Source organism: Pelophylax lessonae (assembly GCF_965119305.1).
Source record: "Pelophylax lessonae genome assembly, chromosome: 6".
In the NCBI taxonomy this organism is placed as follows: Eukaryota; Metazoa; Chordata; class Amphibia; order Anura; family Ranidae; genus Pelophylax; species Pelophylax lessonae.
In genome coordinates, this window is record NC_138773.1 from 23,276,270 (window position 1) to 23,337,223 (window position 60,954).

Here is a 60,954-nt window from a genome sequence, read left to right on the forward strand (position 1 = left end):
TGCCGAATGATGTCGCTCTGTGTCCGAGGGACACAGGCACATCGAGATCGCGCCGCTGCGCGTGCCCGCGGCGGCGCGATCTCTCTCCTTCTGAAGGACGTTCCGGAACGTCCATTCAGAAGGACGAGACTCCCGCCCGGCCTTATATATACTATGGCCGGGTGGGAGGTAGTTAAAAACGATCGTTTTTAACCAGTTCCGGACCACTAACGTTATTGTTACTGCGGCAGAGTGGCTCGTATAGGAAAAACGACTTAGATTTATGTCACTCGCCTGGGGGGAGCTAGGGGGCGAGTGCGTGGTTGCTGCCTGACTCCCGCAATCGCTCCCCGCAGAGAGAGAAGGATGGTCAGCTGTTGTAAACAACCAACCGTCCTTCTCCCTGAAATGATCACAGAGCTCATGTGATCCTTCTACAGTATATAGGATCACAGGTCTCTATGGTCATCTCAGAAGCCATGCCCCCCCCACCGTTAGAATCACTCACTCCCCTAGGGTTACATTTAACCCCTTGATCACCCATACTGTTAACCCCTTCCCTGCCAGTGTCATTATTACAGTAACAGCGCATATTTATAGCACTGATTACTGTATTAATGTCACTGGTACCCCCAAAAGTGTCAGTTAGGGGTCCGATCTGTCAGCCGCAATGTCGCAGTCCTGCTAAAAATCGCAGATCGCCGCCATTACTAGTAAAAAAAATAAATAAAAATGACATAAATCTTTCCCGTAGTTTGTAGACACAATAATTTTTGCGCAAACCATTCAAAATACGCTTAATGCGATTTTTTTTACCAAAAATATGTAGCAGAAAACAAATTGGCCTAAAATGTTAAAACATTTTGATTTTTACATTTTTTTTGGGTATGTTATATAGCAGAAACTGAAAAAAAAATATTTTTTTTTTCAAAATTGACGCTATTTTTTTGTTTATAACGCATAAAATAAAAATCGCACAGGTGATCAAATGCCATCAAAAGAAATCTCTATTTGTGGGAAAAAAAAAGGACATAGATTTAGTTTGGGTAAAGCGTCGCACGACCGCGCAATTGTCCGTTAAAGTAGCGCAGTGCTGAATCGCAAAATAGGGCCTGGTCATTAACGGGGCAAATCCTTCCGGTCTTAAAGTGGTTAAAAACTTTTTTTTCATTGCTACATGTTCCCCAGGTCAGTACCCGGACCCCCATACACTTTTTTTGGGCCAATAACTTGCATTTCCATACAGAAAGGGAAGGTTGCCCTGGGACTTTAAATGAGGCTAACACAGGTGGCCACTCAATGGAGTAAATGTAATCTCAATTTAATGATTAGTGTAAAACATTACATCATATAACATGGTACATAAAACGTTAACCAAGCCAAACAAAGGTATACAGTAGGCACAAATATAGTACATGCTTGAAGTTAGTAACTGTATTGTTGCACGGTTGTAAACAGGCATCTTAATAACTTTGACGTGTTTCCCGAGCAAACTGCTCGCTTCTTCAGAAATGGATGCACACATGCATGTCTGTGAAAACACATATGCAGAAATAGTATTGTAACAACAATCCAAAAATGAGTTATTGTTGATGATTGCAGGGTACAAAACCCATGAAGGATCCCGAGTAGAGTTTAGCGGACACCTGGATGTCCATGTTCGGCGGGTTCGGCCAAACTTTAAAAAAAAGTCCGGGTCCGTGTCCCTGACTTTTTCCGAACTTTACCCGACACCGAACCCCATTGAAGTCAATGGGGACCCGAACTTTCAGGCACTAAAATGGCTCTAAAACACCAATGGAAAGGGCTAGAGTGCTGCAAATGGCAGCAAAACGTAGTAAAGAGCATGGCAAATGCTCTGCAAAAAAATGTGGATAGGGAAATAACTTAAAAAAACAACAAAAAAAACCCAGAAAAATAAAACAATGTTCTTCATCTCTGATGGACGCGGCCCATATGGAGTAAGAGAGAGGTTGAGGTGGTGGTGGATGTGGCGGTGTCATAGGCGTGCGCACAGGGTGTGCCGGGTGTGCCTGGGCACACCCTAATCAACTAGGGCACATTAGCATTATCGCTCTGTTTGCCAGTGAGGAGATGGGAAAGATCTCCCTCGGACCTGCTCTGCCATAAGAGAAGTGCCACACACTTCTATTTCACTTTTCCAGCAGGGAGAGTAATGTACCGGGGCCATATACATGTAGGCAAACACATGCATGTGTATTTAAACTTTGGGGTGCACACCCTAATGCAATAGGCTGCGCACACCTATGGGCGGTGTAGGTGGAAGTGGCGGTGGAGGAGGACGAGGTAGCCAACACTGCTTTTTTTCAATCATTTTAAATGAGGGTACACCCCAAAAGAGTGAGAAAGAGCAAAAATAGAACAGTGGCTGGGTAAGGGGTCGGTATCAATCTCTATTCTGCACAAGGTACGGAAAAGTCCCGTGGGATCCATGCCTGGTTCATTTTAATGAACGTGAGCTTGTCCACATTGTCTCTGGACAGGCGGCTGCGCTTGTCTGTGATAACGCCCCCAGCCGTGCTAAATACACGTTCAGATAATACACTGGCTGCAGGGCACGCCAGCACCTCCAAGGCATAAAGGGCAAGCTCAGGCCATGTGCCCAATTTGGAGACCCAGAAGTTGAAGGGGGCAGACCCCTCATTCACTACATGTAGGCGTGTGCACACATACTGCTCCACCATGTTGCTGAAATGCTGCCTCCTGCTAAGACGTTCCATATGAGCTGCTGGTGCTGCTGTTTGTTGTAGCGTGCTGACAAAGCTTTTCCACATTTCGGCCATGCTAACCCTGCCTTCTGAGGTGCTGGCGGTGCCCTGGTTGCATTGGCGACCTCTTCCTCCTCTGCCTTGGCCTTGTGCTTCCACTGTGGCCCCGCTGTCAGGTGGGAATGGCAGCAGCATCGCGTCTACCAGCGTGCGCTTGTACTCGCGCATCTTGCGATCGCGCTCCAGTGAGTGAATTAAGGACGGTACGTTGTCCTTGTAACAGGGATCCAGCAGCGTGGCCACCCAGTAATCAGCACAAGTTAGAATGTGGGCAACTCGGCGGCCGTTGTGGAGACACTGTAGCATGTAATCGCTCATGTGTGCCAGGCTGCCCAGAGGCAACGAAAGGCTGTCCTCTGTGGGAGGTTTATCGCCTGTGTCCTCTGTATCCCCCCAGCCATGCACCACTGATGGCCATGAGCTGGCCTGGGTGCCACCCTGCTGTGAACATGGTTCCATCTCCTCCTCCATCTCCTCCTCCTCCTCATCCTCCAGAACTGTGCCCCTGCTGGACAATTGTGTCCCTGGCGTTTGTGTGTGCAGGAACCCACCCTCGGAGCCCCTTGCGAATGACTGCCCTGAAAGCCTTGGAAATGTTACCTCTTCATCCTCCTCCTCCTCATCCTGTGCCACATCCTCTTCCATCATCGTCCGAATCGTTTTTTGAAGGAGGCATAGAAGTGGGATAGTTAAGCTGACAACGGCGTCATCGGCACTGGCCATGTTGGTGGAGAACTCAAAACAGCGCAACAAGGCACACAGGTCTCGCATGGAGGCCCAGTTATTGGTGGTGAAGTGGTGCTGTACCGCAGAGCGACTCACGCTTGCGTGCTGCAGCTGAAATTCCACTATGGCCTGCTGCTGCTCGCACAGTCTTTCCAGCATGTGCAAGGTGGAGTTCCACCTTGTGTGCACGTCACATATGAGGTGGTGAGCGGGAAGGCCGAAGTTATGCTGCAGCGCTGACAGGCGAGCAGCACCAGGGTGAGAACGCCGAAAGTGTGCACAGACGGCCCGCACTTTCTGCAGCAGCTCTGACAAATCGGGGTAATTTTTAAGGAACCTCTGCACCACCAAATTCAGCACATGCGCCAGGCAAGGGATGTGCGTCAAACCGGCTAGGCCTAGAGCTGCTATGAGATTTCGCCCGTTATCGCACACCACCAGGCCCGGCTTGAGGCTCGCTGGCAGCAACCACTTATTTGTCTGCTGTTTCATGCTCCTCCACAACTCCTGCGTGGTGTGTGGTTTTTCCCCCAAACAGGCAAGTTTTAAAACTGCCTGCTGTCGTTTACCCCTGGCTGTGCTGAAGTTGGTGGTGAAGGTGTTACGCTGACCGGATGAGGAGGCGGTAGAGAATGAGGAAGCGGAGTAGGAGGAGTTAGGAACAGGAGGCAAACTGAAGCACCCTGCAATCCTCGGTGGTGGAAGGACATGCGCCAAATTGCTATCCGCCTCAGGCCCATCTGCCACTGCATTTACCCAGTGTGCCGTTAGGGAGATATAACGCCCCTGACCGTGCTTACTGGTCCACGTATCGGTAGTTAGGTGGACCTTGGCACAGATGGCGTTGCGTAGTGCACACCTGATTTTTTCCCCCACTTGGTTGTGCAGGGAAGGGATGGCTTGCCTGGAAAAGTAGTGGCTACTGGGCACGACGTACTGTGGGACAGCCACCGACATAAGGCTTTTAAAACTGTGCGTCTCCACCAGACAGCATTTCAAAGGCCAAGAATTTTTAAATGCTGGCATTCAGGGCCAGGGATCGCGGGTGGGTAGGGGGGTACTTTCTCTTCCTCTGAAGTGTTTGGGAGATGGAAAGCTGAACGCTTCCACGGGACATTGTGGAGATGATTGGTGACCCAGGTGGTGGTGTTGCTGACAGATCGTCTGTTTGCGGGCTGGCAGGTGCCGGTATCACTACAGAGGTGGATGGAGAGGCCGAGACTGCAGCAGAAGAGGAAGCAGGAGGAGCCAGAGACCTTTCTTGGTTTTGAAGGTGTCTACTCCACTGCAGCTCATGCTTTGCACTTAGATTCCTGATCATGCAGGTTGTGCTCAGGTTGAGAAGGTTTATGCCTCACTTCAGGCTCTGATTGCACAGGGTGCAAACCACTCGTGTCCTGTCATCAGCACATTTTCTGAAGAAATTCCACGCTAGAGAACTCCTTTGAGCTGGCTTTGGTGCGCTTGGTCCCTTGCTGCGTTGGGCAGTAGCAGGTGTAGTGTCTAGGGCACGGCCGCTCCGCTTCTGCACCCTGTTCCCTCTTCTGCTGTGCTGGTGGCTCTGTGCGACCACCGCCTCTTCCTCCAAACTACTCAGGTCACCTGCATGATCTTCATTCCATGTAAGGTCGAGGACCTCATCGTCCTCCACATCATCTTCCACCCAGTCTTCTCCCCTGCCCTCCTTGTCGGTCTCCACAATTCTGAATGCCGCAGTAGTTGGCACCTGCGCTTCGTCATCATCGGAGATGTGCTGCGATGGTACTTCCATGTACTCATCTTGAGAAATAAGTGGTTGGGCATCGCTGCACTCAATCTCTTCCACTTCTGGGGCAGGGCTAGGTTGATGGCCCTGGGAAACCCTGCTGACAGAGTCATCAAACAGAAGAAGAGACTGCTGCATGACTTGGGGCTCAGACTGCTTGCCTGATTTGCAAGGGGGTGAGGTGAAAGATGGTTGGACATTGGCTGCAGGTGCCAACTCTGACCTTTCTGCAGTAGACTGGGTGGGAGACAATGTGAAGGAACTGGAGGCACTGTCAGCAACCCAATCTACTATCGCCTGTACTTCTTCTGGCCTCATTACTTCTAGAGACGCATGATGCCCTACCAAATACTGCTGCAGGTTCTGTCGCCTACTCACACTTGAGGAAGGTGTTTCACTTGTGCGTGTAGCTGGCACAGATCGACCAAGTCCTCTACTTGCAACAGGAGGTCTACCAGCAGCACCACGACCCAGGCCACGGCCCCTATTTGACGGTCTCCTCATATTTCTGTAATTTATGATCTTGCCCTAGAAAGGTGTTTATTGAATAGCGGAACAAAACAACAACAGTATCGCACGGGTGTATCTCACAGTCAAATATGCAAACTATGCCGCAATATAATTTTTTTTACCCCAAAAGGGTGTTTATTAAATAGCGGAATAGAAAAACAGTATACAAATACAACGGGTGTATCTCACAGTCAAATATGCAAAGTATGACGCAAATTAAATTTTTTTACCCCAAAAGGGTGTATATTGAATAGCGGAATAGAAAAAAGGATATAAAACGGTGTATCTCACACGTACAAACACAGACTAGGCACCCATTTACAATTTTTTGTACCCTAAAGGGAGGATGAGGAAGAGGAGTAGGAGGAGTTCGGAACAGGAGGCTAACTGAAGTGCCCTGCAATCCTTTGCGGTGGAAGGAGATGCGCCAAACAAATTTAAAAGGTGTATCTCACACGTACCGATACAGACTATGCCGTAATTTAATTTTTTACACTCCAAAAGGGTGTATATTGAATAGCGGAATAGGAAAAATTTTATAAAACGGTGTATCTCACACGTACAAACACAGACTAGGCCCCGATTACAATTTTTTGTACCCTAAAGGCAGGATGAGGATGAGGAAGAGGAGTAGGAGGAGTTCGGAACAGGAGGCAAACTGAAGCGCCCTGCAATCCTCGGCGGTGGAAGGAGATGCGCCAAACAAATTTAAAAAGGTGTATCTCACATGTACCGATACAGACTATGCCGTAATTAAATTTTTTACACTCAAACAGGGTGTATATTGAATAGCGGAATAGAAAAAAATATATAAAACGGTGTATCTCACACGTACAAACACAGACTAGGCCCCGATTACAATTTTTTGTACCCTAAAGGCAGGATGAAGCACCCTGCAATCCCCGGGGGTGGAAGATGCGCCCCAAAAGATTGGAAGGTGTATCTCACGCGTACCGATACAGACTATGCCGCAATTTAATTCTTTTTACCCCAAAGGGTGTAGATTGAATAGCGGAATAGAAAAAATTCTATAAAACGGTGTGTCTCACACGTACAAACACAGACTAGGCCCCGATTACAATTTTTTGTATCCTAAGGACAGGATGAGGAGTAGGAGGAGTTCGGAACAGGAGGCAAACTGAAGCACCCTGCAATCCTCGGCGGTGGAAGATGCGCCCCAAAAGATTGGAAGGTGTGTCTCACACGTACCGATACAGACTATGCCGCAATTTAATTCTTTTTACCCCAAAGGGTGTAGATTGAATAGCGGAATAGAAAAATTTTTATAAAACAGTGTATCTCACACGTACAAACACAGACTAGGCCCCGATTACAATTTTTTGGACCCTAAAGTCAAGATGAGGATGAGGAGTAGGAGGAGTTCGGAACAGGAGGCAAACTGAAGCACCCTGCAATCCTCGGCGGTGGAAGATGCGCCCCAAAAGATTGGAAGGTGTATCTCACACGTACCGATACAGACTATGCCGCAATTTAATTCTTTTTACCCCAAAGGGTGTAGATTGAATAGCGGAATAGAAAATATGATATCAAAAGGTGTATCTATCTCACACGTACAGACCCAGACTAGGCCCCGATTACTATTTTTTGTACCCCAAAGGCAGCATGAGTAGTAGGAGGAGTTCGGAACAGGCAGGAGGCAAACTGAAACACCCTGCAATCCTCGGCGGTGTAAGATGAGCCCCAAAAATTGGAAAGGTGTATCTCACACGTACCGATACTGACTATGCCGCAATTAAATTTTTTTTACCCAAAGGGTGTAGATTGAATAGCGGAATAGAAAATATGATATCAAAAGGTGTATCTATCTCACACGTACAGACCCAGACTAGGCCCCGATTACTATTTTTTGTACCCCAAAGGCAGGATGAGGAGTAGGAGGAGTTTGGAACAGGCAGGAGGCAAACTGAAACACCCTGCAATCCTCGGCGGTGTAAGATGAGCCCCAAAAATTGGAAAGGTGTATCTCACACGTACCGATACTGACTATGCCGCAATGTAATTATTTTTACCCCAAGGGTGTAGATTGAATAGGGGAATAGAAAATATGATATCAAAAGGTGTATCTATCTCACACGTACAGACCCAGACTAGGCCCCGATTACTATTTTTTGTACCCCAAAGGCAGGATGAGGAGTAGGAGGAGTTCGGAACAGGCAGGAGGCAAACTGAAACACCCTGCAATCCTCGGCGGTGTAAGATGAGCCCCAAAAAATTGGAAAGGTGTATCTAACACGTACCGATACTGACTATGCCGCAATGTAATTATTTTTACCCCAAGGGTGTAGATTGAATAGTGGAATAGAAAATATGATATCAAAAGGTGTATCTATCTCACACGTACAGACCCAGACTAGACCTGATTACTATTTTTTGTACCCCAAAGGCAGGATGAGGAGTAGGAGGAGTTCGGAACAGGCAGGAGGCAAACTGAAACACCCTGCAATCCTCGGCGGTGTAAGATGAGCCCCAAAAATTGGAAAGGTGTATCTCAAAAGTACCGATACAGACTATGTCACAATTTAATTCTTTTTACCCCAAAGGGTGTAGATTGAATAGCGGAAAAGAAAATATGATATCAAAAGGTGTATCTATCTCACACGTACAGACCCAGACTAGGCCTCGATTACTATTTTTTGTACCCCAAAGGCAGGATGAGGAGTAGCAGGAGTTCGGAACAGGCAGGAGGCAAACTGAAACACCCTGCAATCCTCGGCGGTGTAAGATTAGCCCCAAAAATTGGAAAGGTGTATCTCACACGTACCGATACAGACTATGCCGCAATGTAATTCTTTTTACCCCAAGGGTGTAGATTGAATAGCGGAATAGAAAATATGATATCAAAAGGTGTATCTATCTCACACGTACAGACCCAGACTAGGCCCCGATTACTATTTTTTGTACCCCAAAGGCAGGATGAGGAGTAGGAGGAGTTCGGAACAGGCAGGAGGCAAACTGAAACACCCTGCAATCCTCTGCGGTGTAAGATGAGCCCCAAAAAATTGGAAAGGTGTATCTCACACGTACCGATACTGACTATGCCGCAATTTAATTCTTTTTACCCCAAAGGGTGTAGATTGAATAGCGGAATAGAAAATATGATATCAAAAGGTGTATCTATCTCACACGTACAGACCAAGACTAGGCCCCGATTACTATTTTTTGTACCCCAAAGGCAGGATGAGGAGTAGGAGGAGTTTGGAACAGGCAGGAGGCAAACTGAAACACGCTGCAATCCTCGGGGGTGTAAGATGAGCCCCAAAAATTGGAAAGGTGTATCTCACACGTACCGATACTGACTATGCCGCAATTTAATTCTTTTTACCCCAAAGGGTGTAGATTGAATAGCGGAATAGAAAATATGATATAAAATTGGTGATTTTTCAATAGCACATGTGAACACAGCAGTGTCTTATGTCAGTCAGCTCTGCTGCAGGCTATGAAGGGAAAAAAAAAAAGAAAATTCCCCTTTAAGTTTGTAATTTTTAAATAGATTAGTACAGACTATGCCACAATTTAATTTTTTTAACCCAAAAGGGTGTATATTGAATAGTGGAATAGAAAAAAGTGCATAAAATTGAAAATCACTCAATAGCACATGTGAACACAGGAGTGTATTATGTCAGTCAGCTCTGCTGCAGGCTATGAAGGGGGAAAAAAAAGAAAATTCCCCTTTAAGTTTGTAATTTTTAAATAGATTAGTACAGACTATGCCACAATTTAATTTTTTTAACCCAAAAGGGTGTATATTGAATAGTGCAATAGAAAAAAGTGTATAAAATTTAAAATCACTCAATAGCACATGTGAACACAGCAGTGTCTTATCACAGTCAGCACTGAAGCAAAAACGCTGCACACAACTGACTGATAAAAATAGATTTTTTTCTCCCTCCTTCTCCTCCTCAGCGGGCTTAACTGAGGGCAAAACGATTGTGTTCACTGCATCAACCCCCACACAGCAAAATCGATGTAGAACACTGACCCTGCCTATTCTCCAGCCTCGCCCTAAAATGCCCTAATAACTCGCCCTGCCTGCACTCCGACCTGTCCCTGCATTCTTTTCAGACACAATACAATTTTTCACTGTCTGTCCCTAATCAGCAGCCAGCACGTATGATGTGTGCTCTCTCCCTAAACTACAGCAAAATGACGCAGCGCGCTGGGTCTCGAACTTATAAAGACATGGTCACATGCTTCAGATGGCCAATCACAGCTACTAATACATTAGTAGGTATGGCTAGGATGGCTTAAGGCACACCAGTTAAACGCTTGTTGATTGGCTGTTGAAAGCCCGCCATTAAAAGCGCGCCATTACATACAAAACAGGAAGTAAAATGACCGAACACGGATTTTAAACCCGAACATACAGTAAAGTTTTCGGGTTCGGGTAACAAAAATCCAATTATTCGGTACGAACATGAATAATACAGTCCGTGTTCGCTCAACACTACTCATAATGAAGAGTCGGTCGCCACAATGAAGACACAGCAATAATAAATAAATAAAAAACAATGTAAATGAATAAATAATATCATTTAATATCAAAAATTACTAATAAAACAATTTAAATTGAGATCTATGTTCAAAACTCTCGGAGATAAACTTTTTAATAAGAAAATACACTTTGTTTCTCTCCTAGAAAGGTCTCTCACCCTATTTGACCGTCTCCAAGGAGAGTAAACACAGTCAATACCACAAAAGCATAAAAGGGACTGATCTCTGTTGTGTGCCTCTCTAAAATGGAGGGAGACACTATGTTTTTTGAAACCTCTCCTAATATTCGCCATATGTTCAGATACGTGAATACGTAGAAGTCTCTTTGTCCTCCCTACATAGTAGAGGCCACATGGGCACCACAACAGATAGACCACAAATGCAGAATTACAGGTGATAAATGCATTAATATGAAATACTTCACCATCCACATTAGTGAAAGAGGTTCTGCCTCTTTCTAATGTACCTGCTGTCCGTCAACATATGCGCTTCCGGCATGGAAAGAAACCCTGCATATTTACCTGTATTTTTTGGAGGCTGGGAGGGTCCAAGATTTTTTTGACTACCCGGTCGCCAAAACTAGGAGCTTTTCTATAAATGAATTTAGGCACAGTTGGAATAACTGGTCCCAAGTCCCTGTCCATAGTTAATACATGCCAGTGTTTTTGGAATATATTTTCAACTTCCCTATATTGGTGGTGATAACCTGATATGAAGCTCCATTGGTGTTGGCTGTCAATTCCATCAGACTCTGTGTTATTATCCTTGGTTTTTAGACACTCATTCATTGGGAGGACAGCAACTTCACTGATGGTGGTATCAAGGAACTCATTATTATAACCTTTTTGTAAAAATTTGTCTTTCAACAAGTTTTACTGCTCAAGAAAGGTATTGTGGTCACTGCAATTGCGCTTAACTCTTAAAACCTGTCCTTTTGGTATATTACGTATCCATGATGGATGATGTCCACTCCTTGTGGACAGATAGCTGTTTCTATCCGTTGGCTTGAAATATACACTCATAGAAAGAGTAGTTCCTGTTATTCTTATTTGGACATCTAGAAAATGAATACTAGATTCACTCATCTGATATTCAAGCCTAATGTTATTAGTATTGCAATTGAGATGAACCAAAAAATCAGATAGGGACTGTACCGTTCCCTCCCAAATAATGAATAGGTCATCAATGAAACGCCTATATAGTTTGATTTGAGGTCTAGCAATATTGAATATACAATTCATGCAGTGCACTCAATATACAAATATTGGGATTTTTTAATCAAAAACATGTAGCAGAATGCATTTTGTCCAAAATGTATTCATAAAGACATATCATTTCTTTTATTTTTTATGAGATATGTTATATAGTAGAAAGTAAAAAATATTGTTTTTTTTCCAATTTAATTTTTTTCATTGATATTGTAAAATAATAAAAAACCCAGTGGTGATTAACCAGATCTGGACCGAGCCCATTTCTGACACATGTTGTTTATAAGTTAAAATCTGTATTACCCTAAAACATTATATATATATTTTTTAGCGGTCATTGCAATATTGTTTGTCACACAGTATTTGCGCAGTGGTCTTTCAAACGTCATTTTTCACTGCATTAAAAAAAAAAACTATACAGTAAAGTTAGCCCATTTTTTGTATATTGTGAAAGATGATGTCACGCTGAGTAAATCGATACCTAACATGTTACGGATTAAAATTGCGCACACTCGCGGAATGGCAGCAAACTACGGTCAATAAAAATCTCCATAGGCAATGCTTTAAAAATTTTAACGGTTACCAGTTTAGAGGTACAGAGTAGCTCTTTTTTTAAATTATTGCTTCCACTCTGGCGATCGCGGAGGTACCTCACATGTGTGGTTTGAACAGCGCTTTCACTCTTGAGCGCAACTTCTGTATACGTTTTCTTTCGTGCGCAAATGCTCACGGTGACAGGGGAGACATTTGTTCTTGTGGCAACCATTTAGGATGACATTTATCTCACGGAAGCTGGAGATCACTGTAGTAGGCACTGATACTACTGTGAACTCCACTAGCTTTTGGGTTCTGTACCAAGATGTTGCCCTGCTCCCCTATGAATACTGGAGGCTGCTATCTGCAAGGGTACCATTAAGGGAACAATTAGAGGTTTCTCAATGAATGCAAAGCATTCTCTGATTGGATGAAGTTGAAAGGTGGGCTGGTGATCTCACAGCCTTCACCTCGTCCAATCAGAGATTTACTTTGCATTCACTGAGAAAACAGAAAATGTTTCTTGAATGGTGCCCTTGCCCAGTAAGGGAGTGACCTCCTTCCATTACCATGCAGAAGGGCAGCCGTTAATCAAAGGTGTTCCAACTAAAGTGATTTCCAGTTTCCACAGGATTGACCAGGTATAGTATGTGAAAGGTGCATGTATTTTTTATAGGTGTATTTTTTATAGGTGTATTTTTATAGGTGTATTTTTATAGGTGTATTTTTATAGGTGTATTTTTTATAGATTACATACAATAATAATTTATAGTTTGTTTTCATGACGTATTTTTTTTATAGGTTGTATGTGTCCTCCCCTTTTTGTGTTTCCTTACATTCGTGTTTTGCCATAGGGATATCTGCAATAGTCTCTTATTTTTAGTCCTTCACTGTGTTTTTAGCCCTTATTGCCATTCACACTGGGCTTTTTAGTTTAAAGTTACACTATAAATTGGTCCCTTCAGTAGTTCCTCCTCCAGGCCTCTAGAAGGAGCTAGACACTCCGAGCATGTAGCTTTGTCATTCCCTGGTCCTCCTCTCCTTCTGGTGACATTACTACCATGCTGGTTAGTGTGTCTTCCCAGGACTCGTGCTGGTGTCCGTCAGAATAAGTAATGGATTAAGTAACGAAAGTAAGGCTTCGTCACCTGAATGCTTACTGTGCATGTGCAGGTTTGCTAATCTGACAGAACACCTGCAGTTATAAGGCGCCAGCGGACATCTTACTACACCAAGCTACGTCTTGAATTTCACATTCATTTAACAAATAAAGTGAGTGTATATAAATCATTATAGTATATTGAGATCTGTAAAGCTGTTTTAATGTTACATTTTAAATGCCTAAAGGTTTACCGCTGACCAGTGCGGGGCGTAGCAAGATGGCCTCTGCCACCCTCCTAGTGAAGCATCCAGGTACTTTCAAAATGAAACATTCAAAACAGCATCACGGATGTCAATATACTTAATTTATTTATATCAGCTCAGTTTCTTGGTAAAATTACTGTGAAATTCAAGACGTGGCAGTGTGTAGTAGCATGTCCAGGGCTGCCTTCTAACTGCAGGAGTGCTCTCACATTAGGAAACTTGCTACGCATGCGCAGTAATTATTTAGGTCACTTCTGTTACCTAATCTGACGGGTTGCCAATTCTGACAGAACACCAGCCCTGGAGCTGGAGCTGGGCCGTTACCAGTCCAGCAGTGGAACCCGATTCCATTGATTCTGCCGGACAGATGATGGATTAATCCTTGTTATCATGTACAGATGAGCGTTTTTACTTGTTATTCTTGTGAGTGTTTTTAACCTTTATAATAAACCCTGATATCTTGGATACTACACCTAACTGGTGCTTCTTTTTTTTCTCCTGTACCCATAGACCAGGTATGGCACATGTATACTTACACTGTTCTAGGCTGGTGTAAGTGAATGTAACTATGTAAAAAGCCTTGAATTCAGCTTTAAAAAAGGGCACAAATGTCAAAAAACAACTGGATTTGTAACCACTTCCTACACAGTCCCAAGCTACATTAAACAATTAAGCTTTAGAAGCTTTCAATTTGAAATCTTAATTCGTACTGTTGTCCAAATCATCCAAGTTGATTATATTTACTTGTGTAATCAAATGTATAAATCTGTTCCTGCATTAGTTTATGGATGCTGAGCATTTTCTTGCTCTCTAATTTTAGTTCTTCTAAAGTTTTTTCATCTTGTGGCTTCACAGATTTGTCTGAAAACTCGTTGAATTTGCTTTGGCCAATGGACTGTGACATCACCTTCTTACAAACATTTTGCATGTTTTCATACGTATTTCTAGCCGTTTGATAACAGACAAGTTCCATGCACTTGTTGTTTAGGTACGATTCCATTGATTTCTGTATCTCTGATATCTTTACCAGGAATTCCTCTTTGAATTTCTCTTCTGACAAACTGTATGGCACTTCCCTTTCAAAGCATTCACTCAATAATGTTTTCATTTTGTCTGCTTGTTTTTGTAGCTCTTGCTTTAGACTATTCTGCAGAAGGCTCCATAACTCATCTTTTTGCATGGCAGTGGTCTGATTTTGTATTGCTCTCTCTGTCTCAGCCATCCAGCTGTAAATTGCTTCCCTGAAGCTCCACTCTAATTTTGAAAACTTTCTCCATAAAGTATCATATTCAGTGGCTCCTATGTTGGTTTTACATTCGAAAAGGAATTTTTCATACTTGACTTCATCCCACAGATCTCGTATCCACTCAATAAAGTTTCTGAAGTGATGGCAATCAGAATATGCTTTTTGTCTTACAACAGTCAGCAAATGTCTTTTAAATTCAGAAACCTTCATACTGTATTCGGTGCTGATAGAAGCCATTGGGGGGACTCCATGCCACAAGCTAGGGATATACCAATTGTAGTTTTTGATGTCATAATCCATAATATCAGAGAACTTTGTGACATCAGTTTTGTTCTCCACTTTTGCTGCTTTTCTTGTCATCATGTCAAGTTCCTCCATAAGTAGTTCATCTCTTATGTTTTGGTCATGAACCGACAAATTGCTGACATTCTGATGCACAAACAGACAGCTGGGTTTCTTCCTAATTTCTTTCATCCTTAGAAAAGCATGAACCACAATCTGCAAAATATCCTTCATATTTGATTTCTTGTCCATGGATATATTGACAATAGTGACATCACTCAACCCGACTGCTAATGTTGCAAGCTCATTGTCATGCTTGTAGCTATCCCCCAATGAGGCCAATTCTGGAGCTCTCAGGCCTTCTGTATCTATCAACAAAATAAAATGACAGCCCAACTCCTTCAAGTTCTCTGGAACTTTATAAAGAGTCATGAAGGCTCCCCGTGTACATCCTCCTTTGGACACAGAGCCAATGCCAAACATGGCTTTCAGAAGGGTGGATTTTCCTGTATTCTCCATTCCAAGCACAGTTATTACTTTTAACTGGCATTGCCCTCCTGTTTTTGTGTCTAGCTCAATGAAGACATCAGTAAGCCACTGAATGGGGATGTTGGAAGCAACTCCATCAATCAGCTCCAATGGGAAGCCATCCAGCAACAGATCAGCAGCTATTGATGGCAAGTTATTAAACTGGTAGGGACTTTTAAGAATTTCTCCATGCTTCAACATACAGTGGTTAGCTTCATAAAATTGTCCTAATTCACGTAGAAAATGCTCAACTCCAAGATTTCTTTCAATTATACTTTCACCAAGACTTTTGTCTTGATGCAGTTGAAGATGTGACTGTATTATATTTTTTCTAGACAGCTGGTCAAGATAAAACTTCATCCAGTAAAAGAAATAGTGTATTTCTAATCGAGACAGACAATTGAGAGCCCTTAGAAATTGTTTCATGCCATCAGAAAGTTTCTGTTGGCTTTGCTGTTTGCGCAAGTTGAAAATTTCCTTATGGAGTTGTGATTTGTATTCCTCCTCAGACATGATATCTTGCTTAGACATTCTGATCATTTTTTCTTCAATAGTAGCCAATCGTTTCCACAATTCTCCTTGCAGTTTCATTGTTTCCTTTTTATAACTTGCTACATCCCGTATATCTTTAATAATGGCCTCCGCCAGTCTTCTCGCATTCTTACAGTCCATCAACTCTTCATCAATCTGAACTCCAGTTTCATGTGCCACATTCGAAAGTTTCTCAAGTGTACTGCAACTTAGGTCTGTTGTCATTTGTTCTTTTATAATTAACTGAATTTTTTTGGCTATCTGTATGTCTGGAGATCTGTTTGGTACTAAAATTAAAATTCTTTTTTCCACCATAAGATCTGGAAATAATTTTAGCAGATATTCACAGATTTTTTTCCCTGCACCATTTTTGCACACGGTGAACAAATAGTTGTTATTTCTTAGCTGTGACAACTTCTCCAGGAAAATTTTAAAGCTCCTTTCTTTTATTTCAGAGTGGACACTTACAATGAAAAAATTATTTTCATCTAAAATATCAATATCTGTGAAACATTTGTTGGCTACTTCTGCATTATCAATAAATATAAACACAGTTGCTGAGATCTTTTTTAGGAAATGGGTTTGTGCCTTGTTACTCTGAAGGTCTCCTCGTAGGTTTGCAATGTAAAGGGGTTTGAGGAATAGATCTAAACTACTACCAGCTGGAAAGTACCAGGATAATTCCACCAATCCATCAGAGATCTTTCTTTTTGTGTTTCCACCATTCATGTCCCGATGTACAAAGAAGGCATGATGCTGCCCTTCTGGGCTAATGATTTGGTTCAGGATTTGGGATTTTGATACAGAATATTCTCCTAACCTCATAAAAGAAAATATTGGTGTTGATTTGTTCATCAAGTTGTCTTCTACTAATCCTCCATTTTCAGATAGATATTGAGGTTTCCATCTCTTCACTATACCTCTCAATGCCCACAGCATGAAGGTGCAATGGTACCCTTTACCAGCAGGCAATAGTAGAGGGACAGCAAACTGGCACATGGACATCTTTGTTATTATCTCTTGTTGAAAAAAATGGTCAGAACAATGCAGGAGGGCACAAATAACATCAAGAGCATGGAGAGAATTGGATTCTTCAATGTCACTGAATAAATGTTCCACAGTAAAATCCCCATCATCTTCTGTTTCTTCTGTGTTTTCTGGATTTATGCTTCGTGCAGTACTGTTCAGAGCCATAATTTTGTGTAGGATGTTCCAGGGAACATCCTTTATTATCCCAGTATCAAACCTTTTACCAATTTCAGTTTGCAGGTGTTCTCTGTGTGACAGTTTTGAGGTTCTACTATTTTCTAACCCAAGCACCAGCAGAAATTCTTGAAGTGGTCCTGAGGAAAAGGATAAATGATTTATTAAACTGTGTCTGAGTGTACATAGCCTAAAACATTCATTCATTCAGGAAACATTTGCTTAATAAACTGATGTGCAGAAAGACTAAAATGTGGCAAGATGTTACAAGAGTGGAAAATTACCACCTTTTTGTCAAAATGAAAAGGATGTGAGAATAGCATCTTGAAAAGTAAGATACACCAAAAAAAAAAAATGAGGAAAAACTGAAAAAAAAAAATCCTCTTTCTTTAAAATTTTCAAGTTGACTTTTGAATTCCTTATTTGCGGTTTTTAGACCATAGCACAAAGGTGTCAAATATCAGCTTTTGCACTCTTAACACTGAAAGCTGATGGTATTGTCTCTTTAAAGATTTTTAAAATAAAAATCTAAAATGAAGTGGCCCCTGCACAGAAAATATGGGATATTCACCTTTCCTGCTGCCCACTCTGCCATTATCAACTGTAAAAACAGAAAAACCTTCAGCCAGGGAATTTTCAAAATTAAACAACATTTCTGGGCATGTGGGATTCCTGCTTCTGCACTGTGCTCATTGGTTTGTCCATTCAGCCTCTACATTATACAAAGAAACAGTGGTGATATAGGGGTTGGCAGGACAAAGCAGAACACATGGCATGGACCACTTTATTTTAAATATATATAACAGTTGCTTTAAATTTTTAAGGTTGTACCCTATTGTATTTTTTTTTTTTTGTAAAAACTTAAATATCAACAATATACACCAAAAAAAAAGACAAAGCAAAATTAATTGAAAAAAAAAAAATACATTTTCCTTTAGTATATTTCATATCTCACCCGCATGAATATCATAGTAGCAAGATTTACTGAATAATGATGTCCTGGTCCTGCTTGTTGATTCACTTCCAAGCAGTGGCTCTTCATCTGTAGGATTACAAAAAGATTTTAGTGCACATGTGTATGTGGTACCTGTATGAAAATGAATATTTTTTATTTATTTCCCTAAAAGTAATTTTTTAACTTTTTCACGATACTCCGTTATTGATCACATCAATCATAAGCTGTACACATAGATTAACATTTAGACTTAGTGTATTACGCCTTTTAAACTTTAAGTTTATGTCAAGGCAAAATTAGAAAAAAAAAAAAATATATATATATTTGCTACAACACGTCTCAGGTTTTTATCCAAATCGCTGCAAATGCAGGAAAAAAAAAAATCTGTTGATGTTCCAGAAATATAGTGTGCTCATTACTTCTTCTTTGACATGACAACACAGTCAGGGGAATTCAATAAATCCCTAACTAACTAAATTACGTTCAGTTCGTAGAGAGAATGAAACAGGAGGTAATTATGACCAACTCTAAATTGGTTCACAAATTCACATCTATGCAGTTGGCTGCAGTTGTGGGGTTCGCTGTGATTCCAACATCTGCAACCACCAGCAGTGAAAATGTGCTGCTGTGAGAAAATGTGTGGGGCTGTTATTCAAAATAAATAGTACCCCCATGCATGTAAAAATGCAGCGAGTTTGTGGGTGCCGGAACACTAGGAAATCAGATGGTCAAAATGTGGGCAGTGTTTTGAGAAAGGTGCATGCGACTTTTTCTGCAGAAAATGCAGGCACGGCAGCCCATTCAAATAATTGGGCTGCCCGATCAAATGCAGCCCGCACACACACATAAGTGTGAACTGAGGCTATGTTGGTTACATATAGTTACAGAGTTACATAGTAGTTGAGGTTGAATAAAGACTATAGTCCATCCAGTTCAACCTGTGTAGGTGTGTGTGGCCGTAATCATCTCTCATACCCCTGAATATTTTGATCTTGGAGATGTATGTCCAAGAGTCTTTTAAAAGTAGCCGTACTCCCCGCAGTTACTACCATTTGTGGTAGAGAATTTCACAATCTTGTAGCCCTTACTGTTAAAGAACCCCCTGCGTAGCCTGAGGTTAAATCTCTTCTCCTGTAATCGCATTGTATGGCCTTGTGTCCTCATGCATTCATTGCGACTGAACAGTTTTTTTTTCTATGCTGAGATCACCGTGGAGGTATTTGTAAATTGCTATCATGTCCCCTCTCAGGCGTCTCCTTTCCAGGGAGAATAAATCAAGCGCTTGTAAACGCTCTTCATAATTAAGGTCCTCCAATCCCCTAATTAGTTTTGTTGCCCTTCTTTGGACTCTCTCCAGTTCCAGAACGACCCTTCTGAGGATTGGTGACCAGAACTGGACAGAACACTCCAGATGTGGTCGGCCTAGAGTTTTATAAAGTGGTAGGATTATAGCTTTGTCTCTGGAATATATCCCCTTCCTTATGCATGCTAATTTTCTGCCGGCTTTGGCAACTGCAGCTTGACATTGCAAGCTATTGCAATGGTATACATTTACAAACAGAGTGCAGAGTGCCTGTCTCTGTACACTGTGTAGCAGAGTGACATACTTGCTGCTGTTACCTTTCCTTTCCCCAGCTGTTACTGACTGGCTGCACAGCCAACAGCCTTTTTACAACCAGTGCTGCAGTGGACAGAGCCTGATAAAGGAAGCTGAGACTCTAGTTCCCCATTAGGTCTGCTCTTTCCTTGTAACTGACAGTAGGCAGTGGGCAGATTCTATCTCCAATAGCATGCTGTCTATTGGCTAAGAATCTACCCACTGCCTACTGTCAGTCACAGGGGGAGTGGACCTACTGGGGAACTAGAGTCTCAGCTTCCTCATCATGCTTCGACCACCCAGCTTAAAAACTCCCCGCTGCTTTGCTGTCTGTGATCTGGATCTGCAGCAACAGGTTGAAGCTCAGTCAGCTTCACTGAGGACAGGGTGTCTTTACACAATATGTGGGTATGTGCCATGAAGGCACATACCCACATATTGGAATTCTAAAGAGTATCTTAGACACTCTTTAAAAATTCACCTGAGTTTATTTTCAGCACTACATTCCCAAGCACATGGTGTCAGCCCTGCCTACTTTACTTCTGATGGTATACAAAGTTCATAGACCTCTGCATATCTCCTCCTCTCTCCTCATCCTCCATACTCCTAACACAAACTGCTTTCGATGGTTCTTTTGCAGAAGAAAAAGAGAAGCAAATTAAAGCAAATAAGAGAATTCCTTTGTTGGGGTTTACATACAGTTTAACCTGTGCAATGCTAATCCTCCCTCCCTATTAACCACTTGCCTACTGGGTACTTTTACCCCCTTCCTGCCTAGGCCAATTTTTAGCTTTCAGCGCTGTCGCAAGTTGAATGACAATTGCGCGGTCATGCAACACTGTACTCATATGAAACTTTCATCATTTTTTCACACAATTACAGCTTTCTTTTGGTGGTATTTAATCCCCACTGTTTTTTTTTTTTTTTTTTTACTAAATAAACAAATATAAAACAACAATATTACTCCAACCTTTACAATCTCTCATCATCCTCCCCAGCTGCAGATAAAGGACCCGCTATAAATTACTTTCTAAGGCAACATTGCCCTGAACCCATTTCACGGGACGTAGCCCAATCCCTAGACGTACCCATTTCCCCAGAAGAACTCTCAATTGCGATTAAACAACTCAAAGTCGGGGAAAGCCCTGGCCCAGACGGGTTTATAGCTCCGTATTATAAAACGTTCATTGATCTTCTCTCCGGACCATTGATTAAAGCATTCAATTCGCTGGCCTCTCTCCCTATTGCCCCCAACAGACTCCTGGAAGCACACGTTACCGTCATTCCCAAAGAAGGTAAAGACCCCACATCAATTGCTAATTATAGACCAATCTCCCTCTTAAACGTAGATATTAAATTATTCGCAAAAATCCTTGCGAACAGATTGCTCCCCATTATTCCCTCCCTAATCGACAAAAATCAAGTAGATTTGTGTTACAAAAAAAGGCAGGCTTGACCCACTTGGTGGCTTGAGAACAATTTTTGGGCAACTTGGGGCAATTTTAGTAACTTTGCCAAGGCACCCCTGAAGAAACTACAAGGCACCCCAGGATGCCATGGCACCCTGGTTGAAAAAGGCTGCTCTAGACTAACAATAAATACCTATTACTGCCACTATGTAGTTGGTAACCTGCTCACAAAGCTAGAAAACCATTCCTGAGCCTGCTAATCCAACTTAGTCACCCTAAACTGCTCACCCATTTTGCCCATGCCACTTTACCTTCTGTGTAGCAGGCATCTGTCTGTGAAGACTCCGCTTTAATGTTGTTTACTGCTTCAGTTTTACTGCTGGGTTCTCCACTGACTTCAGTATCTGTGGAAATGAGAGTTTGACTTTACCAGATGAAATAAATTATATTTGTTTACAAACTGAAAGACTTTATGTAAGTATTTGGGCAATAATGCTTGATATCCAGTCTGCATTTGGATCAATTTTATTGTTATTTTATATATATATATATATATATATATATATATTAAAAAAGAATAGCGCACACATGCAAAAGAAATTACTATCAAATTTGAAGACAATCCATAAATAAAAATGGGGATTTGGTCCCACCATATGGCCATATAGTGCTCAAGTCCACCACTACGTCAAAGTACCCCATTATCAGTGGGTCCTACACTATCCATAAAAAAGGATGAATCCAGCCTTTCTAACCCTTGGAGATAACACTCCTTGCTGGGAGAGATGTGCAAATGCACTGCATGTCTTTTGGTTCATAGCTGCACCAGCTTTAGAAATACATGGGTATGCTCCCCCAAATTTTTTGCTTGTTTTTTATGTATTCGGTCTGACCAGACTTCCGAGGTTGAGCAACCCACCCCTCCCCACCCCCCACACACACCTGTACTCTATCAGTGTCCACTATCAAGTAGATATAGGAGGAGTCCCCTGTAGTGCATTTGCACATCTCTCCCAGCAAGGAGTATTATCTCCAAGGGTTAGAAAGGCTGGATTCATCTCTTTTTCATGGATAGTGTAGGACCCACTGATAATGGGGTACTTTGACGCAGTGGTGGGCTTGAGCACTATATGGCCATATGGTGGGACCAAATCCCCATTTTTATTTATGGATTGTCTTCAAATTTGGTAGTAATTTCTTTTGCATGTGTGCGCTATTCTTTTTTAATATACATGTCTCTTTTTTCATAGCTGCACCAGCTTTAGAAATACATGGGTATGCTTCCCCAAATTTTTTGCTTGTTTATTATATATATATATATTTATATAGTGTGTGAAAAAGTGTTTGCCTCTTCCTGATTTTTTATTTTTTGCAAAATACAAACAAGCTGTATTATCACACAAGGATAACCCCAGTAAATACAAAATGCAGTTTTTAAATTATGATTTAATTTATTAAAGCGGAGTTCGGGCCTCGGGGGTCAATTTGAGCTAAAAATCCCCCGGGACAGTCAGGGCTAGTACATTCCACAATGGCTAGCCTCTGTACTGTCCCGGGTCGCACTTTCCTGTAAGAAGAAATACTTACCTTGAAAATTTCTTCTCCAGCACTGCCATCTCAGGTGTGGGCAGCTGAAGCCGCAGCGTCCCTCTTTGTGTCCTGTTCGGTGACGTCGGAGTCCCACAATGCACTGCACCGGCTCCGCTCCTCACTTCCGGTGCAGGCGCGGCATCCCTGCACAGCTTCTGGCGCATTGATTCCTGAGAGTTCAGCTCCCAGGAATTATCGCAAACCGGAAGTGACGGCGTGGGCCGCGGCCGCAGAGGGAGGAAGTGGAAGGAAGGTGAGTATATTTTCTTCTATAATAAGGTAAGTGACCAAAAAAAAAAAATCGGCACTATCCATTTCTCTTTCAGGTTGCCCTCAGCTAGCGGATGGCCCAAAATCGATTTTTTTCGATTTTGAGGCCAGAACTCCGCTTTAAGGGAAAAAAGCTTAGCAAATGAAATCATCTTTAAAAAACTGCATTTTGTAGTTACTGGGGTTATCTTTGTGTAATATTAAAATTTGTTTGATGATCTGAATCATCAAGTGTGACAAATTTGTAGAAAAAAAAAAATAGGAAGGGGGCAAATACTTTTTTTTTTTACAACACTGTGTGTGTGTGTGTGTGTATATATATATATGTATATATATATATATATATATATATATATATATATATATATATATATATATATATAAATCTGTATATATATATATATATATATATATATATATATATATATATATATAAATCTGTATATATATATATATATATATATATATATATATATATATATATACATACATATATATATACAGTATATATATATATATATATATATATATATATATATAAATCTGTATATGTATGTATATATATATATATATATATATATATATATATATATATATCTGTATATGTATATGTATATATATATATATATATATATATATATATATATATATAAATCTGTATATATGTATATATATATATATATATAAATCTGTGTATATGTATATATATATATATATATATATATTTTTTTTTTTTTTTTTATTTTCTAGGAAATGTAACAACAAATTTCCACAGCACTACAGCTTTACGGGTTAGCTAACGAGGATTGCAGCAATTACATTGTTTCAGGTAGAATGTTTTTTATGGAAACCTCAGACAGAGCTGCAAGATAAGGGAGGATTCCTATGACTCATTTATTTGTGTGAGTAAATGTCTTCTGGGACTATCAAGCTGTTTATCAGCTTCCTGCCCACCAGCTTCCTTAGTATAAATGTTCCCCCAGTAAGATGTTCCATGCTGGGGATGTTTATTAACATCCTGAGAGTCACCAGCCAGGATCTAGTGCAGCTGATGGCTCTCAATCCCTGCAGTGAATGGCAGTTCTGATCTCCCCTGATCATCGAGAACCAATCAGACTGGTTCCTGATCATGTGATCACTAAGCCATCTGACATAATGATCTCATGCTGGCTGGAGCCTTCAGCCTACAGATGAACATTGCCTCCTGTATCTGAATGTTCATCTGCAGTGCCGTTTGTTTAAAGCGTATGCCAAATTTAAAATCCAACATGAGTACTACTTCTTTTCCTCTCTATTTAAAACAAATAAGGTTTTAGTTTCAAACACACTTTAATACTGTAACTATCTAAAGACTGTATTAGGTAAAATAAATATAACCTAATTAAAACATAGAAAATTACTAAAGTGTTTACATTTTCTTTTTTTTTTAATTTTAAACAATGTACAAAAAAAAGACTGCCAATATTCAATACAATAAAGTATGGATTAAATGACATACGATACAAACATCACACAATTACAAAAAATAATTTACAAAATTTTAAAGGTTTGATTTCTATTTTCACAATACTAATTATAGTGTAACATATATTCAATCATTTATTTTTTATTTTTTTTATAAAACTCTGATTTTGTTAAACACAAATTCTGCTCATTAACAATATATACATATTTTAAGATTTGGTTTTTAGTTCTGGAGATAAATCAAAGGTAATTTTTAATAACTTTACATTGCAAAAGAGCATGTGTAGTATTTTAGTTGTGTAGTATATTTAATGTTTTAACAAAAGTGGAGCTTTCGTTTAATACATTTTAAATTTGAGAGAGTTATTTTCACCTTTTCTCCTGTATTTTTTTACTGTACAGATAATTATTGGTATAACTATTGTAATTATACCCAACATAATCGCTATGGGCACAGCCATGGTATTTTTTGTGGATGACTCTGTAAAATCAAAGCAAAAAAATGACATGTAAGTTCAGTGAAATCATGCAGTTTAATAACCCAATATTTGGAACTTTCACTTTAAGCATCAACAATTTTAATCTACTTTGTGGTGTTGTGTTACTTATTTATTAAATGGGTCTGTCTGATTGGATTAAAATTACAGTAAATGACTAGTTAAAGTGATTGTAAAGTCACTTTTAAAAAAAATTAAATATTAAACAGGTTTATACCTACCTGCTCCCCTTACCTCTTCCTCTGGAGTCCCCCACCAGCGCTCTCAGCTCCTCCTTTTCTCTGTGTGTCACCATAGCAAGCCACTTGCTATGTGGGCAGACATGAATGCTTACTCCCAAGCTGGGCTGTGTGCGTCTACAGACACACACAGTGTGGCTTAACCCCACCCCCCCACTCCTCACTGAATGTAATTGAAAGCAGAAGGAGCCAATGGTTCCTGCCCGAGGTGTAGCTAGAGCCTTAAGAGCCCCGATGCAAGAAACCATGAAGGGCCCCCCGTACCCCTGTCCCGGGCCCTTCCTTTCAAGCCTCGAGCTCTTCCCACTGATCCTGGGGCCCTTTAATCTCATTCCGGGGCCCTTTATTACAGTCCTGCAGCGGGACCATTTCACAAGTTCTGCAGTGGGCCCCTTTCCTGCCATCTTCGGGCCTCCCCACAGTGGTGGAATGCCAGGGCCTGTTTGCAAATGTGACCTTTGTGATCCTGGAAGTTCACCCACTGGTGTCAGTAGTTTTTATTTTTTGGTATTTTAATTGTATTATTTTTTATCATTTTATTTTATGTTTTTACAATGTCACTGACTATGACTCTGTCCATCCAGAAAAGGAAGGGGCTGGTAAATTACATATTTACTGACCTCTTCCCGGTTCTCAAATGTGACACATCCCCTGCAGCATCCGGCAGGAGAGGGGAGGGAGCACAGTGGGGGGGGGGACCAGGGCAGCACACAGGGGCCCAGAGACAGCAGAACACAAGTGAACTGGATAGGAGGAGTGGTGGGGGCAGCATACAGAGGAACCAATCTCCTCCATTTTCCTCCTGCAGCTACAGTGATTTCTCTACATGCTGCCCCCGCCACCCCTCCTATCCAGGTGTACAGGGGAGACGCACAGGCCCCCTGGAGCAAGGGGCCCGGTTGCAATTGCAACCCCTACAATCCCTGCAGTTACTCCCCTTGCTCCCGCTGCTATACGCAAGGACTATGAGACTTAAGATTTGTCCTAATTTTTGGGTCAATTCACTAAGAGTTAAATAGCGGCTTACAAAATGCGGTAAAATACTGCATGTGTTAACAATTGTGCAAGTGTTAAATTCACTAAGAATTTTGAATTAAATACCGAATGCGGTATTTGTTTGATTTAGCAGTATTATCCAAATACAGTAAAATCTTGGATTGCGAACATAATTTGTTCCAGAAACATGCTTGTAATCCAAAGCACTCGTATATTAAAGCAAATTTCCCCATAAGAAATAATGGGAACTCGGATGATTCCTTCTACAACCATTCACTCATATAAAAATGATTTAACAGGGGTTGTTTCTCTTGAAAAGTCCTAATCAGGTGACACAAAGAATAAAAAGAGCAGTGCCATAAAAGTGTACTGTAGTATGATCACAGTTTTAATGTTAAAAAAAAAGTGGAATGACACTCACAATAAACAATGTCCAGCGTTAAGGAGTCTGGTGCCCATCCACGTAAAGCCGCTGGTGTGTACAGTTCATGGCCAGAGATCCTGGGGGCGCTGGTGGCTCCCAGCACTTCCTGTAGAACTCAGAGATACTCGAAGACACTGGGGAACTGTTGACGTCCCATCCAGGTGCTCCAAACGCACGCCCCACCCAGCTGGGAGTGTCTCCAAGTTCTCTAGGAAGCACTGGGAGCCACCAGTGTCCCCGGACCTCCGACTACGTATTGTATACACCACAGAGGCATAACTAGAACCTTCAGGGCCCCGCTGCAAGAAACCATGAAGGCCCCCCCCCCCGGCCCCTGGTCGGGGCCCTTCCCTTAAAGCCTGGGGCTCCTCCCACTGGTCCTGGGGCCCTTTACTCTCATTACGGGCTCTTTATTATAATACCACAGCGGGACCCTTTCACAAGTTCTGCAGTGGGCCCCCTTCCTGCCATCTTGGGGCCTCCTCATGTGGTGGAATGCCAGGGCCCGGTCGCAAGTGTGACCTTTGCGATCCTGGAAGTTCACCCACTGGTGTCAGTAGTTATTATTTTTTGGTGTTTTAATTGTATTATTTTTTTTATCATTTTATTTTATTTTTTTACAATGTTACTGACTATGACTCTGTCCATTCAGAAAAGGAAGGAGCTGGTAAATTACATATTTACCGAACCCTTCCTGGTTCTCTATTGTGACACATCCCGTGCAGCAGGCGCCAGGAGAGGGAAGGGAGCACAGTGGGGGGAGGGGTGGGACCAGGGGAGCACACAGGGGCCCAGAGACAGCAGAACACAAGTGAACTGGATAGGAGGAATGGCGGGGGCAGCATACAGAGGATCCAATCTCCTCCATTTTCCTCCTGGAGCTATAGGAGGAAAAAGGAGGACAGTGATTTCTCTACATGCCACCCCTGCCCCCCCTTCCCATCCAGGTTTACAGGGGAGCCACACAGGCCCCCTGGAGCATGGGGCCCGGTTGCAATTGCAAACCCTGCAACCCCTGTAGTTATACCCCTGATACACCAGCAGCTTTACATGGATGAACACCAGACTCCCTAACGCTGTATATTGTTTTTAACATTGTGAGTGTCATTCCACTTTTTTTACGTTAAAACTGTGGTCATACTACTCAATGTTACTCATATAGCAAGACATCATTTGTATGTTAAGTTCAAATTTTTTAAAAAAATGTTGCTCGTCTTGCAAAATGCTCGTATACCACGTTACTCGCAAACCAAGGTTTTACTGTATGGCCTTTGACCATATTTGGGCACGTCACTGCTATCCCCATCCCTTTGCTTTGGTGGCTGAGGATTCCAAGCCATGTAATTAATGTGCCAGTGACTGAGGAAGCTGCTATGGATGCAGCAGGTACCAGCACCCACTGTTTTCTTAGGAACCATTGACAGTGAGAAGCAGGAAATACCACTTCTGTATATGTTGTTCAGCTCCCTCCACACAGGGGGGTAATCAGACAAAAGTCCAGGCATTCATCCAAATGCCAGAAAAGACAAAAATTGATCTGAGGTTTGAACAGAACAGTCAACTCATCCCTACTTTCCAAAGATGGCTCCATTGCTTCCTCATAGAGTGCAGTCACCCGAAGACAGGACGTGTTTAACCTTCTTAGCGGTATTCCCGAGTGTGGCTCGGGGTTAAATTTCAGAGCCAAAAGCGGTAACCCCGAGCCACACTCGGGGTACCGCCAGAAGCATCGCTGGATCCTGTAAAAGAGGTTTCTAACCTTGTCACCGGGATCCAGCGATGTGTCTCAGCGGTGTCTCGCGGCGGATCTTCCTCCCGATCGTCTCCGTGCCCCAGCTTCTGTCTCCTGCAACGTGACGTTCGCAGGGGGGTGGAACCGGCGGCAAATTCAAATGTAAAATACACCAAACACACTGATACCATTCAAAATATAAAAAAAAAACACATTTGTTTGCCCCCCAGTGCCCTTTCCTGCAGTTTTACTGTACTTTTTATGTAAATATATATATATATATATATATATATACATATATATATATATATATATATATATATATATATATATATATATATACACGTAATTCTTGTGAATGAGCAGCCCAAACCAACTGTATACATTATATATATATATATATATATATATATATATATATATATATATATATATATATATATATATATATAATAAATGTATACAGTTGGTTTGGGCTGCTCATTCACAAGAATTACATGCAAAATAATGGTACCGCTTTCAGCACCTAAAATCCAAAAGAATCATACCACCAGGGAGGTTAACTGGCTGAATCACCAAGTGAAAGTAAAGGGAAAAAAAGTCATAAAAAGGAAAACAAATGCTACTGCATCTAAGGGGTGATGTAATACATGTTTGCTTTTGTGTTTAAATCTACTGTAATTTACCCTTACAATGTACCTGTTTTGTTGAAATGGAAATCTTCCTGAAGAGGTTCAAGGAGAGATGCATGTCGTACTCTGCAGGAGTAGATCTTGCTTAGTTGCGTATTAGTTTGATAAATTTTAATTGTACTGTTAATTTGATAGCCTTGGTCTTTACTTGTCATAAGTCTACCTATGACAGGGTGTTCAAGAATCATTCCATCTTCCAACCAATCAATGTAAATTTCAGAGGGGTAGAAACCAGTAACAGCACAGCACAATGTATCCCCCTGATTTCCATGGTCAGATATACTCGTTATCTTGACTACCGGTGGAGCTGTAAGAAATTACAATTAATCTTCTATTTAAAAGGAAAAAATGCATAGGAATTTCAGTAATTAGACAAATAGTAAAGGAACCAGGTGTGGTAGTGGACTGGTAGGGGTAGGGTGAAAAGGACAAGGAGGAATTATTTCTACCAGACCTGGAAAATGGGGATTTAAATGTGCCTCTAACTTAATGAAAAAGTATGTATACATAAAGTGTAAAAGAATAATGCATATTTATTGAACACAATCCATTAAAATAGATACAGTCATAATCACGTGTGACAATGTATGTACATAACAAGTCACATGACCTGAGTGTGGATCATATGATCTGCTAGTGGGTCTACGCATTTCGCTCACATGTCAGGAGCTTCTTCAGGATCCAGACAGTGCATGCATATCATACAGACTTTCATAATGTCATAGTATTCTTGATTAAGATCAATCGATAAATCCCCTACACAATTTAATAACAAGTGGTCACATCAAGGCACCAATTAAATCAACAAAAAAAAAATCCACTTGAGGAAAAAATATCCATATATTGACAACCGGACCCAAGTGGGGAAATGTACCACATAAAACCAGATGAGAGGGACAGGGCAAAGTGTAAAGAAATAAACATCTACTCTTAACAAAGTCAGCGTGTATGACTTTGTTAAGAGGTCTATCCTTGGGACATACACGCTGACTTTGTTAAGAGTAGATATTTATTTCTTTGCGCTTTGCCGTTTGGAGGGAGAGATAGATCTTTGGGTACTGGATCGGTTTACTAACAAGGCCATTGGATCAAGGGAGTTTTTTGGTCACTCCCTGTCCCTCTCATCTGGTTTCGTGTGGTACATTTCCCCACTTGGGTCCGGTTGTCAATATATGAATATTTTTTCCTCAAGTGGATTTTTTTGTTGATTTAATTGGTGCCTTGATACGGCCACTTGTTATTAAAGCGGAGTTCCAGCCACAAAATTTTTTTTTCGATAAAAATACCCCCGGGACAGTCAGGGCTAGTACATTCCACAATGGATAGCCTCTGTACTGTCCCGGGTTGCACTTACCTTTTAGAAGAAACACTTACCTTTAAAATTTCTTCTCCAGCGTTGCCATCTCGGATGTGGGCAGCTGAAGCCAGCGCGTCCTCTTCCGTGCCCTCTTCTCCCAGAATGCGTCTGCACCGGCCCCGCTCGTCACTTCCGGTGTGGCGCTGCATTCCTCCACAGCTTCTGGGCATGCCCAGAAGCTGTTTAGCAGGGAATGCGGCGCCGCACCGGAAGTGAAGAGTGGGGCCGGTGCAGGCGCATTGATTCCTGGGAGCGATGACGTTCAGCTCCCAGGAATCAATGCAAAGAGGAAGTGACGGCGCCTGCCGCGGCCGCAGAGGGAGGAAGTGGTAGAAAGGTGAGTATATTTTCTTCAATAACAAGGTAAGTAGTGTTGAGCGAACACGGACTGTATTATTCGTGTTCGTACCGAATAATTGGATTTTTTTTACCCGAACACGGACACGGACACTTTACTGTATGTTCGGGTAAAAATCCGTGTTCGGTCGTTTTATTTCCGGGTTTTGCATGCTTTGGCGCTCTTTTCATGGCGGGCTTTCAACAGCCAATCAACAATCGTTTAACTGGTGTGCCTTAAGCCATCCCAGCCATGCCTGCAAATGTCTTAGTAGCTGTGATTGGCCGTCTGAAGCATGTGACCAAGTCTTTATAAGTTCGAGGCAGCCGCCGCAGCAGCGTCATTCTGCTGCTTAGCTAAGGGACAGAGCACACATCAATGTGCTGGCTGCTGATTAGGGAAAGATAGGCAGGAAAAAAACATTTGTGTCCGGATAGAATTGAGGGACAGGTCGGAGTGTTTAGGCAGGGCGAGTTGTAGGCATTTTAGGGATAGAGTCTGCTGAATTATAGGGTCAGTGTCTTCTACAAACTACAATCGATATTGCTGTGTGGGGGGTGGGGTGAATCTGCACTCAATCCTGATCTACGATCTCTTCTCAATCCTGTTAGGGACAGAGTCTGCTGAATTTTAGGGAAACTGTGTTCTACAAACTACAATCGATATTGCTGTGTGGTGTGGGATTGGAGATAGGCAGGTGTCAGTGATCCACATCCATTTTTCTGTGTGTGAGCTGCAGTGAACACAATCTTTTTGGGCTGCAGTGAACACAATCTTTTTGGGCTGCAGTGAACACAATCTTTTTGGGCTGCAGTGAACACAATCTTTTTGGGCTGCAGTGAACACAATCTTTTTGGGCTGCAGTGAACACAATCTTTTTGGGGTGCAGTGAACAAAATCTTTTTGGGGTGCAGTGAACACAATCCTTTTTGGTGTGCAGTGAACACAATCTTTGTGGGGTGCAGTGAACAAAATCCTTTGTGGGGTGCAGTGAACACAATCTTTTTGGGGTGCAGTGAACAAAATCCTTTTTGGGGTGCAGTGAACAACATCCTTTTTGGGGTGCAGTGAACACAATCTTTTTGGGGTGCAGTGAACAAAATCCTTTGTGGGGTGCAGTGAACACAATCTTTTTGGGGTGCAGTGAACACAATCTTTTTGGGGTGGAGTGAACAACATCCTTTTTGGGGTGCAGTGAACAAAATCCTTTTTGGGGTGCAGTGAACAAAATCATTTTTGGGGTGCAGTGAACACAATCTTTTTGGGGTGCAGTGAACACAATCTTTGTGGGGTGCAGTGAACACAATCTTTTTGGGGTGGAGTGAACAACATCCTTTTTGGGGTGCAGTGAACAACATCCTTTTTGGGGTGCAGTGAACACAATCTTTTTGGGGTGCAGTGAACACAATCTTTGTGGGGTACAGTGAACAGAATCTTTGTGGGGTGCAGTGAACACAATCTTTGGGGGGTACAGTGAACACAATCTTTTTGGGGTGCAGTGAACACAATCTTTGTGGGGTGCAGTGAACACAATCTTTTTGGGGTGGAGTGAACAAAATCATTTTTGGGGTGCAGTGAACAACATCCTTTTTGGGGTGCAGTGATCAAAATCCTTTTTGGGGTGCAGTGAACACAATCTTTTTGGGGTGCAGTGAACAAAATCCTTTGTGGGGTGCAGTGAACAGAATCTTTGTGGGGTGCAGTGAACACAATCTTTGGGGGGGTACAGTGAACACAATCTTTTTGGGGTGCAGTGAACACAATCTTTGTGGGGTACAGTGAACAGAATCTTTGTGGGGTGCAGTGAACACAATCTTTGGGGGGTACAGTGAACACAATCTTTTTGGGGTGCAGTGAACACAATCTTTGGGGGGTACAGTGAACACAATCTTTTTGGGGTGCAGTGAACACAATCTTTGTGGGGTGCAGTGAACACAATCTTTGGGGGGGTACAGTGAACACAATCTTTTTGGGGTGCAGTGAACAACATCCTTTTAGGGTGCAGTGAACACAATCTTTGTGGGGTGCAGTGAACAACATCCTTTTAGGGTGCAGTGAACACAATCTTTGTGGGGTACAGTGAACAGAATCTTTGTGGGGTGCAGTGAACACAATCTTTGGGGGGTACAGTGAACACAATCTTTGTGAGGTGCAGTGAACACAATCTTTGTGGGGTGCAGTGAACACAATCATTGTGGGGTGCAGTGAACTCAATCTTTGTGGGGTACAGTGAACACAATCTCATACTTCTGAAGATTGTTCCATACTCCCCCTACTCCTCATCTAGCCTTTTAGGGGTACAAACAATAGTAATTGGGGCCTAGTGTGGTTGTGTACGTGTGATATACATACACTTTTTTTGGATCATATTTTCTATTCCGCTATTTAATCAAAAACCTTTGGGGATCAGTTAAATTGGGGGATAGTCTGTGTTGGTACGTGTGAGAGAGATCCACCTTTCCAAGTTGTTGGGGTTCATCTCATACTTCTGAAGGTTTGAGGGTGCTGCCTGTTCCATACCCCCCCTACTCCTCATCTAGCCTTTTAGGGGTACAAACAATAGTAATTGGGGCCTAGTGTGGTTGTGTACGTGTGATATACATACACTTTTTTTGGATCATATTTTCTATTCCGCTATTTAATCAAAAACCTTTGGGGATCAGTTAAATTGGGGGATAGTCTGTGTTGGTACGTGTGAGAGAGATCCACCTTTCCAAGTTGTTGGGGTTCATCTCATACTTCTGAAGGTTTGAGGGTGCTGCCTGTTCCATACTCCCCCTACTCCTCATCTAGCCTTTTAGGGGTACAAACAATAGTAATTGGGGCCTAGTGTGGTTGTGTACGTGTGATATACATACACTTTTTTTGGATCATATTTTCTATTCCGCTATTTAATCAAAAACCTTTGGGGATCAGTTAAATTGGGGGATAGTCTGTGTTGGTACGTGTGAGAGAGATCCACCTTTCCAAGTTGTTGGGGTTCATCTCATACTTCTGAAGGTTTGAGGGTGCTGCCTGTTCCATACTCCCCCTACTCCTAGCCTTTTAGGGGTACAAACAATAGTAATTGGGGCCTAGTGTGGTTGTGTACGTGTGATATACATACACTTTTTTTGGATCATATTTTCTATTCCGCTATTTAATCAAAAACCTTTGGGGATCAGTTAAATTGGGGGATAGTCTGTGTTGGTACGTGTGAGAGAGATCCACCTTTCCAAGTTGTTGGGGTTCATCTCATACTTCTGAAGGTTTGAGGGTGCTGCCTGTTCCATACTCCCCCTACTCCTAGCCTTTTAGGGGTACAAACAATAGTAATTGGGGCCTAGTGTGGTTGTGTACGTGTGATATACATACACTTTTTTTGGATCATATTTTCTATTCCGCTATTTAATCAAAAACCTTTGGGGATCAGTTAAATTGGGGGATAGTCTGTGTTGGTACGTGTGAGAGAGATCCACCTTTCCAAGTTGTTGGGGTTCATCTCATACTTCTGAAGGTTTGAGGGTGCTGCCTGTTCCATACCCCCCCTACTCCTCATCTAGCCTTTTAGGGGTACAAACAATAGTAATTGGGGCCTAGTGTGGTTGTGTACGTGTGATATACATACACTTTTTTTGGATCATATTTTCTATTCCGCTATTTAATCAAAAACCTTTGGGGATCAGTTAAATTGGGGGATAGTCTGTGTTGGTACGTGTGAGAGAGATCCACCTTTCCAAGTTGTTGGGGTTCATCTCATACTTCTGAAGGTTTGAGGGTGCTGCCTGTTCCATACTCCCCCTACTCCTCATCTAGCCTTTTAGGGGTACAAACAATAGTAATTGGGGCCTAGTGTGGTTGTGTACGTGTGATATACATACACTTTTTTTGGATCATATTTTCTATTCCGCTATTTAATCAAAAACCTTTGGGGATCAGTTAAATTGGGGGATAGTCTGTGTTGGTACGTGTGAGAGAGATCCACCTTTCCAAGTTGTTGGGGTTCATCTCATACTTCTGAAGGTTTGAGGGTGCTGCCTGTTCCATACTCCCCCTACTCCTAGCCTTTTAGGGGTACAAACAATAGTAATTGGGGCCTAGTGTGGTTGTGTACGTGTGATATACATACACTTTTTTTGGATCATATTTTCTATTCCGCTATTTAATCAAAAACCTTTGGGGATCAGTTAAATTGGGGGATAGTCTGTGTTGGTACGTGTGAGAGAGATCCACCTTTCCAAGTTGTTGGGGTTCATCTCATACTTCTAAAGGTTTGAGGGTGCTGCCTGTTCCATACTCCCCCTACTCCTAGCCTTTTAGGGGTACAAACAATAGTAATTGGGGCCTAGTGTGGTTGTGTACGTGTGATATACATACACTTTTTTTGGATCATATTTTCTATTCCGCTATTTAATCAAAAACCTTTGGGGATCAGTTAAATTGGGGGATAGTCTGTGTTGGTACGTGTGAGAGAGATCCACCTTTCCAAGTTGTTGGGGTTCATCTCATACTTCTGAAGGTTTGAGGGTGCTGCCTGTTCCATACCCCCCCTACTCCTCATCTAGCCTTTTAGGGGTACAAACAATAGTAATTGGGGCCTAGTGTGGTTGTGTACGTGTGATATACATACACTTTTTTTGGATCATATTTTCTATTCCGCTATTTAATCAAAAACCTTTGGGGATCAGTTAAATTGGGGGATAGTCTGTGTTGGTACGTGTGAGAGAGATCCACCTTTCCAAGTTGTTGGGGTTCATCTCATACTTCTGAAGGTTTGAGGGTGCTGCCTGTTCCATACTCCCCCTACTCCTCATCTAGCCTTTTAGGGGTACAAACAATAGTAATTGGGGCCCAGTGTGGTTGTGTACGTGTGATATACATACACTTTTTTTGGATCATATTTTCTATTCCGCTATTTAATCAAAAACCTTTGGGGATCAGTTAAATTGGGGGATAGTCTGTGTTGGTACGTGTGAGAGAGATCCACCTTTCCAAGTTGTTGGGGTTCATCTCATACTTCTGAAGGTTTGAGGGTGCTGCCTGTTCCATACTCCCCCTACTCCTAGCCTTTTAGGGGTACAAACAATAGTAATTGGGGCCTAGTGTGGTTGTGTACGTGTGATATACATACACTTTTTTTGGATCATATTTTCTATTCCGCTATTTAATCAAAAACCTTTGGGGATCAGTTAAATTGGGGGATAGTCTGTGTTGGTACGTGTGAGAGAGATCCACCTTTCCAAGTTGTTGGGGTTCATCTCATACTTCTGAAGGTTTGAGGGTGCTGCCTGTTCCATACTCCCCCTACTCCTCATCTAGCCTTTTAGGGGTACAAACAATAGTAATTGGGGCCCAGTGTGGTTGTGTACGTGTGATATACATACACTTTTTTTGGATCATATTTTCTATTCCGCTATTTAATCAAAAACCTTTGGGGATCAGTTAAATTGGGGGATAGTCTGTGTTGGTACGTGTGAGAGAGATCCACCTTTCCAAGTTGTTGGGGTTCATCTCATACTTCTGAAGGTTTGAGGGTGCTGCCTGTTCCATACCCCCCCTACTCCTCATCTAGCCTTTTAGGGGTACAAACAATAGTAATTGGGGCCTAGTGTGGTTGTGTACGTGTGATATACATACACTTTTTTTGGATCATATTTTCTATTCCGCTATTTAATCAAAAACCTTTGGGGATCAGTTAAATTGGGGGATAGTCTGTGTTGGTACGTGTGAGAGAGATCCACCTTTCCAAGTTTTTGGGGTTCATCTCATACTTCTGAAGATTTGAGGGTGCTGCCTGTTCCATACTCCTCCTCCTACTGCTCAACCATCCTTTTAGGGGTACAAACAATAGTAGTTGGGGCCTAGTGTGGTGGTGTACGTGCGAGATACATACACTTTCTTTTTGATCATATTTTCTATTCCGCTATTCAATTAAAACCTTTGGGGATCAATTCAATTGCGAGATAGTCTGTGTCGGTACGTGTGAGATCCACCTTTCCAAGTTGTTGGGGTTCATCTCATACTTCTGAAGATTTGAGGGTGCTGCCTGTTCCATACTCCTGCTCCTACTGCTCAACCATCCTTTTAGGGGTACAAACAATAGTAATTGGGGCCTAGTGTGGTTGTGTACGTGCGAGATACATACACTTTTTTTGATCATATTTCCTATTCCGCTATTCAATAAAAACCTTTGAGGATCAATTGAATTGCGGGATAGTCTGTGTCGGTACGTGTGAGATCCACCTTTCCAAGTTTTTGGGGTTCATCTCATACTTCTGAAGATTTGAGGGTGCTGCCTGTTCCATACTCCTCCTCCTACTCCTCATCCATCCTTTTAGGGGTACAAACAATAGTAATTGGGGCCTAGTGTGGTTGTGTACGTGCGAGATACATACACTTTTTTTGATCATATTTCCTATTCCGCTATTCAATAAAAACCTTTGAGGATCAATTGAATTGCGGGATAGTCTGTGTCGGTACGTGTGAGATCCACCTTTCCAAGTTTTTGGGGTTCATCTCATACTTCTGAAGATTTGAGGGTGCTGTCTGTTCCATACTCCTCCTACTCCTCATCCATCCTTTTAGGGGTAGAAACAATAGTAATTGGGGCCTAGTGTGGTTTTGTACGTGCGAGATACATACACTTTTTTGGATCATATTTCCTATTCCGCTATTCAATAAAAACCTTTCTAGGGCAAGATCTTAAATTACAGAAATATGAGGAGACCGTCAAATAAGGGCCGTGGCCTGGGTCGTGGTGCTGCTGGTAGAGCTCCTGTTGCAAGGAGAGGACGTGGTCGATCTGTGCCAGCTACACGCACAAGTGAAACACCTTCCTCAAGTGTGAGTAGGCGACAGAACCTGCATCAGTATTTGGTAGGGCATCAAACGCCCCTAGAAGTGATGAGGCCAGAACAAGTTGAGGCGATAGTAGATTGGTTTGCTGCTGACAGTGCCTCCAGTTCCTTCACATTGTCTCCCACCCAGTCTACTGCAGAAAGGTCAGAGTTGGCACCTGCAGCCAATGTCCAACCGTCTTTCACCTCACCCCCTTGCAAATCAGGCCAGCAGTCTGAGCCCCAAGCCATACAGCAGTCTCTTATTCTTTTTGAGGACTCTGTCAGCAGGGTTTCCCAGGGCCATCCACCTAGCCCTGCCCCAGAAGTGGAAGAGATTGAGTGCAGCGATGCCCAACCACTTATTTCTCAAGATGAGTACATGCAAGGATCATCGCAGCACGTCTCCGATGATGACGAAACGCAGGTGCCAACTGCTGCGGCGTTCAGCATTGTGGAGACCGACAAGGAGGGCAGGGGTGAAGACTGGGTGGAAGATGATGTGGAGGACGATGAGGTCCTCGACCCCACATGGAATGAACGTCATGCAGGTGACCTGAGTAGTTTGGAGGAAGAGGCGGTGGTCGCACAGAGCCACCAGCACAGCAGAAGAGGGAGCAGGGTGCAGAAGCGGAGCGGCCGTGCCCTAGACACTACGCCCGCTACTGCCCAACGCAGCAAGGGAACGAGCGCACCAAAGTCAGCTCAAAGGAGTTCTCTAGCGTGGAAGTTCTTTAGAAAATGTGCTGATGACAGGACACGAGTGGTTTGCACCCTGTGCAATCAGAGCTTGAAGCGAGGCATAAACCTTCTCAACCTGAGCACAACCTGCATGATCAGGCATCTAAGTGCAAAGCACGAGCTGCAGTGGAGTACACACCTTCAAAACCAAGAAACGTCTCTGGCTCATCCTGCTTCCTCTTCTGCTGCAGTCTCGGCCGCTCCAGCCACATCTGTAGTGATACCGGCACCTGCCACCCCGCAAACAGACGATCTGTCAGCAACACCACCACCTGGGTCACCAACAACCATCTCCACAATGTCCCGTGGAAGCGTTCAGCTTTCCATCTCCCAAACACTTGAGAGGAAGAGGAAGTACCCCCCTACCCACCTGCGATCCCTGGCCCTGAATGCCAGCATTTCAAAATTATTGGCCTTTGAAATGCTGTCATTCCGTCTGGTGGAGACGCACAGTTTTAAAAACCTTATGTCGGTGGCTGTCCCACAGTACGTCGTGCCCAGCCGCCACTACTTTTCCAGGCAAGCCATCCCTTCCCTGCACAACCAAGTGGGGGAAAATATCAGGTGTGCACTGCGCAACGCCATCTGTGCCAAGGTCCACCTAACTACGGATACGTGGACCAGTAAGCACGGTCAGGGGCGTTATATCTCCCTAACGGCACACTGGGTAAATGCAGTGGCGGATGGGCCTGATGCGGATAGCAATTTGGCGCATGTCCTTCTACCACCGAGGATTGCAGGGCGCTTCAGTTTGCCTCCTGTTCCTAACTCCTCCTACTCCGCTTCCTCATCCTCTACCGCCTCCTCATCCGGACAGCGTAACACCTTCACCACCAACTTCAGCACGGCCAGGGGTAAACGACAGCAGGCAGTTTTACAACTTGCCTGTTTGGGGGACAAACCACACACCGCGCAGGAGTTGTGGAGGAGCATGGAACAGCAGACAAATGAGTGGTTGCTGCCAGCGAGCCTCAAGCCCGGCCTGGTGGTGTGCGATAACGGGCGAAATCTCATAGCAGCTCTGGGCCTAGCCGGTTTGACGCACATCCCTTGCCTGGCGCATGTGCTGAATTTGGTGGTGCAGAGGTTCCTTAAAAACTACCCCGATATGTCAGAGCTGCTGCAGAAAGTGCGGGCCGTTTGTGCGCACTTTCGGCGTTCTCACCCTGCTGCTGCTCGCCTGGCAGCGCTGCAGCGTAACTTCGGCCTTCCCGCTCACCGCCTCATATGTGACGTGCCCACAAGGTGGAACTCCACCTTGCACATGCTGGAAAGACTGTGCGAGCAGCAGCAGGCCATAGTGGAGTTTCAGCTGCAGCACGCACGCGTGAGTCGCTCTGCGGAACAGCACCACTTCACCACCAATAACTGGGCCTCCATGCGAGACCTGTGTGCCTTGTTGCGCTGTTTTGAGTACTCCACCAACATGGCCAGTGGCAATGACGCCGTTCTCAGCTTAACTATCCCACTTCTATGCCTCCTTGAAAAAACAATTCGGGCGATGATGGAAGAGGATGTGGCACAGGATGAGGAGGAGGAGGAGGATGAAGAGGTAACATTTCCAAGGCTTTCAGGGCAGTCATTCGCAAGGGGCTCCGAGGGTGGGTTCCTGCACACGCAAACGCCAGGGACGCAATTGTCCAGCAGGGGCACAGTTCTGGAGGATGAGGAGGATGAGGAGGAGGAGGAGCTGGAGGAGGAGATGGAACCATGTTCACAGCAGGGTGGCACCCAGGCCAGCTCATGGCCATCACTGGTGCGTGGCTGGGGGGATACAGAGGACACGGACGATACACCTCCCACAGAGGACAGCCTTTCGTCGCCTCTGGGCAGCCTGGCACACATGAGCGATTACATGCTGCAGTGTCTCCACAACGACCGCCGAGTTGCCCACATTCTAACTTGTGCTGATTACTGGGTGGCCACGCTGCTGGATCCCCGTTACAAGGACAACGTACCGTCCTTAATTCACTCACTGGAGCGCGATCGCAAGATGCGCGAGTACAAGCGCACGCTGGTAGACGCCATGCTGCTGGCATTCCCATCTGACAGCGGGGCCACAGTGGAAGCACAAGGCAGAGGAGGAGGAGGAGGAGGTCGCCAACGCAACCAGGGCACCGCCAGCACCTCAGAAGGCAGGGTTAGCATGGCCGAAATGTGGAAAAGCTTTGTCAGCACGCCACAACAAACAGCAGCACCAGCAGCTCAGATGGAACGTCTTAGCAGGAGGCAGCATTTTACCAACATGGTGGAGCAGTATGTGTGCACACGCCTACATGTAGTGAATGACGGGTCTGCCCCCTTCAACTTCTGGGTCTCCAAATTGGGCACATGGCCTGAGCTTGCCCTTTACGCCTTGGAGGTGCTGGCGTGCCCTGCAGCCAGTGTATTATCTGAACGGGTATTTAGCACGGCTGGGGGCGTTATAACAGACAAGCGCAGCCGCCTGTCCAGAGACAATGTGGACAAGCTCACGTTCATTAAAATGAACCAGGCATGGATCCCACGGGACTTTTCCGTACCTTATGCAGAATAGCAATGGATACCGACCTTACCCACCCATTGTTCCATTTTTGCTCTTTCTCACTCTTTTGGGGTGTACCCTCATTTAAAATTTTTGAAAAGAAGCAGTGTTGGCTACCTCGTCCTCCTCCTCAGGGCCAGATTAATGTAGGGGCTATTGGAGCTGCAGCTCCAGGCCCCTACCTTTTATATAGGCCCCGGGTTGGCCATATTCACTGTTACCGCTCTTCTGTCACTTGTAAACACAGAAGTCTGGCTTCTATGCTCGCTTCCCCAGGCAGCACCCTCAGAACCTCCCCACACAGCGTGAAGGCCGGACAAGGAGGGACAGTTGGCGATGCATGGATGTGTTTATGGGCTTCAGAGACAGCATCCCATGTTGAATTAGGCATGCATGGCTGCACCCTTCCTCCTCTGGGTGCATGGCAAGGCACGGCCCTTAAGGCCCTTCAAAATCCTCAGCACCAAGCCCATGATGCTGTTAATCCGGCCCTGGTCCTCCTCCACCGCCGCTTCCACCTACACCGCCCATAGGTGTGCGCAGCCTATTGCATTAAGGTGTGCACCCCAAAGTTGAAATACACATGCATGTGTTTGCCAGCAGGGAGAGTAATGTATCGGGGCCATGTACCTGTAGGCAAGGAGAAATAGAGCAGAGCAGGTCCCAGGGAGATCTTTCCCATCTCCTCACTGGCAATGCTATGTGCCCTAGGTGATTAGGGTGTGCCCAGGCACACCCAGCACACCCTGTGCGCACGCCTATGTCACCGCCACATCCACCACCACCTCAACCTCCCTCCTACTCCATATGGGCCTCGTCCTTCAGAGATGAAGAAGAACATTGTTTTATTTTTCTGTTTTTTTTGTTGTTTTAAGTTATTTCCCTATCCACATTTGTTTGCAGAGCACTTGCCATGCTCTTAATTACGTTTTGCTGCCATTTGCAGCACTCTAGCCCTTTCCTTTGGTGTTTTAGAGCCATTTTAGTGCCTTAAAGTTCGGGTCCCCATTGACTTCAATGGGGTTCGGTGTCCGGGAAAAGTTCGGTAAAAGTCCGGGACACGGACCCGGACTTTTTTTTAAAGTTCGGCCGAACCCGTCGAACACGGACATCTAGGTGTCCGCTCAACCCTAAAGGTAAGTAAACAAAAAAAAATCGTAACTATACATTTCTTTTTCAGGTGACAAATAGGAAGAATCAATTATGTTGATTTTGTGTCCGGAACTCCGCTTTAAATTGTGTAGGAGATTTATCGATTGATTTTAATCAAGGATACTATGACATTATGAAAGTCTGTATGATATGCATGCACTGTCTGGATCCTGAAGAAACTCCTGACATGTGAGCGAAACGCGTAGGTCCACTAGCAGATCCTATGATCCACACTCAGGTCATGCGACCAGTTATGTACATGCATTGTCACACTTGATTATGACTGTATCTATTTTAATGGATTTTGTTCAATAATATGCATTATTCTTTTACACTTTATGTATATATACCTTTTCATTAAGTTAGAGGCACATTTAAATCCCCATTTTCTAGGTCTGGTAGATACAATTCCTACCAGCCCACTACCACACCTGGTAACTTTACTATTCGTCTACCATACCCCAGGGGACGGTGCCAGTAATCTGATAGACAGACTATCTCTCTCCATACAAACTTTAGAATTTCAGTAATTAGAGCCATTTACTCAATAAGAGGAGTAAAAAGTTGATAATCTTGGAAAAGCAAAAAAAAAACAAAAAACAAAAGTGCACAGATTTTCCGTTTCATAATTTTAGAACACTATGATCAAAGAAAGTTGATTGCTAATTGGAGGGTATCACTTTTTGTTTTTACTTATATTTCGGTGTTCGTTTTGAAGTTTTTGTTTTCCATATACAGAAAATTTGCAAGAAAAAGAAAAGCAGTACTTAAAGTGACTCAGTGTTGCAGAAATAAAAAGTTTGAAAAAAGTTGCCCCCCGAGTAAAAAGTTTTACTACTCACCTTTCCTGCTGCTCATGCTGCTATTTATTCCAATATTGTGGAGACGCTGCTGCTGGAAAAATATACTAAATCTGTGAATTTTGGGTTTTATGGCTTCCTGAATCTCTGCTGTGTACTGTCGCTTATCCCATTGGCTGCACGTCACTAACATATTCTGATTAGGCATCTGGATTTAGAAGACCAGCCCCCTATGGACACTGCTCTTCACTGTCTGACTGGTCGCAGCTACCTGATTTCACCTTGTACAGTGCTAGACAAGCAGTCCTGAATTCTGTTGAGGTCCCTGAGGGCCCTCCCACAACCCAGGACTTTGGACAGCGGAGGAGAGCATTGGCCACCAGTTGTGTGGGGAATATTGTAAGCATATCACCTTATTCATTATCCCCAAGGCAAATTGTAGTGTGGAGGAGGACCTACTGCAGGAGCATTCATTTTTTTTACTTAGCCTAAATAACAGCCTAATAATAGTTTACAGCACTGCATTGTTGTGACAGTACAGACTGGGAATTAACAATAGTTGCAATTATACTGTTAATAAGCTGGAACTCAGCTGTTAATATTTTATTGTTCTGGGACCATGGCATCTATAAGTAACTGAGAAAACCAATATCGTGATCTTCAGTGTAATGTAAGGTATATACCTAATCAGTGGCTTGACCCAAAGAAGCTGTAATTTGCTTCCAACCTAACTACATATTGTCAGTTACAAACAAATAGGTAGAAAAACCCCACTTGCGTAACAGCATTTTCAGCTTCTGTAGGGCATTGTTGGTTGCATTACCTTTATGGGTTCAAGCAAAGCAAATAAAAGAGCTGATTTTATTCACTGCCAATATGTTATTATTATTTATATTATTTTGCATGTACCTTGTACTTCCAATAGGATGCTGATATCATTATGTTCCATGTTGTATATAACTAAGCATGTGTATCTTCCTTCATCCATGATGGTCACGTTGTACAAGGTGACAGACACATTCCCATTTCTTGCCAGTTCTTCACTGAACATGACTCTGGAGTGACTTCTTACAACTTTCTTGTCATATCTCAAGATTTCCCTTTCTTGGGCATACCAAACCACAAGAAGGGAATTTGGATCCACGGGAATGTTTGGCACAGAGAAGGTGCAAGTGAGGAGAACATTGGATCCAAGAAACACTCGCTGAAGAGAAGGTCCGAACACATTCAAGGCTAGAGCTGTCAAGAGATTTGAAAATAAAAATCAAAAAGGCAAAACAAAATCATATTTGGAAAGCAAATCCAAGATAACTATATTTCAAAAATAGTACATTCAGATTTTTTTAAGCCATAGTTACATAGTTACATAGTATTTGAGGTTGAATAAAGACAATAGTCCATCCAGTTCAACCTGTGTAGGTGTGTGTGGACGTATTCATTTCCCATACCCCTGAATGTTTTGATCCTTGAGGTGCCCATCCAAGAGTCTTTTAAAAGTAGCCATACTTCCCGCAGTAACTACCATTTGTGGTAGAGAATTCCACAATCTTATTGCCCCTACTGTAAAGAACCCCCTGCGTAGCCCATTCCTTGCGACTGAATCATGTTTCTTCTATGTTGCTATCACCGTTGAGGTATTTATAAATTGCTATCATGTCCCCTCTCAGGCGTCTCCTCTTCAGGGAGAATAAATCAAGCCACACCCTTTGAAAACGTCACCGGATGTGACGAAACGCGTCAAGACGTGCATTGGAACGCAAGCCGGATTTACCTCCGCTCGCCACTCTGCATGGTTTACACCATTGAGTCACGGAAACTTTTAAAACGATTTCTGCCGATCTTTGCCGAACAGTGCATATTTGTCTTTTGGAAACTTTGTCACATTTTATGGAATAAATCCTTTTAAAAACAATATTACACTATCTGGAGCCTTTATCTTCTTTTTTTAACAACACCCTACGCTGTCCTATGAAGCGGTGAGGAGGAAATCACCATCAGCACAGCCAGGAGATATTTAAAGGGGACCTACCGACAGGCTTGATTGGTCTCAGTATCGTAGGGTATATGAGACCCACGACATTCGGTAAGTCACCCATCTTTTAAATTATACTGGGAAGAAGGAATTCAGCACCTGGACCTTATATATCACCAATGGAATATAATTGTTGAGCACTTTTCACCTTTTTTGGAAAAAACAGGAAACCACAGAATTTTGGACTTTGTTGCACTTTATTTATATATTTATATCACAAAGATGAACTCTTACTAACTACCGTATATATATATATATTTTCAAGTCTCTGATTTTTTAGTTTTGGTAGTATTGTGATTATTGTTTGCACATAATTTGCACACTTGCACAAAGATGAATTTTAAATGATTATAATTTTAGTCCCAGGAATATTAAGAATACACTATTAATTTTTGTTTGCACACAATCTTGCACAATTTGCACATTTTTTTAGCAAGCGCTGTAGATAGCCCCTACCAGGACTATTTTTTTCAGAATAAATCAAGTGCTTGTAAGCGCTCTTCATAATTAAGGTCCTCCAATCCCCTAATTAGTTTAGTTGCCCTTCTCTGGACTCTCTCCAGCTCCAACACATCCCTCCTGAGGACTGGCGACCAGAACTGGACAGAATACTCCAGATGTGGTCGGACCAGAGTTTTATAAAGTGGAAGGATTATAGTCTTATCCAGGGCTTTTTTTCTCAGTGAAAAGGTGGTGGAACTCCCCCATTCTGAGTCTTTTTGTGTCCTTGCCCCCTACCCACCTCCGAGCACCATCCCTTGTTTCCACCCCCTACCCACCTCCAAGAACAACCTCATTTAGGGAATACAGAGCCAAGTATAATTTTGCTGTGCTAAGTAATTTGTATGGAACTTGTTAATGATAACAAGAAAAGCTGTAAAGTAGACCCCCCCCTTCAGCCAGCAGCAGTATACCGCCCCCCCCAAGCAACAATAGATTCCCCTAGCAACTGTTGACTCCCTGCTACAAAATATCACCCAAGCAACAATAGATCTTCCAAAAGCCATCATCAATAGACTTTCCAGCAGTTAGGTACAATAGATCCCTCCCACAATAGTAGATCCCTTCCAGCAACAATAGACCGCCTCGAAAAATAGATCCACTACAGGAACAATAGATCCCCCAGCATCCGGCAGCAGTAGACCCTACAGCACACCCCTTGCCATTACATACATTCAGTACTGGAGGTGCCGGAACTGCGTTCCCCCGCGTTCCTGCTGAAAAAAAGCCCTGGTCTTATCTCTGGAATACATCCCTTTCTTTATGCAAGCTAATATTCTGCCGACTTTGGCAGCTGCAGCTTGACATTGCATGCTATTGCTAACTTCTACTAAGACTCCCAGATCTTTCTTTGTGCTTTTATGTTTTTTGTCCCCAAATGCAACACCTTACATTTTTCACAATAAACCTCATTTGCCATGTAGTTGCCCACTCTGTTATTTTGTTCAGGTCATTCTGTAAGATTCCTGCCTCACTATGTGAAGGTTTTGCCCTACTTAATCTATAGCCTCAAAATAAAATTACAAATGTGTATACAGTAAATTGCCAGTCCAGTCTGTAATATGCAAAAGATAAAAATTCTAAAGCACTCAGATTTTTTAAAAAAATAAAGAAATACAATATAGTAATAGTAATAATATTTAACAGAAATGGGTGTAATGAATGCATATAAAAAATTACCCCTTATTAGTCAGAGTTAATCCCAATAAATAAACGATAATCAGCTATAGCAATCACTTTGAGGCTAAAGGTAGGTGATGCATCTTTAGCCTCAGTAATCAAATGATGACTATTTTTCAGAAAAATTCTATCTTCAAACCCTTGGCACTGATATGCGGCTAGTGTTGCCCCCATTTACAGTACGTGACTTTATTGATAGGGTGCTGTTCAGAGGTTTTTATCATGTCATTCATATCATGTCATCCTTATAGGAGAGGAAAGAATACTATTTACTCAGGTTGATAAAGGGGAAACTTTATCATTGAATGCATTCCTGTAATTTGGTGATATTTTTGTCGTTGTTGGAACTTGTGCATGTGGTGCTATGTGTGTTCCATCTTTCAGGTGCCCACCAAGATTAATGTTTTCTGCCTGCAGCCAGAAGAGGAGATTATTGACTACGAAGTTCGGTCATTCCTGGTGACCTACTCACTGCTCCCACTAAAGTTATCTTTGTAAATACATTCTTGTGCTCAATCCATCAGTGTAGCACCCTCCTAGGTAGGTGCTAGTGAGAGAGTATAGTTTTGAGCTCTGTCTGCCTACCAGAGGGGCTGCAGGTAAATCTATATTCTCTGCCTACCAGAGGAACTATTAGTGAGGTCTTCTCAGTGTGCTCAGTATGCGATTCATTCAGTCTAGAGAGAGTTTCACGCTGGTCCAATAGGGAGGCATGTTGGACAGTGGGAGGAAACAAATGGGTGCAAATGCTTTTGATACAGTCCTGATGAGTTGCAGAGGGCAGGATGCCCTGGTGCATGTTGGGATATTGTATAAAAGCCAGGAGCACATGTGTAGCTCTGAGGAAGTTGTATTCCATACAGGACAATGGACACTTGTATGGAATACTCCTGACACTTAAGCAATTGAGTTCAATATGATCGTTTTTCACCTTTGTTTGTGATTAGCCTTTTTTTTTTTATATATAAATAAAGCCATAATTGAGGATAATGCGCTAGGTCGGTGCACCCTTATTTGTGTTCTTTGCAGTACTTTCGGACTACCCCAGTCCTTTAAGGGCAGCAAGACCTTAGCCATCCAAGACGCCTTATATGAGTCCCGTGGGAAAAGTGGTCGGGGAGCTTGGATTTTGAATGCAGGATAAAGGTGTTTCATACACCATATTGTTTTGGAGTAGCACATGTGCTCTGGGTCTTTCGTTGGAGAGCAGAGTCCCTGAGGGAGGGAGCAGCTGCCTCCTCCTCTGGGGAGGTGCCATGCGGACGCAGGAGGTCACCCTGAGGGCCAGAGGATCGGTAGATAGGATAAAGTAATAAATGAATAAATAAAAAGGAGATCTAGTGCTCTCTGTCTTATTAAGGGGCCATTAATTACATTTGCTAAAATCACACTTACATTGAATGGCACTTAAGCAGTGCTAGCTTTCTCTGCATCCAGACACTTCCTGGTACCTCCGGGATCAGCGTAATGACGTGCAGGCTCCTCCCCTGTACGTGTTGCGCCATCGACTTGGTCAGCGGGCTTATATCACGGTAGTATTGTGTTATTTTACTTGCACCGTGTTATTGGGACTTGGAATATCACCAATAATTTTTTTCAATTTTCTTCATTTTTTCACAATATTTGAGTTTATGGTCACATTATATATTATACCTCACCAAGCGATTAATTTTGATATTTATTCACTTAGCGCAGCAATATTATTTACTCATTATCCTAGGTGTTTTGTGTTTGGCACTGATTGCTTGCTGCTTTGTGTTTATCACTTGTATTATTTAGGGATTGCGCTGATTATTATATTTTATTCTTTAGTGTTGATTAACAGCCTGGCTGTTTCTGATCACTAAAGAAGTTCTGAAGATAGAAGTCATTGTCTATGTGAATAGTTCAATTGGAGTATCCCACTATTCCCTTTTCTTATCCCAATTATCAATAAACAACAAAAAACCAACACCCCTAGCCTGTTTATTTCTGGGAAGAGCCAACAGGAGCAAGGAGCGATATAGGATGTGTATCTGCTTATAACTGTGTGTTGGTAACCAGGGGAGCCCGCAGAGTTAATATCCAGCAGTTCCTAGGAGAGGCAGTGCTACATCAGTATATATCATATCACTCTCCTGCTTTCTGGAAAATGATGGCACAATTGTCCCACTTATGGTCAATGTGTTTACTTCCTCTACATTGAGATGTGGAGACACAGCAATATGGAAGTTCTGAGTTGGTAATGCATTGTCTACTTCCTTGACAGGCAAGTTATTTTATTATCTATCAGGGAGGTGGCCATGCCCATCTACACCTGACCCAGCTCTACCTTGCTGTTTCTAGCTCTGCCCTGCTCTAGTCATGACCCTTTCCAATCTAAAGACAATTGTATAGTGTGTATGGCCCATTAGGCAAGGAAAGAATGTTGGAGGTCAGTTGATTGAGTTTAAATCTTTCTATCTAGCTACCTATCTATTTATTTTTTTTTGGAAACACTTTAAATGTATCAATGTAAAGACATGTATTTTTCTCTCATGTATAGAGAATATAAAGTTCTACCTATCCTGGATATTGTATTCATTAGGTATATGATTAAGAATAAGCATTTTAAAGTATTGAAATCTGTAGCAGAATCAAATAAAATGTATATCATGTTGTAATATTTCTGCAGACTGAGAGTCAAATATTGCTCAATGGATAGTCAAGTAAGTCCCCGTTCACACTAAGGCGACCTGTGAGGCGACCTGGTCGCCTCACAGGTCGCCATAGGTCGCCTTCCATAGGGAAGCTGCGGACCCGTTCTAATAGGAGTGACACAAGTCGCTCCAACTTAGAAAAAGGGTCCGGAGCTTCTTTGGGGCGACCCGGAGGCGACTGCCATAGACTTCAATGTTATGAAGTCCGTGGCAGCCACTCCGAGGTCGCGGCGTGCTGCTCGCACCGCGACCTCGGAGGTCGCCCTCCCGAGTCGGATCGCCCCTATGTGAATGGGGCCTAAATGTAATCACAAGTAATCATATGGCATGCAGGTACCGCGCACTGTATTCAACTCCAATGTAAGGTAAATAAAAGACAAGCTTCAGCTCTGGTCCAAGCCCAACAGTCATGTCTGTCTGACATGTTTCACCCACATTGGCTATTTTGTAGATCACGGACAATCATAAACAAATATAAATAATAATAATCATCAAAAGTGCCTTCTTATAGGGGCACTAACTTTCCCTCTCAATATCGGCGGAACTGAAATTACTTTATTTAATAACTGGATAATATTTCACCCCCCCACAGTTCATATAAGTATATCTATCTATCTATCTATCTATCTATCTATCTATCTATCTATCTATCTATCTATCTATCTATCTATCTATCTATCTATCTATCTATCTATCTATCTATCTATCTATCTATCTATCTATCTATCTATCTATCTATCTATCTATCTATCTATCTATCTATCTACCTATCTATCTATCTATCTATATATATATATATATATATATATATATGTTTATATATATATATGTGTATATATAGATATATATATATATATATATATATATATATATATATATATATATATATATATATATATATATATATATATATATCTATATATACATATATAGATATATATATACATACACACACACTACTGATAAATTTACAAACAACTGAAAAACAAAAATTTTAAATTTTGAGTGGACTTACTGACCCATTTATAAACTTACTTTTTTTTTTATAATGCAAAATAAATGGTGCTATAGAAAAACAGAAAAGGTAAATGTGGACATGGTATCAAGTCCTACAGTACCCCGATTATCCGATTATCACATATTAACTCTCTAGGAAGCTTTGCAAGCTTACAGTAAGCCTTTTAAAGTAATCATTTTGTAAGGATGAAAAACTAGCAAATTAAATTGATTTTAGGGTTAGATTTAACAAAGTCAGCAAAGTTTAGCAAAAAGGTGATAAAACAACTTGATTAAATAATTGGATTACTGAACTTAAATGTAAACATTCTGATCTAAAGGCCATAAGCAAAGAATTTAGACCAAATCAGTCCTTTTTATAAATCCTCACACAGTGGTCAACAATTGCCAGGAAGAATTTCTAATAGAAATAATACTAAATAAATTAAACTTACATGTTTTACAGAGGAGTAGGAAGAGCAGTAATCTGTACGCCATTCTAAAGAACTATGCAGCCTTTTACTTTATTTGTTTTCTTTATTTTGAACATCCAGTAATCATAAAGCAGGTATGGGCTGGAATTTACAGTAAATGGGTTATTCTTGTCCAAGTTTATCTTTATTGGTTTATAAGTTACATATTACACTAAAAAAAGGAAATGTACAGTATCTCACAAAAGTGAGTACACCCCTCACATTTTTGTCAATATTTTATTCTATCTTTTCATGTGACAACACTGAAGAAATGACACTTTGCTACAATGTAAAGTAGTGAGTGTACAGCTTGTATAACAGTGTAAATTTGCTGTCCTCTCAAAATAACTCAACACACAGCCATTAATGTCTAAACCGCTGGCAACAAAAGGAGGTACACACCTAGGTGGAAATGTCCAATGGCCTGCCAGGCTTCATGCTCGGATAAGGGTCTGGTATGGATTTTGGGGAGGACTCCACCCCATTTTTTTTTTTTTATTTTGGTGTTGAATTCCCCTTAAGCACTTAAATACAGTTTCACCCCCTCCCTGCCTAGACCAATTTTCAGCTTTCAGTGCTCATTGGCACCTATGGGAAATATTGGTTAACCTGACACGGCATTGCTCCCCGTCTTTAACATTGCCATCTATGGGAAATATTGGTCAGCTTGGCATGCCACTGCTCCCTATCTTTATCATTGCTGTCTATGGGAAATCTCGGTTAGCTTGACATGGCACTGCTCCCTGTCTTTACAATTGCCGTCTATGAGAAATATTGGCCAGCTTGACATGGCACTGCTCCCCGTCTTTAACATTGCCGTCTATAGGAAATATTGGTCAGCTTGGCATGGCACTACCCCCCCCCCATCTTTAACATTGCCGTCTATGGGAAATATTGGTCAGCTTGGCATGGCACTGCTCCTTGTCTTTAACATTGCTGTCTATGGGAAATCTCGGTCAGCTTGACATGACACTGCTCCCTGTCTTTAACATTGGCGTCTATGAGAAATATTGGCCAGCTTGACATGGCACTGCGCCCGAACCAGTGACAGGGACACAAAACTTGGGGAGCACCGAGAGGGGACCCAGGACTACAACATATCTAGGCAGTATAAAAGTGGTGTATGCCTGTACACTACACTGACTGCACTAATCTAACTCAACTCACTATCCACTAACTACCTGCCTAATATATATTGTCACTAGTGGTGTCCAGTTCATGAATAAATCATTCTTTTGCATCGATTCTTTTCATTGAACTGGATGAATCGGTTCATCTGACTAAACTGATTTATATATGAAACAGTTCACTATTGACTTAATAGGAGAGATAGGTCTGGTAATATGATTCTAGAGAGCTCAGCTCCTCCAGGGAATCAATCAGCCGGCACATGCTGGAAACAAACTTATAACAGTTCCCAGTCAAGAGTACTCAGTACACCAGTTACTGAGTCACAGAATCATTACATATGAGTCAGTCTCGGTTAGAACTGAGTACACTGAAAGAATCATTCACCACCAGTAGAACAATACACCAAATCAATGATCAGGTAGCAGCAGTGATAAGGCACAGACAGTGGGGACACAGTCAGCGGGGACACAGACAGCGGGGACACAGACAGCGGGGACACAGAGTCTGGATGATAAGCGATCAAAATTCAGATTATTTATTTAACCCTTTAGTATTTAGTTGGCTTCTCCTAAAGGAGACATGCATTTTAAAGGGACAGGTGACCCTTTTTAGACATCTGTCCTATTTAGAAGCTGTATAATTGAATGAGAGAGCTGCCTCATTTTAATAACACAAAAACACATTTTATCCTGTATTTTAATCATTATCTGCCTTTGGTCCTGAGATTTCTATGCCCCTTGGATCCTTTGATTTTTTTTTTTTTTTTTTTTAGTTCCTACAACAATGACCTCACAGTAAGGTTGAGTCAGGGCTTCGGTTCTCTAGCTCATCAGCAGACTCAGCAAGTTAGCCGAAGAATCGATTCATTAATCAGTTCATTTTAATGAGTAGTTCGAAATGATTCGATTCACTTAAAAGAATTGAACTTCCCATCACTAGTTGTCACACACTATACACAGCTGCCGTATAAGCAGCAGCCTTATATAGTGTGGGGCGTGGACTTAGCCCCTGAGCCATGATTGGCTAAAGGCACCCTGCCTTTGGCCAATAATGGCTCTGACAGGACATTGTGCTGTGATTGGCCAAAGCATACAGGTCAGGTGCATGCATTGGCCAATCATCAGCAATCAATGCACTGCAACAGCGCAGTGCATTATGGGGTGCTCATCGGTGGGTGAACTTCCCATCAAGCGCCCCATTTGTTTGTGTGTTCAGCAAACAAATAAACAGCTGATGTTCGAGTCGAACATCAAGCCCATCACTAATATTTATACTGTATGTTTCTAATTATTGTACCAATTATATCTCTATTATATATATGACAGACTTTGAAGTTTGAATATGACAGACAGACAGAAGTTTGATTATGTAAGAAAAATAAAAACGTATTTTACAAAACAATAAAACATAATTAAAAAAATTCAATCATTTTAAAAAAATAATCAAACAGCTTGGGCTGGTCAGCAGAAGGACCAACCCCTATTTGCCGCTCCAAATCTTGGATGCGGCGGACGGCCCAATGCAGCAGCTCCCTCATGTCACCCATCGATGGGTCCATCAACACTGGGGAGAAAAAGAGACACCTGGAGGAAAAATACATAAACAAAGGATTCACAAAATCACCACATCAAAAACTAGGCACTGTAGCATATTTGCCCTGTTTTACATACATTCTTGCTCAAACATGATAGATTGCTAGTCTACATAGTTACACTCAAATGCTTAATCCCCAAAAATGTTTGGGGCACATGTGAGGTGAATTCCTTGGCCAACAAGATGACATTTTTATGTTCAATCTCCATGGATATTTCTACATTGAGAATGCTGTCCAATTCGATCCACACGGGATCAGAGTTTCCTGTTGACCTAATGGTTTGAATAAGCAGGTGTGGTGGAAGGGAGGAGGCCCAGCTCCTAGGAAGCTGAGGTGTGGTCTCTCATCTCTTAGCATTGAAGCCTGAAGATGTTAGAGATGACAGTGGAGGAAGCACTTTGTTTGGCCTAACTTTGGTAAATACTCACTAGATGTGACAGAACCATCTGACTTTGTATTATATTGTTGCTGCCTCCTTTCGTCTGTTTGTTCGGCTGTTCCACGGCCCATACAGCCCCCTTTATTTCCCTATGTTTTAGCCAAATGCCTTGCATGGTTTGGACTACTACAAATGGGACAGTCACATGCAGGAATAATGTCTCCCTTGTAAAATGACGATGTTATTCCCTGTATAGTATGAGGTCTCTGGACAGGAAGTACCACTCCTAATATGGTCATTCCAGGAAGTTCAATGAGGAGACGGACTGTCTGAGGTGGCTCTCCATTCACCTATTGTCGGGTGTGCTAATGAACTTGCCTGCTGTCTGCTAAGAGATGTATTGAAACTCAGAGTAATGTGTATTGAGGGCTCGTTAGGGAACCTTTGTTCTGTGTCTGGCTATTGTGTACATTGATTGCCCCCTGGGGGCTTCTATCTCCTTGCACATGGTAGTCCTTCTGGTCAAACTATCTGACCAATCACTGCTGACTCATTTTCAATTCCTCATTTGCATGGCTAAGGAGGATCAGAAGGGGAACTGCAGGTACTTTACAATTGACCAATAGGAAAGCGGTTGTTGGGGGCAGGATGTTCCAAATTCTGTATAAAAGTGTGCTGTGTTCTTCCAATAAATGTTGTTCCTGTTTTACCCTCAACTCGGAGCTTTGTCTCGTTTTTAGGGGGGGATTTATTATCTGCGGCTAGAGACTGTTTCCTGCTAATGTAAGCCACTCGGTTACGGTGGCTATTCGGCCTGAACGACCACATTCAGGTAATTCGTACATGCTGCAAAGGTGGTACATCCACTAAACGGCGGTTTCATTCCTTTTTACGCTGAGGTTCGTAACATTAGATGCTACTGTTCTTTTTACTATTCTCCCAAATGTGGATCAACTTTAAGGGGCCATAAGCATAGACAATAAGCTGTCCGGGGAAAGTGTTATAATAAAGGTTCAACAAGATGACTTCTGACTTTATTATCTCTTCCCTGAAAATAATGTAAAAGGCTTGCCATGTAAACCTCAACAGATTAAGAGAAACAAACATTTGTAACAATGTGTTGTATCCAATTGCTAGCTAGGCTCCATCTAAAACTAGATGTAGATTGAGATCTTTCTCTCTATCTATCTATCTATCTATCTATCTATCTATCTATCTATCTATCTATCTATCTATCTATCTATCTATCTATCTATCTATCTATCTATCTATCTATCTATCTATCTATCTATCTATCTATCTATCTATCTATCTATCTATCTATCTATCCATATCTATCTATCTATCCATATCTATCTATCTATCTATCTATCTATCTATCTATCTATCTATCTATCTATCTATCTATCTATCTATCTATCTATCTATCTATCTATCTATCTATCTATCTATCTATCTATCTATCTATCTATCTATCTATCTATCTATCTATCTATCTATGTATATATTTAAAGAGACACATTGTAGAGACTCAACACTCCGAGCCTGCTGCTGGGCCTGTGGAGGGGGTTGGTCCTGCTGCTGAGCAGCCCTTGATGCCTCAGGAGAATCTGTGTGAAGAGAGATAAAAAAGAAGAAAACTAAATTTAGCCATGAAATTCAAACAACAAATTAATGTTAAGCAGTCATAGAAAACATCATACCCCCTCTCCCCCTCCCCCATTTTCTCATCTTTATCCACACCATATCCACCCTCCCCCTCTTTTCTCTTTCTCTAAATGTTAATCCATTAAACCCCCCTACTCTTTTAAACCTTTCTCTCACTCCCATTCTCTTCTCCCCCATCTATGTCTCTCTCTCTCTCTCCTTACTCCCTCCACCCTCCCCTGAAAGGGTGCTTTTTGAACCTTTTCAGTGCTGAAGCTGGTTTCTATACTGCAAGCTTCCTGCTTCAGGGAGAAGCGTGAAGCCTTAAAGATATGTACTCCATGCTTCTGTGCTGAAGGGGGTTCTCTGAAAAGGTATGGCTGAGGCACAAACAACAACAAAGTGTTTTGAACATCTCATTTTTGATGCTTAAAAAAAAACAATCATGTTATACTAAGCCCCCGTTCACACTGGGGCGACCTGTCAGGCGACCTGGTCGCCTGACAGGTCGCCTTCCATAGAGAAGCTGCAGACCCGTTCTAATAGGAGCGACACAAGTCGCTCCGACTTAGAAAAAGGGTCCGGAGCTTCTTTGGGGCGACCCGGAGCGACCTGCATAGACTTCAATGTTATGAAGTCCGTGCCGGCCGCTCCGAGGTCGCGGCAAAGTAGCGTCGCCCCAGTGTGAACGGGGCCTTACAGTACCTGCTGCCACCTGTGCAGTGGTTTTGCACAGAGCAGCCCTGATCCTCCTCTTCACAGGTCCCTCTCCACCACTCTGCAACATTGTTGGAGTGAGATGGGCTCGGTTAAGTAAAAGGGGGTCTGAGGGGGCTGCTGCACACAGAAGCCTTTGAATCCTAATGCATATAATGCATTAAGAGAAAAAAACTGCTGCCTTTGCAACCACTTTAAGTCTGCTCTGCCCCACACAAATTTACTTTCTACACTAACAAATATTGCACATTAGAGCAAAAACACAGTTTACTTACCTTCACCAACTTGGCCATGGGTCTGGGGGCCAGGAGAAGATTGGCTCTCCTGGCATGAGCCTTTGGAAAAAAAAATTAACTCAAATTTGTTTGATTTCAGAGGTGAACCACTTTGCCGCTGCTCACTAGAGCTCTACTGCGGCAAAGTGGCTCTTGTAGGTCTGACGACGTAGACCTACGTCGGCAGACACTCTCCCTTCTCCGCGGCACGCGCGCGGCGCCAGAGGCTCGCTCCCGCCGTATTCAGTCACAGCGGGAGTCGGGCCAGGGGAGGAGCAGCGGCGATCGCCGCTGCTCTTCCCCGATCGTCGGGGAATCGAGTATGGAGATCCGCCCGCTTGTGTAAACAAAGCGGGCGGATCTCCTAAGTGACAGGCAGGGTCAGATTGCAGGGTTCAGCATAGTTGAACCCTCGATCTGTCCATGACTCACTCAGTCACCTCCCCCCACACACGTCAGTAAGCACCAGGCATACATTAACCCCTCCCTCTCCAATAAAATTAACCCCTTCCCTGCCAGTGTCATTTTTACAGTAACAGTGCATATTTATAGCACTGATTACTGCAGTAATGTCACTGGTACCCCCAAAAGTGTCAAAAATGTCAGTCAAGGGTTCGATCTGTCCGCCGCAATGTCGCAGTCCTGCAAAAAAAATCGCAGATCGCCCCCATTACTCGTTAAAAAAAAACCCACCAAAAACGACAGAAATATTTCCCTTAGTTAGTAAACACAATATCTTTTGCGCAAACCAATCAAAATACGCCTATTGCGATTTTTTTTACCAAAAATATGTAGCAGAAAACAAATTGGCCTAAAATGATAAAAAATTTAGATTTTTACATTTTTTTTTGGGGGGGGGGGGATTTCATATAAAAAAATGTGAAAAATATTGTTATTTTTTCAAAATTGTCGCTCTTTTTTTGTTTATAGCGCAAAAAGTAAAAATCGCACGGATGATCAAATACCACCAAAAGAAAGCTCTGTTTGTGGGAAAAAAAGGACGTAAATTTAGATTGGGTACAGCGTCGCATGACCGCGCAATTGTCAGTTAAATTCGCACAGTGCCGAATCGCAAAAAGTGGCCCAGACGTAAGACAGCGAAATCCTCCGGTGGTAAAGTGGTTAAGCATTTAGGAGCTTAAGAAGAACACACACACAATGTTGAAGCCACCCCCATTTTTAATGGTTTAAACACCAGGTCAACTGATGTGGTTAACATGGCCAAAAATAAACTAGAGTTACAAAATACTCCATGTACACTTCAGGGAACCCAACCAAAAATTAGAAGAGGGTGGCCTCAGGAAACCGACTAAAGCCTAAAATGTACAGCAATGCTCCCCACAACCCAAATACCAGATTCCAATAGGGCAAAGTTAACCACTACCCTCTCCACACTGACTGTGTTGAAAAAATAATCTTGCAATTAGTGGCCATTGGTAGGATATAAAAAAAATATCCTGGATGGACAGCCTTACATTGGCCCTGACTGGGTATTCTCTGTCCTTGAACTTCCCAATCCTCCATGTCCAAGACTTCAACATTCATGTCACATGTAGCTAAAATACACTGGATCTTTACCAAAATTACATTTGCACATATACACATCCCCCTAGCGCACATATAAAAATGTGTGAATCCCAATGAAGGTACTTAGAGTGGGCCTGAGTGGCGGCTGCCTCCTTTGGGCCCTGGTCATTGCCCTCCTCCTCCTCTGTGGTGGAAAAATGGGATGATACTACAAACCCACAAAAAAAAATAAAATAATTGCAGCAGTTTGTTAAAGGGACACATAACGTATGCAAACCCATTGAAAGTACTTACAGTGGTCTCCAGCCAAAGGGGCATCCTCCGGGGAGGGCTGGTCTGCCTCCTCCTCCCTCCAATGCACCATGGCTGATGATACATAAACCACAAAATATAAGAAAGCAACAAAAAAACGGCAGTCCTCCAAGTTTGAAAAGGGACACAGAACACAAACATTCACAGCCAAAGTACTTACAGTGGGCCTGAGGGGGAGTGGCCTCCTGGTGCTCCTCCTCATTATCACTGGTTTCTGCAGAAAAGAACAGCACAAATTACACACAATTTTAGGACAAAAACATGACATCAATATGGCAGCAATATACTCAATGCCCCAGCAGTTTGGGTTCCAAAACTAGTAACGCATTAGGGAATGTCCATTGGACATTTACTTGGGTGCAGGCAGTACATACAGAAACAATGACATCAATTAGATTCATTGTGCATGTCTTGAACCAGGAGGTCACCGTATACATCCATTATCAATGCAGAATGCCACAGCGTGCCCCCCGATCAATGCAGAGTTCCACAGCATGCCCCCCAATCAATGCAGAGTGACACAGTATGTCCCCATCAATGCAGAGTGCCACAGCATGCCCCCCAATCAATGCAGAGTGCCACAGCATGCCCCCCAATCAATGCAGAGTGCCACAGCGTGTCCCCTAAACAATGCAGAGTGCCACAGAATGCCCCCATCAATGCAGAGTGCCACAGCATGCCCCCTAATCAATGCAGAGTGCCACAGCGTGCCCCCCAATCAATGCAGAGTGCCACAGCATGCCCCCATCAATGCAGAGTGCCACAGCATGCCCCCAATCAATGCAGAGTGCCACAGCGTGCCCCCCCATCAATTCTGAGTGCCACAGCATGCCCCCATCAATGCAGAATGCCACAGCGTGCCCCCAATCAATGCAGAGTGCCACAGCATGCCCCCATCAATGCAGAGTGCCACAGCATGCCCCCATCAATGCAGAGTGCCACAGCATGCCCCCAATCAATGCAGAGTTCCACAGCGTGCCCCCAATCAATGCAGAGTGCCACAGCATGCCCCTATCAATGCAGGGTGCCACAGCATGCCCCCAATCAATGCAGAGTGTCACAGCATGCCCCCCAATCAATGCAGAGTACCACAGCATGCCCCTAATCAATGCAGAGTGCCACAGCGTTCCCCCCAATCAATGCAGAGTGCCACAGCGTGCCCCCCAATCAATGCAGAGTGTCACAGCATGTCCCCATCAATGCAGGGTGCCACAGCATTCCCCCAATCAATGCAGAGTGCCACAGCATGCCCCCAATCAATGCAGAATGCCACAGCATGCCCCCCAATCAATGCAGAGTACCAAAGCGTGCCCCCCAATCAATTCAGAGTGCTACAGCATGCCCCCATCAATGCAGAGTGCCACAGCGTGCCCCCCCATCAATTCTGAGTGCCACAGCATGCCCCCATCAATGCAGAATGCCACAGCGTGCCCCCAATCAATGCAGAGTGCCACAGCATGCCCCCATCAATGCAGAGTGCCACAGCATGCCCCCATCAATGCAGAGTGCCACAGCATGCCCCCAATCAATGCAGAGTTCCACAGCGTGCCCCCCAATCAATGCAGAGTGCCACAGCGTGCCCCCAATCAATGCAGAGTGCCACAGCATGCCCCTATCAATGCAGGGTGCCACAGCATGCCCCCAATCAATGCAGAGTGCCACAGCATGCCCCCCAATCAATGCAGAGTACCACAGCATGCCCCTAATCAATGCAGAGTGCCACAGCGTTCCCCCCAATCAATGCAGAGTGCCACAGCGTGCCCCCCAATCAATGCAGAGTGTCACAGCATGTCCCCATCAATGCAGGGTGCCACAGCATTCCCCCAATCAATGCAGAGTGCCACAGCATGCCCCCAATCAATGCAGAATGCCACAGCATGCCCCCCAATCAATGCAGAGTACCAAAGCGTGCCCTCCAATCAATTCAGAGTGCTACAGCATGCCCCCATCAATGCAGAGTGCCACAGCGTGCCCCCCAATCAATTCAGAGTGCCACAGTGTGCCCCCAAACAATGCAGAGTGCCACAGCATGCCCCCAATCAATGCAGAGTGCCACAGCATGCCCCCATCAATGCAGAGTGCCACAGCATGCCCCAATCAATGCAGAGTGCCACAGCATGCCCCCCAATCAATGCAGAGTGCCACAGCATGCCCCAATCAATGCAGAGTGCCACAGCATGCCCCCCAATCAATGCAGAGTGCCAAAGCATGCCCCCATCAATGCAGAGTGCCACAGCATGCCCCCCAATCAATGCAGAGTGCCACAGCGTGCCCCACAATCAATGCAGAGTGCCACAGCGTGCCCCCCAATCAATGCAGAGTGCCACAGCGTGCCCCCCAATCAATGCAGAGTGCCACAGCATGCCCCCATCAATGCAGGGTGCCACAGCATGCCCCCAATCAATGCAGAGTGCCACAGCATGCCCCCCAATCAATGCAGAGCGCCACAGCGTGTCCCCTAAACAATGCAGAGTGCCACAGCATGCCCCTATCATTGCAGAGTGCCACAGCATGCCCCCCAATCAATGCAGAGTGCCACAGCATGCCCCCATCAATGCAGAGTGCCAAAGCATGCCCCCAATCAATGCAGAGTGTCACAGCATGCCCCCCCAATCAATGCAGAGTGCCAAAGCATGCCCCCATCAATGCAAAGTGCCACAGCGTGCCCCCCAATCAATGCAGAGTGCCACAGCGTGCCCCCCAATCAATGCAGAGTGCCACAGCGTGCCCCCCCAATCAATGCA

The 60,954-nt window shown here is 43.1% G+C and overlaps 1 protein-coding gene across 1 annotated transcript; it reads right to left on the reverse strand.

Annotated features, from left to right (window-relative positions):
* Positions 1-14,109: 14,109 nt before the first annotated feature.
* Positions 14,110-50,678, reverse strand: LOC309558491 (up-regulator of cell proliferation-like; the record flags this gene model as incomplete). The annotated part of the gene is made up of 6 exons (XM_082261573.1): positions 50,611-50,678; positions 43,679-44,008; positions 29,051-29,350; positions 21,451-21,543; positions 18,134-18,220; positions 14,110-17,318 (listed from the first exon to the last, which is right to left on the reverse strand). The coding sequence occupies exons 1-6, from the start codon at positions 50,651-50,653 to the stop codon at positions 14,110-14,112; spliced, it is 4,062 nt and encodes a 1,353-aa protein (XP_082117699.1). The 5' UTR covers positions 50,654-50,678.
* Positions 50,679-60,954: the final 10,276 nt, after the last annotated feature.